This window comes from Phaethon aethereus, assembly GCF_964289735.1.
Source record: "Phaethon aethereus genome assembly, chromosome: W".
NCBI lineage: Eukaryota > Metazoa > Chordata > Aves > Phaethontiformes > Phaethontidae > Phaethon > Phaethon aethereus.
Genome location: NC_138581.1, coordinates 4519562 through 4591650, shown reverse-complemented (window position 1 = coordinate 4591650; position 72089 = coordinate 4519562). Strand labels below are relative to the sequence as shown.

Below are 72089 nucleotides of genomic sequence, written 5' to 3'. Positions count from 1 at the left end.
GGGGGCAGCCCTGGCCCCAGAGACCTTCCCTATGCCAGAAGAAGCTCCGACCTCCCCGTTGCTGCCTCGGTGCCATTCCTGCACATGGGATCTGCACAGGGTGAGAGGAGAGAAATGTTAATCTAAGGAAAAATAAAATAAAACAAAAAAAATCCCATGCTCCCTTTGCCCTCCTTTCTTGCGTAACTTCATCTCACTTCTTGCCACAATACCTATTTGCTTAGTGTCAAGGTCAAGGTCCCAGCGACAACATCGATCACTGTAGATGTAAAGCAGAATTTTCCTTTCTCTGGCAATTAAAAAAGATAACATAACTGTGGGTATAACAGCAAAAAGTATTAATAAGTTTAAGAGTGATATTGTGGGTCAACTGTTTTTTCCAACTGCAGCATTTAAAAGTCTATTTTTCCCCAATAGAATTAAATTCAAAATAAAAATGTTTTGAATAAAAAGAGTTATTTGCTTTGAGAGTGTTCCTTTGAGATATTCCCTAAAGTTTTTCATAAATCCCCCTGCTGTGACTGAAGCAATTTGGTAGAACAGATGCTAAAAAAATCACAGAATTTGGGTTATTCATCAACAAGAGTTTCAGTTAAGAATGTTACCCCAGGTTTCCTTTAACGCCACATGCCATGGGTGACCGTGACTCCATGGCACATGGGAAGACCCATATCCTTGGCTGTTCCAGCAAGCCCTGGAAAGATGCTGGTGGTCCAGACAGAAAATGCCGTTTGTGCTATGCAGAAAGGTGCTTGCTCCGAACAGCGGTCACCAGTGGGTGTCATCCCTTTCCCTGAGATGTGCTTTAGTACCAAGACTTCTCCTGCTCTTCACAACTTCTGTCCCGTGTAAAACAGCTCCCCAGTTTTGCTTCAGGAGCTCTCACACTTGAACAGCCCATGGTAAGCTCCCAAATGCCCCGTTACTTTCATCCATGTCCCATTCTCACTCTCCTCCCAATACCTCTGGCCACCACCAGAAGCAGCGCCCATGGCTGAAGGGACCGCAGCCACGTCCAGCACCACTCGCAGGGGCAACCACAGACACCCAACCTGCAGCCGTACCACCACGGCCCTCGCCTGGTTCTTGGAGATGCTGACGCTTGGCCGAAGCAATCTTCCAAGTGCGCTGGGCATTTCACGCTGCTCAACGCATTGTGGCATCCCCAAAAGTGGTACCTGAACCCTGCTTGGCCTTTTCCTCTCCAGGAGGGCACAGAGATGCCATTGGCAAGCTCTCCCTTGGGACAGGGGATATTGCCTTTCATCTTGGGAAGGCCACATCACCAAAGCATGCTCCATATTTTGGAAATTTCTGGTGCATATTCAGCAGTGGGTGGAGAGCCCGGCTGGACACCGCTCACCCATTCGCTGTTCTCTGCTGCCATCAAGTGGATATTTCATTTTATTCTCGTTAAAGCTGCAAAAATTCTCACCGTTTTCCCTGGGTTTAACCATCTACGCCACGAGCAGGAGATTCTCTGGCCTTTGGTCACGTAGGCAAAGCCATGGAGTCTGGAGATATGCAAAGATTGCTGATATTTTCCCCCTTCCCAAGCTGATTTTGGACACCACAGGGAGCTGGCAGGACCCAACAGGCAGCGCTGTTGGGTCTTGGTCTCATCTCTATGTCAGCGGTCTAGACCCAACCCCACCTGGTTGACCGGCATTATTTATTGCTCACCTTAGCCATACTGTCAGCATCTCCCTTGCAAATCCCACCCCTGGAGAGGCGCAAGATTTTAAGCAGTGGCAAGATTTAGCCCTAGCACCCACTTTGGCATGACCCCAGGGCCAGGAGGTTTCCTGCACATGCTTGTTCAGGAGACAGCAGGCTCCAGCACAGATGCCCAAGACAACACAGGGCAGGGTTAATGTTGAGCAGGGCACCGCAGCCTTTTGGAGATCTTCTGGTGCTGAATGCACTGGAAGTGAAGTTGCTGGTAGAGATAAAAAAAGCAAAGCACATCTTAATTTCCCAGCCAGCTTTGCTGAGATAATCGTCTTGCAGCCAAAACCTGCCCCAGACAAGGGCAGCTCCTATCTCATGCCACAAACGCATCTTCACGACGTGCCACACGACTTCTGAGAATTATTTCCAACTGCAGCATTTGTGAAGGTTTTTGGAATTGTTTTGCACTTTCCATGGAAAGTAGTAGCTAATTTAAAAGGTGTAAATCACTATTTCCCATGCCACAGCAGCAGCACCAAAAGCCCGGAATGTTGTCTTGGTACTAAAATTTGGACAAATGGCATGTTTGTGCAGAAAAACTTCGGTAGTTTGGTGCAGGAATCAACCAACCTGATGCCGCCGAGACCCAGGATGCTGCCAAGATGATCGGTGCTGATGCAGTATGACATGAAGTGTTGCCTATAACATGGGCCAGTGTGTTATTTTTGTAAGGTAGTTAACGACAACGATGCCAACTCCTTCACTAACCTCACACAGGGCTATAGAAATCAAGCGTTCAATGTGCTGCATCCACCGCTGGTGCTTTATTCCTGGATCTCCCATTGCATTTCAACCCCTTCCATCACAAAGGAAATCCCCAAGGAGAGTTTCCCCCCCTCTCGCCAGGATGCACGCTCGCTCCCTGGCTGGCCAATAGATACTGGTTCACCAGCGGTGGTGAAGAAGAGAAGAGAAACAGAAGAGAAATTTCAAGCTCACTTTGCAGCAGGGTAGTGGTGTGGAGCTTCCTTCTAGGTGGTCCTAGAAGATCCTGCAAGGCTGAGCAGCCTCGGTTAAACATGACCTAAACTGAGGAGCGGCTGAGGGAACTGGGGGTGTTCAGTCTGGAGAAGAGGAGCCTGAGGGGAGACCTTATCGCTCTCTACAACTGCCTGAAAGGGGGTTGTGGTGAGGTGGGTGTTGGTCTCTTCTCCCAAGTAACCAGCGATAGAACGAGAGAAAATGGCCTCGAGTTGCGTCAGGGGAGATTTAGACTGGGTATTAGGAAAAATTTCTTTACTGAGTGGTCAAACATTGGAACAGGCTGCCCAGGGAGGTGGTGGAGTCACCATCTCTGGAAGCGTTCCAAAAACCTGTGGATGTGGCGCTTCGGGACATGGTTTAGGGAACATGGTTTAGGGGGCATGGTGGTGTTGGGTTGATGGCTGGACTTGATGATCTTGAAGGTCCTTTCCAACCTCAGTGATTCTGTGAATGAGTTCAAAAGGCCACAGGAGGGGAGAGCCTGGACCGACAACAGCATAGGCACAGTTGTGCCAACTGAAAAACCAGAGGAGACATTCTCAGGTTAGGCAGAAAGAACGCAAAGCAGCAAATCTCAATACTGAAGAAGGTATCTTCGTTTTTCCCAGTAGATAATGGTCATTTACGAGTCGTGAAGCACTTTCTCTTCCCGTCTCGGTGGAAAGAGGAGGTAAGAAAGTGGCCACGGTGCAGGAGCCAGCACCACTTCTGGAAGCACCAGCACCTGCTGAACCGTGAGCAGAACTTGGCAAAGGCAACAGGAGAGAGAACGAGAGAAGCAGCCAGAGAAACTGGCTCCTACTTCCCAGTACGCAACGCGCTCGTGGCCTGAAAGTCCTCTGTCAGCTCCTATTTCTCCTCTGCCCCTGAAGTAAATAGGATGCTCAGGCGCTGACAAAAGACTCTCAGCAGAAAGCAAGGTTAAAAAAGCAATAATTCAGGCAGTTAACCGTTCCCTCCTATCTCTGCATTCTCGATAAGCAAATCCGTAACAAGGTTTTACTGCTCCGTTCCCCGGAGCGCTCGCTCCGTCTGTCGTTGAGCGTGCACCACCAGTCGGAGCCGAGCTCCCGCAACGCAATATCCCTGAAGATGATCTCCTTTGCATTCGCTATGATGCAATTATGCTAATTACCCAGCCGGCTTTGATATCCTCGTATTTTCCAGGAGGTTTATGATCAAACCTGTTCCTTTAATTTACCTTCCCTGCCACCGCAGCCGGGGCGTTTGGATGCTCTCTGCCACATGTACGTTCCTCTGCGGGCCGGAGCGGCTCCTCAAGGCCACGGGCAGCTTAGACATAACTTCGTCCCAGCTGAAAAGAACTTTAAAAATCACTTCTCCTAACTAGCGTTTAGCCAACATTCTCCCATCTATAACATTACGCCGATAATGCCCACGCGTTTCAAGGTTGCACCTTTTTTTTTTCTTTTTTTTTTTCCTTCTTTTTTCTTCTTTTTTTTCTTTTTCTTTTTTTTTTCTTCTTTTTTTTTTCTTTTTTTCTTTCTTTTTTTTTTTTTTTTTTTTTTTTTTTCTTCAGAGTAGTAAATTTCCTGGGAAACCTTCACATATTTACCCTTCCACTTGCAGTGAAAGCCCTGCCGGTTAGATTAACGTTTATCTGTGCAAAGAATAAAAACCCTAGCCATTTTGGAGGCCAGCTCCTTACAGCTAGTACAAATGCAGCCACTAAAAAGCTGGCCTGTCGATGCCTGGAATGAATTGCTTTAAGGAATACATATGAAAAATATCGTTTGACATAAAAATCTCATTATCTTCCCAACCGCCCGAAATACAGCGTGGTTCAAACCCTGCCCGAGTGGATGATGGAAAGTCCTTCTCTTTCAATAGGTATTAGCTTACTTCAGAATATTTTCTTTCATATTTATGAAGTTTCAGTGTAAATGCTCTGCAGGATACGGGTTTCATTAGCTTTTTTGTTTCATGTTTTGCTGTGTGTTTTGTTTTTTTTTTTTAAATAAAATAAAAGATGACTTTTCATGGCTTGGGGCTACCACAAATTTTTCTCCCCATTAAATGTGATTTAAATACCTAGAACAGTAGGTCGTAATCATAATAAAATAAAAAACCAAACGCGACCCAGACCCCTTTTATAGAGGGTTTCTTGGTGTGTATCATTTCCATAAATTCCTGGGGTGTGTGGTGGCCTTTCGCACGTTGTAATTTGAAAGCGTTTTCACAAATTATTTCCTGGGGTTTTTTCCCCGTCTCTGTCACCGTTGAGCTGAATTGTCTCGTGCCATTACGTGAGAAAAACGATGCGCTTGGCAATATTTTATAGATTTATTCGTGGGCTGTGCAGAGGGTTTGCGTCACAAGCTCCGTGTCTCCCTGCAACAGTCCCAGTGCAGCTCTGGAGACGTGGAAACAGTGTGGTGACTTCTGCACCACCACCAGAGCTACCCACAACTCAGTGCATGGATGGATGAAGGTCCATCACACCTCTTTCATTTTCCTCTCTCATACAGAAAGACAAAGCCAGAAGACTCGGTGCAAGCAGGTGGGAAGAGGCTACCAGCACGCACATTCCCTGTGTACAGTCGTTTTGCCCACACTGGATCTTACCTTCAAGTGACAAATCCCCCCCTAAACCCAGCAATTTCCCTACACCATTAATTCAAAGGGCAGAGGGGGTCAGTGCTCCACACCATCCTCAACCACGAAGATGCTCAGCCCAACGTTGCACCTGCCCTCAAGGCTTCAGAGACGGGACGGTGCTTGGAGAAGATATGGAAGATGACCCAGAATGCATGCGAGAGGAGGAAGCACCTCGGCTCCTTCAAATTGAACGAGAAGACCTGGTAGCTGAGCCTAGTGGTGGAGGCACCTCGGCAATATGGCAGCAAGCCTCAACACACCCACCTCGCCAAATTCTCACCATGTAGCAACAGTTGCCAACGACCCACCAGAAAGACCTTCAAATGGGAGAACTTTCCTGACATTAAGGGTGTGAAAGAGAGAGCCTTAGAGGTGTGAGGTTTGGGGAAGGAAACAAGATTAACCTCTTGGCTCAATTAGGCACAGTCAGAGAAAAATGCGGATGGAGTCTGAAGGAACACCCTTCCCTTGAGACCTAAGCTGTGCCAGCCATGAGGAGTCAGATTTCCCCTGTCCTCCCACCACAGGCTAAGAAAGCAGATGAAGGAAACAGATGGCAAACCCACAAGCAGGCACGGGGACAAAATGGATCTTACCAGAGCCAAGGGGGAAATCCAGGCTGCTGGCTCCACCAAGTATCCCAAAATAGTCAGAAGCTGTAACAGAGGGAGGGGAAAGCTGTTCCTAGGAGACCTCCCTTCCCCATCGCTGACCTCTGGTACTACAGGGGAAGAGGAGCTAGTGAACAAGGAGACCCGTAGGGCATCCCGGCTGTGAGGAGCAGCATTTTAGAGTCGGGATGAATCAAGTGTGGCAAGTCTCTGCCTCAGGAGGTCAGGGAATAGCCCAGACAAATTTCAGGGACCTCAATAATTTTTACCCAACTACAATATGAAGACTGCCTCCAACCTGCTTCAGTGACTAGAACCATCAGAGCATCATCTAGTCTACCTCAGAGCTCCACAGAGAAACAACAAAGCTCAGGAGATCAACTCCCGGAGAGTTCAGCCATGCAATGAGAAAGACCCTGGGCACAAACCTACTCAAAAGCAGAACCATCAACTTTTCCCGGTCACGGAGGAAATAAGCAGGCTGGGTTTATTTACATTGGACTAACCCCACATCACATGCCCTTCAAATAATTTCAAAATAGATCTCCTACCTGGGGGGTAGAAAAAAGCAAAACTCCACTCAATTCAATTCATCTCCTAGAGCGTTCAAGGACAAGCAGGAGGGGAGCTGCTGAGACAAGCAAATCCTGTTGTCTTTACACCAAACCCACAGGGAAATCGGGATTGCCTGACAGAGGAAAAGGTAATCTTTTTGATATAGCAAACGGTGGTTGACAGACCAGAAAGCTTTGCATGAATGCCTTTTAAAACAGCCCAGAGCTTTAGGGCATGAATGTGAAATTTCTGTGTCTACAGGGACCATACCAAGACGACTGAAGTTGCCTGTATGAGCTACTCCAACCAGAAAAGATGGTGTTTGCTAACACTAACCTCGGGAGAGACAGGCTTTTGTTCCCAACCACCGAACGAGTCTTGCCACAGCACGAATGGTGACCAGGTTGCTGTGGGAAAGTCTGGCAGGAGAGTAAAGACAGTGCAGCTCCACCTGGGAACACCCGAAGCAAAGTGTGTATATGAAACCTCATGTGAAGAACAAAGACCATGTGCCCAAGAGCAATAGACACCATCTGACCATGGTGGTTGGCTGGGACATCAGCTGCAGAATTGAGCTTAGCATAGTGGAAAGCTTGCCCATAAGAAGTCAGGGTTGTCTCGCTAGGGAGTCACAAGGTGCTCTAACAAACTCCATGCCTACACCAATACACGATTCGAATCATGCTTGGCACCTACCTGAGACCACCAGGTCTTACCTGCAACCACCATAGGATGTCTTCAGAACATGTTTTTTGTGGCCTTTTTCCAGATTCCAGCTGTCCTAGGCTTTGTGAGACCTAGAGTTTTGCACAAACCATCTTGAGAGGGGACAATGACACCTCTCAATGACGCAGTTCAGGAGACTGCTTCCCCAGGTTCTAACACGAGGCTGGAGAGTTAAATAATAACACAGCAGAGACAATTTTTGGAAGACAAGACAGTCCTTTTGCTAGGAGGTGGTGAGAGGAGTGAAAATCATGAAGGGGTTTAGAAGTGGCCCAAACTCATACGATGGCTTTGAGAAAGAGGAATGCTCACATGCAAGCAGAAGTTACTGTACTGTATATAACAACTAGAGGAACTTTAGAACTGAATGCTTACCCTATGTGAAGGGAGTCAGATGATTTTCGTATAAATTTGGGAATAGAAAATTCAAAGCAAGAGATATTCAATAGAAGACTTGTCAGAAAAATTTAATTTTTAAATAGCTGGAGACACATGGGGTGACATAAGCTCAGGGATGTTGCTTGGCTGGAAGGATGACCAAGGGACCAACTTGTCCGCTTTGCTTCTATTCAACAGTCCCATGTAATCAACACTTTTCCATATAACATTTCCACTCTACCAGAAGTGTCTCGCTCTTTTTATATATTAAAAAAAAAATAATCCAAAGCTAACAAAATCTGGTGACCTCTTATGTAGATGGGACAAAAACTAACCGCTAACACTGCAAAACAAAGGCTTTCCTGATATTTTAAGTTCCTTAAAACATTGTTACCGACAAAGGTACCCCTCTTTTTGGTTTTTTTTTGAGTAGTAATTTTCAAAGGATTGAGTTAAGTGCAACACTAAAGCCAAGGTGCTAATTTGCTTTTGTTCTCTCAAACTTTTTCACTCTTCCAAGCACCAGGTTATATTTAAAACCCTGCTAGCCCTGAAGCAGCATGTGCCACTGGTCATTCTCCCCCCCTTCCCTGTGAGAAGTGCACAGATTGTTTATCAAACAGATCTGTTTGGGTTGATGCCTAAGGTCAAATGAGCTTGTCTTACGTAAGGCATCAAGGTCAGCGAGGGTCCTCAGGCCTCGTGCAAAGTAGCTTTACCCTTACAATGAGCAAGGGCGGCTTGTAGTAGTGTCACATCTGCAAATTCCAAGACTACTAAGAACAAAAATAGTCGGTCAACTGATGTACGAGTTTCATAAATATCAACACCTGTTTCTCATTATTTTGCCTCTTTGAAGAAGATACTTTCCTATTTCAGCTGGTTAGAAGGCCAACCCCCTCTTGAGTTACAGTCTGGTCACAGTACCTCCACCACTGCCTCATAAACGAAGGACAAGAGAGCCACCGTGATGGGTCTCACTGGGCTGAAACCAGACCAATTCCACAAGCCAAAGGAAGGGGGACACAAAGCAAAACACAGATCTGTAGTCATATACAAATCACTCCAAAGTTTCCATGACTCAGAGCTATGGGCTGCCAACAGCGGTACCCTGTCGAAAAAATATTGTGGTGTAGAGAAATCAGCCTGCGGCTGGGAGGCAGGAAGACGTGGGTTTTGACGCTGGCTCTGCTGCTGCATCATCGGGTAATGGCAACCAAGAAATTCCCCAAGAGTTTAAACTTTTTGAAGGTACGGAGGGTTGACACACACAAGAAGTACCTGAGGACTCCAGCAAAAGTAGGGCATAAAATGCTACCCACTGACTGTGCTTACCCGCTTTCCATCTTTACATAGATACCGGTCATCATACTCTAACTCCGCCTCCCTTGGCACTCCTCCGCACAACCTTTTAACAGGCCATTTTCCCCTTACTCCTCCATAGTTGTGGAGGTTTGACACCCGCGTTGAGAGAACCCCATACCTCTGCTGTATAAAACAACCCATGCAAGCACCTTTTAAGGGAGGGAGGCTCAGAAAGAGATCTACCACTTTTTTTTTTTAAACTTCTGAAATTATGGTCATGTCACTTCTACCATATTCAATACCGGTATTTCACCCCTTTTTAATCTTCACACTCGATTAGATCTTTTCTGTAGGAAAGAGGTTCGAAGGGACTTGGCTTGTGATAAGAGTTGACACTGCCTTGACCACATGAATAACAAGAACACAAAATACAAAAAAGATCCCAGACTGCTCAATGAAAGGCTAAGTTTCATCAATGCCAGCTAGAGCGCAGGACTGAAAGAGCCACCCAGTAAGCTGGCTTTTGACAGGGTCCTAGCACATTCAGCCCACCACCAGCCTCTGCAAGCAGACTGGAGCTCCTAAAGCCAGCATCTGAACCACAATCAAAAAAGCCAATTAATCCATTGCCATCTGTCTTTACTTTGTTAGCCACCCAGTTGGACATAACAGTCCCAACGTTAGCAATTAGTGTGGCCAGTGCTACCTCCTCCAGCGCTAATTAACAGCACATTAGTCCTTCTGAATGTACCCAGATCTTTTGCCAGCACCAGGCGCAGAGGGTTGGGGGAAGGCAGGGAGAGAAGATTCTTTGCTAACCCTAGGTCAGAGACTCAACTTTCCAAAATCCTGCTCATTGTCCCAGTGTCATGATAAATCATCCTTTCTGCCCACTTAAGTGTTTCTGCTCTCAGAGCATGTACCCAGAGATTCCCCTGGGCAAACAGATCTCCACAACTTTACAGTCACCTTTTGGTTCCCTAACAAGGATGATGCTCAAGGGTTTTGACTCCAAATAGCATCCGCTCAAGTATAAACTGGTCACAGCTCTACAGACAGCAGGTAGAACTCAGAGAACAGACAAATTACAGTCGTTATCATGTAATTATGGTATTAGTACAGCAGCAAAGCCTCCTGTTAGTCTCCCTTGATTGCAAATGGATGACCAGAAGGATGGTCCAGGAGGCCATGTGTGAATGCACGCATAAGAAATGGGACTACTGAGCTTCAGCGTGTGCTCTTGGGGTGGTACCAAGATCAGAACTGTCTTCCCAGATGCACTGAACTCATTTCTTGCATCACACAAAATTAATAATTCAACTGATGGCTGACCTGTTTTCAAGTGTCATCACCGGAGACAGGACACCTTTGCCACGCTGTTTGTTGGCCAAACCAACCTACACAAAAAAATGGCGTCTGTTGACATGGCAAACTAAAAATATAATACATATTTGTGATCAAGTGTCCTACACTTGAAATTACGTCTCTTCCAGCTTAACTTCAACTCGGCTTCGCTCCCTCAGCCAGGCAAGTTTCAACCCAGTGCTCTCAACCCAAACAATTAAAATATTTAGACTGTTACTTGTACACTAATTCCTTTCCTACCTCCCCCCCACTTTTTAAGTAGATAACTTTGAAGCGGTTTTTTCGTCCCCCCTTCTAATATGACTTCCTGCTATTGGCAAATAAGCATTTTGGAAAAAAAATATTCTTTAGTATTCTTCCTCAGGGCCTCAGAAGCACAGTGTTTTCTCCACATTTAACAAGCACGGCTGCTGTTTGTCGTGCAAAAATCCACTAACCTTGGATCTCAGTGCTTTTAGAACAAATCAGGACACAAAGAAGTCTTGCAGAGTTTCAGTAACTCACTTTCTGCTAAGTCCCTAAAAAAATAAAATCCCCCCCGAACAAGACACCTTCACTATTTGCTGAGGAGCACTTGAACACTTCCAAGAATTTTCCAAGCATTCTCATTAAAGAAAAAGCAAAATTGTCTCCTCCAGAATCAAAATTCATTTAGTTACTACAGCAAACCTCTTCCCACAGAGGTTGTGGGCTTTTTATTACTATTTATTTCTTTGTAAGGCTGCTTCTCCTTGTGGTCAGGTAACAGTCTCTCCCACCCCGTGCCAGGCTGCAGGACAAGTTGTGTCAGTTCTTCAGTCCTGAGCTGAAGTTGCTTCTCGAGGGACTACGCCGAGCCTCAGAGATGCAAAACTAGATTTGTGCTCCCCTCAGCCCAATTCCCATTAAGCCTGCTCCTGCGCTCCAGTGCTTTAACAAAAGGAAAAGTAGCTTTATGATCTTTAACTAGCAGATAGATATCAAGAGCGTTCAGATAACTTCTAAGGGGGCTTTCGTGACCGCGTATCACTGCTGAAGCTGAGCATCAGCCACTTTTTTTTTTTTTCAGCTCTACCACTTTTCCTGTTCTACTAAACCTCAGTATTTCTCAGCCCTGGCTCTTTGCCCATTTCAATTTCCTACGCTGCTCAAACCTCAAAGTCCGAGTACATTATGAAGATATTTTCCCTCACATCAGTACTAGCATCGGCGTTGCTAATAGCTGTGGTTTTTCCTCCCATCGGACTCTCGACTTCTGAAGCTGTAAAAGAAAAGATAGTGTACTTGTCTAGAAGGGGATTATTGTTCCTAAATTAATGTCATCATTTACAAGGCTTAACTAAAAAAAGAGGAGAGAGGGTTTATGCTGGCGTATGAACGTACACCTCACTGCTGTATGAGCACCTCTTCTGCAAACCAGGATCCTGTTAGGTGCCTCCAGCCAGCGGATGCTCTCCAGAGCAACCGCAGTCCTTCCCAACCCATAGCCTGCCTCAGCGCTCGACAGTCCTCCCATACTTCTGAGACTGCTTCGCTCCTCAGGTGCATGACAGTCCTCATCCGAACAACAATTTCATCTGCCCCCCGCTACAAATCTAGTTATTTCCAGATCCTCCTCTACCAAAGTCAATGCTCTTTGCGGTTCAGCAAACCACATACAAAAACAGATGGCAACTAATTCTGAAGTCCTTTCCTCCACTCTTAGACAGCAGTCTGGGTAGCAAATACTCATTCAACCCTCAAGTGGACCTTGTTGAGCTTTTACCATCTACGCTGGCAGCAGAGACAAGCCCAAGCTTCAACTGCCTCTGCTAACTTTGGAACTAAGCACGCGAGGAAGCACAGCACAGACACACAGCACGACTCGGCTCAAGCCCGTAAGAAATTTCTCTAGGACCTGTGCCCGAGCTAACATCCCCTCTGTCAGTACGCAGCCCTTCTCCACGCGGCGTCACTCGCATTTCCACCAGCTCACAAATCTCAGCACTGCCTGCCACTGTTTCATGGCAAGATAAATTTTGCTCTTCTCAGAGCTACAGTAGGATCAAATCCTTCTTCTCCCCTGAGAAGCCTGCCTCTGCTGCCTGAGGCTTTTTTTTTTAACCACAGATTCCACGGGTGCGGGGGGGAGAATACACCAACACCCAGCTGTGAAAGCCCTGGGGAGTCCATGCTGAATAACCTCCACCCAAATCTCAACAGCTTAAGCACATCTTTTTCTCAGCTTCACTTTACGAATCCTACAGATCAACTCTTCAAGGATATGCAACACGAAGAGACAGGACCTGTGTGAAGCATTTCTAAATTCATTATGCCTTAGTTTTATTTCAAAGTAATCCATGAATCTAGACAACCTAAGCTTACCTGTACACACTTCCCCGTCCAACTGTTTCTTATCTCTGAAGAGTTCGGAGCATGTGACGATTAGCCCTGGGGAAGTCTGCAATTCCCTGGTCCAGAGTACGGCTCTACAGCTCGACCTGTCTTTACTCCAGCTTCCTTGTAAACGCTTGAGGCTCCAGCCCCCCATCTTGTCACTCCTTGACCAAAGGTGACCAGCCACCTAGACAACTCCTCTCAAAGATTAAATAAGAACCGAGGGACCCGTCCACCCAAAGATGAACTTTTGATGAAAGTGATGAAAAATTATGAAGCGACTGCTGCCAACCTAAGTTTAATGATCTTCTATACTTCGTGTCACAACAGTTGTTCTTGGAATTTTACTTCAAAAATGAAAAGACTTTAAAGCAAAGACAGGTTTTAAAATCAAATGGAATTTGCAGCCTCAGGTACACACAGTGCATAAGCTCAACTAATTCATGAGGCATACATACATTTTTTACAGGACCTTACCACAGCTTTAGACGAGCAGATAGCTAGATGCTGTTAACACAGAAAAATTAAGAGTGACAGAAGCTTTGTTTCAACTTTCACTGTTGCAGATTAGAAGAAAAAAAAACCCAGCTGGGCTGTGGCATATATGTCCATTACCACTTTGGATCCCATTCCAAAAGGAACAGAACAAGCAACAGGGCTTTACTGAGCCCATTCTGACTGGAGTTTCTACATGGGGGAAAAGGATCAAGAACATCGAGGTCTGCCATCTTTACATATCCATTATTTGCCATTCATTTTTCTTCTGCCAACTAACTAGATTTAATCCTGATTACAGTTAATGAAACAACAGCTAATGTAACATCAAAGACTGTTCTCAGCTTTGAAGCCTTGATTCTAGTTTTTGTAGCTGTGACAATCTAGTACTAGAAGCTTACTCTACAAACGGTGCTTTCCCAAGAGAAGAAACAGCAATCTTAAGAGAAATTTTTATAGAAGAGATATGGAAAAGAGGACCAACAGGACTGAAATTTATTTTTAAACAGGCTCCTTTAATACAGTTTATGATGGTTATTTACAAGCCAAGCTTAAGGGGTCAGGAAAACACACATTTCTTTAATACTTTCTTAATAGTAATAAATCTGCAGACCAGCTGCAATTTAATTCCCTGAGCAGGTCCTTCTAGAAGCACTTTCTAATACAGCTGGCACATTACTTGCAATATATGTAATTCTTCTAACAAAGACAGTACCTCACTGACTCTTCAGAGCTAATATTGAAGCTTCAGTGTCCCCAAAACTAGGTTATAGTCAAACTTCCTTTGGTAAAAGGAACACTGCTTCATACTCAAGTAAAACACTGTGGGTGGAGTATAGTGAAATCCTGTATTTCACAATATTTTAACTCAAAAGCCAGCTGCAGTAAAATTTCAGTTTGCAATGCTAAAAAAAGCTGTAACCACAATGAAGTATGACAAGTTTGAAAGTTAAAACAAAACACTTACAGCTCACTGTGCCAACAATCTAGAGCTGTAGATGATTATCAAACCCCCAAACTTCACACCCTCCCACTTTAACATAAGAACTCAAGTTGGACACACGAAAATAAAAAGCTTAGTGAAGTACGGTAGTTGTGATTTCTAGTTTTTACTGTGTAAATTAGTTTACAGCTATTATTCCTAAACACCTGACTACTTTGATAGCACCCAAGAACCTTTTAAGGCAGATATTCATACTTACTTTATGCATTTAAATCTGGCACCACAGCCTCTACCAGAGAGCAATTCAGAGCCCCAGATACAGCCTTTACCTCTCCCTGCTGATTATAGAGGGAGTCTGAAGCTAAACTATTTACGCTGGTTGCCTGCAGTCAGTCCCAAGGAGGTTAAGTTCCGATTAAACACAACATCCTGAGTAAGAACAAAAAACCACCACAGCTCTCACCATGTGTGTAACAGCACCTGGAAGCCAAAGGAATCTGTGCAAGATGCTGAAGTAACAGCAGAGAATTCCTGTTGCAGACAGCTCACCCAGCTAGATAGGAAACACGGGCAAAAGAAGGGGGAAATGCACAGAGGTGCATTCTCACAGTTTAAAGGTGCAAGATCCAAGCATTTGACATTGTTCTCAAAGCCCTGGTGCTGGAAGAACTCCTACATGAAACTGGGTTTTTTCTTTGGAGAGGGGAGGGTTCTGAAATGTCAGCTCAGTGCATCCAAGCTGCAAAAAGGCAACTCAAAAATAATTCTTAGGCTTTTTACATCAACTACCTGATTTTTTAATTACTTGGCTTGGGCAGTACTATGAAAATCAAGCTCAGAGCTAGTGACAAGAGAGATCAGAACCCAGGCCCACGGAATCCCAGCCCAAACTTAAGGCTACAGTTGCATACACAGTCTTTCCAGCTTCACAATGCAGATAAGCAGCTGGCTACTCATACTTAAAAAGCCTCCAGTTCATTAATCTCTGCTTGGTAAATATTTTATTTTAAGAAAACAGCCTCACTGAAAAAAAAAAAAAATCACTTTTCATTTGTACTTTGGACATCAGTACTTTGACTGGCAGAAAGGAAGAGGGATGAAGTCACATTCTGTACGTACCACAGGCATTCCGCATTAAGATGCTTGAGCAGGCACTGGTCAGATTTTGAGGAAGAGCAGAACAGCAGTGGGATAAGTCAGAAAGGCACTGGATTAAGAAATAGGAGTAGGTTAAAGTTACTCAAGAACTGCCAAAGGCATTTAAATGAAACGCAGGCAAGCAAACATTTCAAATGCAGATAAGCTCCCTTGTTCCACTAAGCTGTGGCTGAAACAGTAATGGCAGGAGAGATTATTTTAGCAGTAGTAACAGAAGTCAAAAAAAGTGACTTCTACACAGACTGAGATGGCCTTGCACACAGGCAGCACCACAGGTCCACAGATAATGTCCGCAGTGTTCTTGTACGCTACTTGGAAGTGCGCACCAAAAAAATAAGGGCACAGTCAAGGTTATTACAATGTTCAAGGCAAAGCAAGTAGTATCACCATAACTGAAAGAACACATACAGAAATCCAGAGTAAGGAGACTACAGAATTAGGTCACCCAAGTGATTCAGGCTGCAACCTGCTCATAAATGCCATGCCATCTTTCACCCAGACAAGTCGCTCTTATCTGTTTCACAGGTGAAAGTAAACATCTGAGCTAGTAGGATGTAATTGGATTAGTGACAGAAAAAAGCAACTGCTTTAATAAACTTGATTTGGAGTAGAAGTCTGTATCATTAAACACACACACTGATCCAGAACCTCCACAACAGCTGTATAAGAAGTGATTTTAATGTCTAAACTATACCTTTCAAGCCACAACATGCAGGACACTTGCGTCATTTATTTGGGTTGGTTAGAATGATTCCTAACCTTCAACAGAAAATATATGCAGCAATTAATAAAAAAAAATCCAACCATCATGAGAATTAAAACTTTTATTAGTGTATTCACATATTAGGCAAATGCAACACGCATGAAGCTTATTTCTTAGGTTCACAAGTTCTACCAATACATTAGTCTACTGGTAAAACTAGCACAAACTGTTAACTGCTTTGCCAATTTTTTAAAGGTGTCTGGCCCACGTTTTCAAGGCTTGATTTTTGGTATTGCTTCTATGCCCTAGTCATTATGGCATAAAAAAATCCATCACTATCATCAATTCAGTCAACTGATTAAAAGCTGTAACACTGGCCACATTTTTGTTCTCAAAGCTAAGTTATCACTAGCTGTACTTACAAAGTACAATACTAGTGTAATGGATGAAACAATGGGAAAAACAGACAAAGGCAATCCTGCTACTGCCACAATAACAAAAGAATGACAGACAGCTAGATCACAAGATTGTTAGTAAGATGTATATTTTTCAAGTCAGAATAACCCTTCTATACAGTTTCCCAACCCTTCCCCAACCCAGATTTATTTGTAGAATATATTTCAGAATATTTTTAATATGGTGCAGCTGTAGTGTCCAAGGGTTCACAATAACATGCACTGTCACGAAGAACCTAGAAGTCCTCCTTCGCTGGTCATACCTCAGCAACCACTATCCTAGAGGTTTTGCAGAAGCAACTACTTTTAATAACAAGGCCCATTATGACATAATGAATGCGTATGATCTGGTATGTAAGTAAGCTATACAAAGCCACTCGGATCAGAAATTTAAATTCTGTTACTGAAATATGTTAAGAAGCTGCATCTATTTAAAACCTATACGAAAGAGTCTAGTTTACCCTGGGAAAGGATTTTTCAAGGTATTTGGCTCCAAAAACTAAAACACATGATTTTTAGTGACATCTGTTTAATGAAAAACTACAGATGTAAGGGGTAAGCCAATAACCTTGTGTACTTAATCCAGTATCCAATGCTATGGTAAATTCTCATCCCATGAGAAAAAACCCACTGATTTCAATGATCCAAGGTACAAAAAAGTCCCAAATTACATCAGTGCCAGCAATGCTGCTTGCTGGCAAAAGATATATCAACTCAGATGGGTAGGGAAAAGTAGACTCCTAGTGTGATGGATACTCGGAATTTATAATATGAATTCATTTTAGGCCCCATTAAGCATATAAAGTGTCTTAAGATTTCACAGATGAATCTCAAGACATTTCTTTCCCTTCCAATGGAGGGATTTTCTTTTTCTTTAAGAAGGCAGCAAAAAGTTAAGCTTTTCTACAAGGAAAGTTCACTTTTTATGTTTAGGACAACTCGAAAACCTGCTTATATAAAAAAATATAAAAGAATAAAGGAGTAGAGTCTTGGAATTTTATGAGAGATTTGCCCCAATCAAAAAACCAAACAACTATTTATGGGAACTAAAATGTAGAACAGCACAATACTGTGATATTTGAGATCATGATACATTACCTGTACATATACTTAGCTATTCATGTTATTGATAAACCATTAGGACACTCAATTATATACCCAATAAAAACACCATTAAGAGTCTTTAGAACTGTCCCTTCTTCTTTCTGAAGAAGGCATTTCTATACACTAAATTTTCATCTAGTATCAGAGTATAGGAAACAGAATCCACAAGGTGCTTTAATTGATGAGACCTCAAGTGCTGTTTTTCTTTTTTTTTTTTTTTTAAAAACCTTTTTGGATAGTAAACAGTTCATGGGGACCACACACAAATACTATGACAGACGAGCTGTTATATTAAGTCTGTTGATTGGACTCGCTATTTAGCCCACTGGTAACGGAGGAAGGAGTTTTACGACATGCTGGAGCAGCGTACTGAAGGGGAGCCCATCTGAGTCAATACTTTGTCCAACCATTGTAGAGGTCCGTTCAGATGAAGTTCAATCCAGCAAGGAGTGCTTGTTACTGTTTGACGCCTAGAAAATAACGAGTAATAGCAAAGTCAGAAAGCAGCTTCGGCTGCCATGAAGTTTTCCATCATATGATCAAATGTGTTTCCACCCATATGAACTACACAGAAAGACAAAAATCTGCAACCATTACCATTAACTGCTACTCACCTTTTTTCAGACAGTCTCTGGAAAAAAAAGAAGCAACAAAAACCCCCAAACACCCCCATATCTGTAAAACACACCAATAATTCATGCTTGTCCATAACACATCAAGAATATTCTGCTCTGGAGAATAAAATAAGAACTGCAGCATTTGTTTCAAGTGCCACACCAAAAGCCTTACTTCTAAAAAGAAATTCAAAACTGAAGATTGTCCAACCAATGTGGTGTTCACATCATGGATAGCTGTGTGCAGCTGTATCTCAACCCTCAGAGAGTCTGCATGCATAACTGCGTTTGAATTTTGTAGACAACTACTGAGAAATACGGGATAGAAACTCTTAGCTCTGCACAGTCAGCGTGGCCGAACAGCACAATACTATTGCAATCATAAGGTCTGGCTTTTTGGAGCAATTTACCAGATAAATGTACAAAGAAAATGCTAGATGTTGTCAAAAACACAACGTCAAAACACAGCGTGTGGTTATACTGAGCTAACTGATGCTATCTCAAAGGAACACCAAACTTTGTATCTGATTTCCTGTTATCTTACACTTCTACATGTGTTTTGTACTGTAACATCCTCACACAAGCAATTTCAGTAAAAGTTGTGTTTCCCTTGTCTTCTATATAAACTTGCCTATGAATTTTTCACAATAGAAGCCCTTAATTAAACACCATATTGAAGTCCTCAGTAAAGCTGAAGAACTGACAGCCATAAAAGCCTCCTTTACTCTCCCATACATCCCTGTTTCGGAGACCTGTTAGGCAAAAATCTTCCTTCTCATCTCCAAAGTAAAGAAATCAGTATTGGACATACTCTGCCTGAAAAATCCTGTTATTTCACTGTACCCACTCCAGGCATGGGAGTTTTCCCAAACTAGACTGGCAAGACTGCTGCTGCTAAGCCAGTTTTTCCTAGTAATTCTAGCTATCCCAAAGTCAAAGCAAGGAGGCATTAAGATTCAAAGGCAGCAGATTAGTCAGACACAAACCCAGCCCCTTCATTTTTACTGTCGGCACTGCAACCCTTCACTTTAAGGCAATCTGTTTATATAAACAGAGGAACTGAAAAGGCAGAAAGATTAAGCCAGTGAGAGGATGGATTTCAAAAGTTGTCTGTGGTTTCACATTTTCTAGGAGGAGAAAGTGGCTGGGGTCTGTGCTCTCTCAGCACTCAAAAAAAAAAAAGTTGTTATCTTAGCCCCGAATGACTATGCCAAAACAAAGTGATCCAATAAAAGAACTACCTAAACCACAGGAAATATAATTCCACTTAGTCTCAAATCCTCTCCCAAAGAAGGAAGTTCATTATTCCACTGCTGTCAACTCCTCTACAATGTGTTCCACAACACACTTCCTCAAAATTTTATAACTGGTTCTATTCAACAGCCCTGGCTTTGCACTACACTGGCAAAAGTTGATAGTGACAGTCACTTAGAAGCTGTCTCAAAGCTAAAACTCAGTCCCTTCTACCCATGGATTTCCAGTTCATGTATCACTAAGTCTCTCTGCTGTAATTACCTCTACTTAACTTTCTTCAGAAGATGATCCTAGCCCTGGATAGTTCCCATGTTAACGTGAACAACTGATTGCTGCTCTGAAGTTCTATCACCATCCTCAATCCAAACCTACATGCATTGAGCTAAAACCTATAAGCTGTTTTGTCTACCAGGCTTATAAAATCTACCACCCTGCCATATCTGCACATTTATGCATGCAGGCCTAATATGTAAGTAATGCTCTGGCTCTGCCAAAGCCTGTGGTATGAGAAATGTTTTTGACATAATAATGAAGGATAGAGGTTTTTAACAAGAATGATGGATTTTTACAGTGCTTCCTGGTCTATTTTGACAATTCAGACTTTTTAACAAGAATGATGGATTTTTACAGTGCTTCTGGTCTATTTTGACAATTCAGACTTTTTAACAAGAATGATGGATTTTTACAGTGCTTCTGGTCTATTTTGACAATTCAGACTACACCCATTTTAAATTCAAGGTTGTGCTTGCAGGAGCAACCTCTTCTTGCTTTAATCACAACTGCAGCATAACTTAAAATTTTGTGCATCAGTAATTTATTAGCATCACCTTAAACAGAGATGCAAAGAAACTAGTTCAGCACTACATCAGTAATCAGTTTCTGTGCTGTTCTGGCAGTGTTTCCACTGGAGCTTTTTCAATCCTACCATCTCTGAAGGGTTTATCGACTACTAACAACCAACATTCTCCCTCCTTAGGAATAACTTTACCAAAAGCCTCCCCACTGTTTTAACCCAGCACTTACACTCCATTCACTTCAAGTTGTCTCCGTATAATCTGACTGATTAAGCCTTTCCTCTGTTCTGATTTGAATGTTGTATTTAATTATGCATAAGCGTACACATACTCCTTTTGAGCCAAATCCAACAGTTCTTTAAACTTGAGCCAGATTCTTTCTTGTGTACCTCTTGCTAACAAAGAGGTACCAATTTAATCCATTACTCAAATTTCTCATTTCATCTAATTAGGCTTTTACAAAATTGGCTTCATTTAGCTGAGAAGCCTGCCCCAAGTACTGACGCTGCTATTTACATGTATGTACACACACACACTAGCAGATAAAAGAATCAAAACCCCAGGATTCACAGTGGAACCCACACACCATTATTCAACTTCAGAAATTACATGGATTTAAAAAAAAATCACTATGTACTGCAATAAGTTATTGAGATGTCAGACTTGTATTCAGTGGACAATTTCTAGAGAGGTTTAAGGGATTTGTTTAAAACCACATCTCTAGCTCTCCAAAATAATGAAAACTTTAATACTGTTCAGTTAGAAGTCAATTCCTTCTCCTCCCAAATTCCCATACTACATTAAAAACAGGCACTGTCCTCAACTATAGCTCTTAGTTTGTAATAGAGAATACAATTGGAATCTATTCAAAAGCAACTATCTTTCCACTCAAAAACCTGTTTTTAGCAGTTTTACTACATAAACACAGTTATCTTACTCCTGCAAAGTTTTTTTCCACTACAAGTTCCAAAATAATTGCCATCCCTTAAATGTGTGTTCTCCAGCTGTTTTACTCTGCAGAATGCACTCCAAGGGACTCCAACTTTTTCTATCGGGTACTATCAGCTGCATCCCGCACCACAACCTAACGAACTCATTATACTCCACATAGAACAGGACAGAGACCAAAATGACTGTACATCTGAAACAGCAAATAATCTCATAGCACATCTTCTAGATGTCATCAGTGATTTCACCATAACAAGCAAGCAAGCAGGATTGAGCGAGGAAACGGAACTTTGATGACATTCCTTGCCCAACAGCTGACCTCAGTGCAACACTAAAATCAGTTTACTGGTCTTCATGACTTAGGGCCTCTATAACTGAGGGAGAGAAAAAGGAACACACAGGTCCAACTTGCAGACAGCATATCTACAATAGCAGTAAGATGCCTGTATGTATGGCTTTCAAAGCAGAGAGAAACAGTGTATTAGTGAAAGAAGAAAAATTAACAACTCTAAATTTTAAAGCAAAAGTTTTTTTTTCTTACCTGTATTCAGCTCCCCATCCTTTAACAAAACTCATTCTTATGGTACACATTCTAGTAAGCTGATAAACTGCTTCAAAACCCTGATTCACAGATTGAGCCAGAAGAGCAGCAAATTCTTGGTTATTAAAGATTTTTAGGTTGCACCCTATAAAGAAAAGAAGTCAAAAGGGTACAATCAATGAATACTTGTGCTTGCTACACAGAAGCCTGAAACTTTGAAGAAACTATCCAAAGGAAAGCAAACGTCATCCAGTGAATACGTTCGCTGGATATTTTTACATGAGACCTTTGGTAGGCTACTAACCTGGTGGAATTTTGCACACAGTTGCAGGATGCCAGCCATATCTTTGATTACAGTTGGGGCTCTGAACAAAAATCGCGCTATCGCTTAGGCACTCGGCAAAAACTTCTCCACCAATGTAATAGAGACGTACTCCCCTTCCTGTAGCAAAATTCAAAGGAACTCTAGTTATGGTATGACCCAAGCAGATTAACAAACAAGGGAGTATTTTGTTTCAGAGAAGGCCAAGGTTTTTCTTTACAACAGACACAGAAATCCATTATGTACAGGACCTCGCTGCTGGTCTGACAGCTGTAGCAAGAGCAGAACACAATTAAATTGCATTTTTCTCCCATGAACACACAATATTTGAAGGAGAAGCAGAATAATTTTTGGTCAAGAGTGAGACAGAATTTTCTAGCCATGTAATGGCTTGTAACCAAATCCAAGTTAGGAAGCAGTGTCCATTACCAAGTAACTTTTGCACTTAAAGAAATACCAAAATTGAAATAAAAAGATTAGAGTCAACAGAATTAAAAATTGTGCTAATGATAAAAGCGTTGTATGTGAAGTAGCATGGGCCAGCCACTATGGAAAAAAAGGAAGAAACAAGTATATCACTTCAACACTCTCTGCTTACATGCGCCCATACTATTTCACAACCCACTGCATACCCCTTCTCTGCACTACTTGGACAAAAACAACAGGACTTCACTTAGACCTATTACAAAAAATACCCATAAGAAATCCTATCGTTCACTTTTAAATTGTGATCTTGTTCTCTCTGAGTGGAAAAAAGTCTGTATGGGTTATTTCTAGCACAAGAGAAGTAATGTACAATTGATCTCCCAAAGAAAACTATTTATAATTAACAGGTCCTTTAAAGGTGATAATTTTTAACAAAAAGGGGAAGAGAGACTATTTTTCAAACAAAGTGTGAGCTGCTTTATAAAAAACATGAGAGCTCCTTACATTTTTGCTTCTCCTCATCATTGACCATTTTTATCAGTCAGCACAGGCATAGCCTGGGTTTCTGCACATCTAAAATTTTATTAGACAAGCATTTGGATTTGGCATAGAGGGAGGTTCTACTTAAGATGTTGAACTTTTTTACTAAAAGTAAAAACAGAAAAATCTTGCAAATGTTGCTAACAAAAAGAATCCAGAAAAAAGGAGAAAAAAACCCAGTAGTTTATGGAAGAACTTAAAGCCAAGGTGCTGCACTGTGGAAAACAATATTCTTTACCAATGATTACAAAGAATATCTTGATCATGTCAAAACAGCGTGTTATCTCAATGCCAGCTTTTCCCATTTCAGAAAATAATTCACGAAGTACTACCAATGTCCAGTGTGCATTTTATAAATTAGAATAAACTAAGCAACATGTTAATATTTTGTAATTAACACTTAAGTTTCAATTATAAGCAACTCTGAATATAACAGGCTATCCAAGGCAGAGTGGTCCAACGAGGAACCTGAGAGCCAAAACCCTGCCCCTCGGGATGCTTTGGTGCATCACCTTTTTCCAGAAGGCAGAGAACAGCCATGTGAACAACACAGATCCCACACAGTTGAGTGGCTTCCTCCCGTGCCGCACTCAGCCCGACAGCTGTGACTGCTGCTGCCACCGACTTAGTGACTATTGATTAAGGAGAGGCAGCTCCTTTCACCTCCAGCCATCACTACATCTCTTCCCTATTGCATCTGGCTGTGGTAGCAGAAGCTGCTACATTTCTCTCTGATTTCAGAAGTGGTGACCTATGTGTCTTCCCACTCTGTCCTTAGCAAGAGACACCAAACTCTCCTTGGCAAGCTGCGAGACAATTTCAATGGCTGGCTGCACAAGGGTGAAAGGATCCCAACACACAGATCTGCCCATCCTATCTGGATCATTCCAGACAATTTAATGGCTAAAATGAAATTGAAGAGTTTAAAAGATTAGAGATTTCTACCTATGTGTCGCCTTGTCATTTCCACTGTAGCATTTCTGTTTACATTGGAAAGCAGACCTAGACAAAATCGTTCTGAATTTGATGGATCTGTAAAGCCATCTACGGTCAGGGAAGGCTGTGATGCATGGAAGGTTTCTCCCACTCGTTGATTCAATTCATAATATGCTATTGAACACCAAAACGCAGGCTCCGAGTAAGTGACTGGTTGCAAGTCTAGAAAAAAAATTAAAAAACAAGCTTAACACTGAATTTGAAGCTGGAAAGAAATCTATCTGCCCTGGTATTCGTCTCTTCCAGAAATGACAGCAGTAGTATCTTCAAACTACTCAAATTATGTTCTGTTTGCTGTCATTTTTACCTACCCCAGTAAACAGAATGGAATTCACACGAGGGAAGGAGGAGAGGAAGAAGGGGTGATCTAATCTGACCACAGTTCATGGAGTTCGGTACTTGCATTTTGCTCGGCAAAACGATGAAGTTAATGTTACTGCAAGTGCCAGATGCTGAGATATTTCTGTTGCCTTTCTATAACTTGCAAACATTTTGGCAATGTTAAAGAAAAGATTAAACTATCAAACACTGAACCACACAAAGGGGCAAAATATTAATAGGAAAATGATGTTCCCTTGTATTACACTTTATCTTATAGTGTCTCTTTATTTAAAGGCAGCTCTAAGCTCCTTTTACGCTCCCCTACTAGAGCTCAGTATCTTCCCTGTGCATCTTCAGCTTTTCCTGCGCCGCTTCCCCTTTTTACCTACCCTAGTTACTTACTCAGTGTTCTGAACAGCATTTTCCTGTCACTTCCCATCACCATTCCTTAAGCAAACCCAAGGGAATCTGATCTTCCCAGAGGCATTTATACAGACACACAGCAGTGGCACCTGATCAAAGCAGATGGGCAACTAACACAGGAGCAACAATTGTGTTGTGGTCACAGGTGAAACAGTACATGAGAAGAGCAGCAGAACACACATACAAGGGAGACAGCAAGTCTGGGCAGCACTATGGATAGACTAACATCCTTTAAACTATTTGTTTTATAAATGTTGTTCCTGCACAGACAACCATATTATTCTCTCTCTTTGTTAGAAGCTCAACTGTTACAGAAATAGCGTAATTAACAAGTTATTAACCCAGCTCTATTATGTTTATCATCAGGAAGCCTACCCAATAGTCTCCTCCTCTTACTTTTTAAAAGGACATTTTCAGTGTAATTATATATATATATAAAGAAGATTCATCACACACAGAGAAACAATTAGAAGTATTTCCAGCTTACCCAGGCTATGATTAACTGGGGAGAGAGTACTAGGAGACAGCTCTGCTGGAGATCCTGTTGAAGCAATACAGATTGTTTCAGAGCAAATGATTCTCATTATTTCAGATGGGTAGGTATGACCATTATCTAGATATAGTTTTACATTAAAATTCTTTGGAATACGAATCCTCAAAAATCCTACAACCAGTTTTCCAGCATGTCACATGCTTATTCTAAATTAAGATTACATTTAATTTTCCAGACTCCTGGGAACCTACCCCTCCTCGTAAAGACTCAATTAACATCTTAGTCTTGTATTTGGCAGAGCTCTCCCTTCATGTACTCTCTGTGAACATAACTATTTATGCATTTCTCCAGTGAGAAGGTACTGACTTCTTCCCAAATTCAGTGGAAAAAAGCTAAGAAAAAGAGGATGAGACAATCAAGATATTACCTCTCTATTCTCAAAGGAGAGGGATTATCTCTAGAAAAGAACAAGCTGGATTTCCTCATTTGAGGAAATTATTCTTTCCTGGAAGGAGGAAGGAAAAAACTCAGAAAAACATGAACTCTCCCAACACAATTTGTGCACTAATAGGCAAAATACAGAGACGCTTTGCACAGAAACATTCCTACAAGGACTGCTGATGTCAGGCTTTTTAAATTAAGGTACCTAGAAACCTTCTCATAGAAAGGCACAAATGCTTAATGTTCCTACTACTCTTCCAGTAGAGCCTTGCATACAAGAATTAATTCGAAACATGGCAGAAGTGATAAGGCTGCCAGATTTAAGAGACAGGTTCTCAAAACTCAGCAATTCTATAATTTGGTTAGGCCAACAGACATTTTGCTTCAATGAACCTGTTTCCAGAAGGTAAAGTTAGGGGTAGGTTGAAACCAGTCAGCTATTAAAATCTATTTTAAGGCTTTCTGATGAAGACTTAATTACCTGTATGCTTTTGTTATGAAACAAATGAAATATACTTAATAGGGCACAGAATGTTTTAAAAGTATTCCCCTAGCAAACAATTATTTTGTTCACAAAAGACTGAAAGTGATATTTTAAACAGAAAACACCAGGCTGTACAGAGGGCTACTGCCATCATCATTCGGGCTGAATTCATGCTGCTATGCAGACGGATCGTGACTAGTAATGCCAAATTTTGAAAGTAGTGAAAAATAAACCTTACCTGTATCCATGCTTTGGTTCAACTGTTGGTCACTTGTTTCTCCATCTTCACTGATATAGCCCGGAGGTGGTGTTTCTGTCAAAAGAAAAAATCCACTTATTGGTTCAATGACTGGGGAAATCTCTAAGTTTCAGCATTTGGGGTTTTTTTGTCTTCAGGTCTTCATGAGCTCCACAATATACCTGAACATTGAATTAGAATTTCATTTCGCTGTCCCTTTTTCCTTCCAGTAGGACTTCAAACCCGTTACCTGCCTTATTGTCCATGTAAAATGTAACATCTCTTGCATGACAGTCAATTGCTCAAATATGTTATATAATTAACCGATAATCTTTGTTTGTTCCACTTAAGATACTTTCACTACAATGAGTAACAACTTTGCAATTGGGATCAACAGCGTTCACATTTAGTAGCATTACAAATGAAAAAAAACCCATCTGGTGACTTCGGCAAAAAATAGTGAGCTGCCTTTATGTAATATAACCATCAGATCAGATACCCTCCCACACCTTATAGAAGTTGCTAGATTTAAAGGTTATTTTTCAGTTCAGTTCCCAAATTCATTTTTCTTCAGTACCCAACAGTTGATTTCACTCATTAATAACTATATTATCTAAATAGTTGCGTTGAACAAGCTCTATTATTACTTCCAAGCTCTATTAAAACGATCTTCTATTCTTTTAACTAGCTTTCTTTAAAGATGGGAGTTTCACAGACCAAAGTAAACTCAGTAACAAGTTTGAAGCATTCTGATACTAGAAACTGTGTCTAATTCCACAGAAATATCTTCAAAACCCAGGAGAGTATGGTTGTTCCCTTTCTCCATTCAAAATGTACTTTGTAATCCAGATAATGAGTTAACCAACTGCCTTTCAGGAAATAATTTTCTTTGAACTGGGCAAATGTCTTTTCCTATATATTAAAGGCAAAACCTGTGTTTCTTTAGTGAAAGTGTTTGAAGCTAACTATCTCTACAATCGCCTTAGAATTGTCTCTGAGACATCTGAGAGATTAAACACATTTAATTACATTATTACCGAACAGCAGAAATGTAAAGATAAAGCCTTTTTCTTAAGAATTAAAATCAAATTACATCAAATACCATGTCTGAGATTTACAGCAATATAGGAAGATCAGAACGAAGCCAGTGAGAGGAAACTAGATTAAGGCAGTTGATTAAATAAAAATGAACCGAAAGAATTATATCTGGTTCATTCTGTAAAACTAGTGCGCTAAGTATATAGGTGACAAAATTTGAGTGAGAATTTAAAAGGAAGATTAAGGGAAACCTTTACTAGCAAGAAGTATGATGACAAAAATCATGCTTGTTTTGAACATTTTTATAGAATCCATTGTGATAAAGTGGACTCCACCCATCTCCACCTCATTCGTTATAGTTAAGCCCACAGCCATGGTAAAAGGTCAATAACCATTTCCAATCCAGCCCACGCCTCCTGCTTCCAGTTGCTAATCTAGGCTCTTTGGCACAGATTATTTTCCATACGTAGTCTCTGTCTGAACAGAGAAGATTTCCTCCACCTAGTACTATTAATACGGTTTTAGGGTCAGAGGCTGAGCACCACCACAGCTGGAAATAAATGCTCAAGCGCGGCATTAAAAAATTCATAGCAGAGCTTGAATTCTGCCAGAAGCTTGGACAATGCAGCTCAGAGCATCCATAACCTGAAAGGGAACAGGCAGCCCCACAAAGGCCATCCTGCACCTTCACAATCACCATCTTCCCAGCTGTAGGTGAGACCAACCTCCCTGTAGACCAAGTACTGAGACAGTATTGTGGTGCAAAACTAGCATGGCTGTTAGTCTGGCCTACCGCTAAAGAAAACTGTTCTCTGAAGCAGGCCGTCAAGACACACAAGACTTATCAGAACCTAGCTGAGTATTCAAGATTAAATTAGCAAGGTCAAATGAAGTAAGATGCCACGATATGAATACAACATGAGAGTGTCAGTGACAAAGAGGAGGAGGGAAGGTCTGGTTAGCTGCATAACCATTTGAAGACCACATGAATACCTGCAATCACCTAGAAAAGACTTCCTGCACATAACTACCTAGTTGCTTTAGCTCGTTTCCATAAGAGTAGATTTTCAAATGGTGGCTTTCCAGTAAGTTGTTTGTAAATGCTATCAAAAGCCCTCTGATTGAGTCGAAAACATATATATAAGAAAGCAACACTAACTTCTAGCACCTTAAATTGCTCTTTAAAGATCTGCTGTCCCTAGGTGGCAATGAACACGGCATGAATTAAACAGATGAGATCAAACACGTTGAAATTTTTTTGGTGCCATTTCAATACTTCTATACATTTAAAAACACAGACAACATCCTGTTTAAGACATATAGATACAATTTGTATATCGCACATATTTGAGTTTCAAGGCAGTCATTCTTCAAGAGTCCAGGTCTGAATTTTCAGCTTGCTCGCAGTTGTATTGAACGTTTTTGAGAAAACTTGAGCTTTGCTTGGTTTTAAACTCAAGGCAACTTCCTGAAGAGACAGGAAACAGGAAGTTGGGGCAGGAAACAAAGGTCACCGATTTTATGTCTCAGTAAGGGTCCAGGCTTTCGGGTGCACTGTAACAGATTAGTCTCAGTATTTTTTTTGGGGTGGGGAAGAGGCAAAGAGTGGGGGGCGGAATTCTTTAAGAGTTCAATATTGTTACATTGTTCTTTCATACTAAAAAGACAAAACTGTATGCACACAATAGTAACAAATACACAAAGCAGACCCTGATCGATTGTGAACCACAGATCAAAACAGTTTTTAAGTCACTGTTTTGCAACTTAAAGTTTCCTCCACACACTATACATGGTGAGACCGAGCAGCAGTTTACTATTCAATCTCCAATAAACAGCATTTGTCAAGCCCTATATATTTGTAAAACAGTATTGAAGCATAAGGTGAAGGCCTACTTTGTACTCATTGGCATTTTGAATCTTAAATAAGCTATTGAAACCAAGTAAGCGATTGTGAAACCACAGTAATGTGGTTTCACACAGGATTGTGTTCTGCAAACGACAGCGTTCCGGTATTTCCACCAGAATTAATACACAAAATCAACTAGATTTAATTTATTGGTGCATCTTTCAATTAATTTGATCACTTAGGAGGATGAATTTACCATCTTTGTTCCAGTGGCACAATGTTAAGTGTACTGTTTACAGTGGGAGTTGAGAAAATACCTGGTATGTAATTGCTCTGTGGTTCAATTCCAGCTGGAAAGTTAGTGTTTTCAGGAATGGAATGGGTATAGTCATCAAGAGGCGGGAGCTCCGTTAGAATCTCAGTGTGCCGTGGCACTAGTACGGGAGGCAACACTGGAAAAGCAAAATTCAAAGCATTAGTAAGACCCTCAAAATACACACTTCTGTGAGCTGAAAAGAAAAAATACAAATCATCTAACAATTTCTTAACATGTTTTGAAGATTTCTGACTCTCAGTACTGCTAACACTGCAATTGTACTGCCAGTTACTAGAAGAATCAGATTCCTGAGGTATCTCTTGAGTATGACTATTCCACCTTAGCAAAGGTAAGTCATCTCTATTCTACTTTTCAGTCCGGACTGTACTTAGCCAGCTGGAAACTGCTAGCAGTACTGGAAGTGTTTATCAGGGCTATTCAACACATTTGTAAAGGTTTTTCAGTAACTTTACTATTAAAAACTTCCAGGGGCTGGTATTCTCAAAAGCTGTATCAGAATCTTGTACTTCTGGCACGAGAAAGCATCATCTTTCTCTGTTTTTCATTGAAAACATTATGCAGAACAAATATGTACAGATGCTACTATAGAAAGTCAGAAGCAGTCTTCCTACCTGGTGTCTCCACTCTCTGGTAGTGGTAAGGGTTTACACATACTTCATCCTTTTTAAGATTAAAAGCATATTCACAGTTTTCAATTGCTTTAAGTTCATGGTGACTGTGAAGATCTGGCCAGCGCCACAAGCGACAGTAAATAACATGCGGTAATCCTTTACGATGAGATACCTGTAGACGGCCATCGAGAGATCTATATGGGAAAGATGTTGAGAAGTATTTACAGACTGCGTGCTGCCTCTTAATCACACAAGCAACAGTGTACACACATGGGATGGGTAGCATATTTATTCTCAGAATTCAGTGGACTGACACTGTTATTGACATTTATACTCTTGTTAAAGGCTTCAATTGTGATAAAAATGATGGTATCAAGCAGCTTTTGAGCTGCTCAAATTATTGCCAGTGAATTTAGAGTTCATTAAAAGCCACTTCACCTCCAACCAAGTATTGGGGATGATTGCTTCGTATACTTTTTCTTTTAAAATGCAGAAGACAGTTGTTAAAAAAAGAATAAATAAAAAAGTCACACACTTAATAGTCCCTTCTGCTGCTAAACCTCAAGGCTTTGCTGTGGCATGGATGCTTTATGGCTTTAAGCATAAGAATTCCCACAGGACTGCAAATAAGCCTATAAGCAGTCAGCTGCCCAAGCGATCCACATGGCAGTGTAACTGTAATGCAAAAAGCATGAATGCACATCTTGTAAGGGCTGTGCAGTTTATCTTCTTGACTTCATCTGCCTTGCTACCAGCTGAAAATGTTTTGCTAGTTTTAAGACAGACTGCATATGCTTACACAAATGCAGATGTTTATGATTGTTATGGGATGGGAGACAAACCTCAATACACAAATCAAGTAATGTGACATGAAAAAAATAAAGACCCTGTTTAGAATTTGCCCACCATTAACTGCTGAAAAATTTACAAACAATTCTTTAGTGGCTCCTATCTGAGCCAATTAGCAAGGTTTAACTGAAAGCTTGTGGCATACAAAGCAGTTTAAACACTTTGTAAGATTAGGCCTAAAGAATTAAGTATCCCAACTTCATTAATATAAATACCAAATCACATTAGAGCTTGCATTTAACAAGTCTTCCCATTCTTTCAACGGCACTGGCGTGAAAAAGGAATATTCCAGAATTAGAGTTTCATTGGTCAAAACATCAGCTGAGAACACTTGTATTTCTACACTGGCAAGCAAATATTTTAAAATGCTGTACCATGAGAGGCCTAGGAAGCATTTTAGTCTATTTTAAAGCTAAAGCATCCCATTACAGACCCTCCAAAGCCAATCCCTCCCACAAGATTTCTATGATGCGAGAGAGGGCAGAATATTCACCTGGTTTGTTCAGAGAAGCTGTAAAGGCCTGTTGTATCCCACTGATCTATCGTGTTTGGTGTACTCAGTCCCCAAATTTCAGAGCAAGTGCTGTGCATAAATTGAAAACAAAAACAAAAAATTGATATGAATATGGAACATGGTTATTCAAAACACCATGATGTCAAACATGGAAAAATGTACAGAATACTTCCTTTCACATAGAAGATAGAGCACTGTTAGACTTGCTTTTAAACTGGCATCTCATGCTATATTTTCTATATGAAGGAGGCTATCAAAATGGAACACGTGATTCAAGGTAAATGATAATGTTTTTAAAAGGTGAACAAGTTCTCTGGTTTTAAGTAGTCAGTACAGTTGTAATGTTCCTTAAAACAGGCAAAACTTCCTCAGCCTAGCTCTTAACAAAATCCAATTTTAAAGGATAGTTTCTGGGTTGGTATTTTTGTTTTTGTTTGTTTTTAAACATAAATTTCCCTAAGACTTCAAACAAAGGCCATGTGTATCTGAAACTGAACATCACAATCTGACTTTCATGTACCACCGCTTAAGCATTGATCTCATTCTCCATGCACATACTAATTTGCTGATTTTCCCAAAACACTAGAATTCAGACTCTGAAGGAAAGCACACTGTAGCTGCTACTTCTGTTCTCTGTATTCTTTGATTAAAAAACTAAATATTCTTTTCCACTGTATACAAAACATAGAATGTTTAACACAGTTTTACAGTATATTTAAGACTTAACTATACAATAACAAAACTTTTTTTGCTAAATCAAGCAGGAGGAAAGGAGAGACAACTAATTCTTTACCAAACTGGTTCAATTACAAGATCACGACAGTAAGGAAAAAGGAGCCTCCGGAGGTAGACACAAACTAAAAGCAGGCAAATTTAGGCAAAACAAGAAAACAGCATGGGCTTGTAAATGGGCAGCACATTTTCAGAATCATAAATCAAGCTCATCTCTATCACAGACTTTCTCTGTGACCACTGAAGATTGACAGCTTATTTTATCTCAGTAACACACAACTAGATTTCACACCTCAGAAATTAAGAGAATTTGGTTGATGAGCAACTTACAACTTCACTCCCCAATTACAAAGCCTCAAGTATGACTGGCTGCTACACTACCTTTAAAGTTAAGAGCCTCTGAAAAGTTGCAACAGAAAGAAAGGAATCCAAGTTCACCAAACTCCTGGTTTTAAATATAGGCGGCTTTGCTATTCAGATTTAAGCCACTAAACTTAGCTGATAAGCTCACAAGTTTGAATTGAGTGTTCAAGGGAAGAAAAGCAAAGCAGGTATTTTTATTTCTAGCCCCTACGCAGCGAAAAATTCATTAGTGTTAGGAAACGAGAGCAGACAGCACAGCACTGTCCTTAAAATCACTTTCAGGGCTGACAACCACCTCAATTCTACAGTGGCTTTAATAAAACCTAAGTGTGGGCTACTGATGAAGGGAACACATGGTTCTTGCCCCCTCTTGCCTGCCCCACACATCTCATTTCTAATGCCATCCCAGGGAGGCTGAAACGTCCATGCGCTTGAGCAGCAACCCAAACCAACTAACTGGCTATCTGACCATAGAACATGTGGCTGAAAATTAATGTTTTGAGAGTTACTCTTCAGCCAGATCAGTTCTATTCACTGTGGAGCTACACAAGCACTACAAAGGAGGATTGAAAGTGTCATTTTTGGCAGCAGCCCGCGTTTATCACAACTAAAAATGTTAAACACAATATGGCCTTTGACATTTTACTGATTATGGACACAAGTAAAATCTTGTACTAGATTACTTTTTGTCTAGTACAGAGCAGCAGCGAGCCACAGGTGAAGGCAAATTCTCCAACATATATCCAGCTCTTCAAAAGAGCCACCTGTCCTGAACAAGCTACATCCATCTCAGACACAGGCAGCATTGCAGCTCTCCAGAAACAGCATGGGCAGAAGAGGGGTACTGACCATTACTGCCTCAGCAGAGCCTAGAGCAACCGCTCTTTTTCATATTCCTCGGACACCTCCAGGACAGTGGGCTGCCAGAAGCTGCTTAAGGACTGAAATAGTTGCCCTGAAGACACACAGGCAGCCTGTGGGACACCAGGGAGCATCTCTGCGCTGTTCTGTGTCTTTAAATATACACCTCTGGTAAGGCAAATCATCACGCACATGAAATTAGAAGAACAATCAGCAGACACAAAGCCTGCTGCATATTAATTGACACAGCCAGCTCTGACAGCTTACTACCTTTGAGCAATGGATCCTTTACACAAAGCAGTGCTCCAAAGCTGATGCTGTCACACAGATTACATGTTCCCAAAATTGCGGGGTGCATCACTGCTGTAAGCATGACATACCACACGTTTGCTTCACAAAACTTTTAAGACAACATATGCAAAAATAAAATTTTGTAGCCCTTGACAGAGCACAATGAACAGGAACAGTATTTTATATTGCTAACCTCTTCTCTCTATAAATATTCAAACTATCAAAATTGACAGCATATTCCATAACCTATGAAAAGACAAACAGTATCCTGAACTGACTGTATGACAGAGTCACAGCTTGCAGTGAAACTCCGAACACTGTGGAAGGAGGGCAGGCCAGGAGGTACAGAAAAAGTGATCAGTCGGAGCGAAACTGCTCCAGTGTTCAGCAGCTTACATGATATGCTGTCTTCCAGGATGCACGTCTGCTTAGAGCTGGGATTGATCTCAATGGTTTACTGGCTCATCTATACTAGGACTACACTCCAACTCAAATAATCCACAATCAAACACCAAAGAGGCTGGTGTTTATTATCATGCAGGAAACCAGCCTGCATGATAATAAAGTCAGCTCAACACAGCTTTTACTGTTCACCAGGAGAAATATCTGAGGAAATAAAGTGGTCTCCCCACTTTCCTGTTCACATAAAAGACCCACTGCCTAAAAGATGCAAGGCTGTCCCCGCACCACTTCACCCAGACAGTAAATTAGGGCTCTTAATATTCACACACACGCACACCAAATCAGAATGAAATTCCTCGCAACCATAAAAAGCATACTTCATACACAGCACTTCCATGAAAGGCCACAGTATGTCCATTCATACGCAAGCAACAGCCTGACAGAGGGCACACACTCCTACTCATCCCAGAAAGATAGTGGCTGGAAAGAAAGTAACTGCATTCTGAAAGATGCTTAAACAACCACTAAATCCATCTAAGGGAGACAGGAGGCACAGACTTGTTAGTAGTACAGAATTACTGCCCCAAAATAAATAGGAGTCATTCTCTCCTAAACCTACCTTTCTGAAGCATCCCAAATCCCTTGTGATATGAAGAGTCCTTCTATGCCTTAGTCCACAAAGAATTTGGAAGAATCAAGGGCTAACATCTGTACTCATTAGTTAAGTCTTGTCTGGAAACATTCCCAGGCCTGGAACATGATCATGTATGCTAGAAAGAAGCTAGGACATTCCCCAGCACTGGGCCGTGCCAATTACTGCTGTCCCACACAATTCCCAGGTTTGGAGTCGGCACACCATTGGGACCACTCGCACTGGGCAGTTCAGATGCAGCCACCCTGCCCTGGTAGCTAAGAGTTTAAAAGTATGGACGAGGCAGTCCTGAGCCAGTTGGCCACAGTGCCTGGGAACACTCCCAGGCACGTTCAATTTATTAGGAGGGAGGCAGCCAAGACATATCACCATTTCGCCTTTAGAAAGCAGACTGCCCTCAAACCAAAGTCTAGAAGCACACTTGGGCCTTCATGTTTTAACCAAACAAGAGGTTTTGGTTTTGAATTCACTGTATACTACAGCACTGGTAAACTATCAGTTTCCAAAATATAATTTGTCTCCTGCATCCAAGCTGTACTTAAGTCTTTCCTGTATAGACAGCACTTAAATATACTCCAAAACGCAAGCTTAAAGCTAATATACTTCCTTCCACCAGAGCGGACACTTTCATTCCAAGGAGCATTTTCATTGCTGTTCTCAAAACAATTTGGCTGTTGACAGAAACAAGGTCAACTATACAAAAGCTAATATTTTTATCTTTTCAACACTAACTTAGATTAGCAAGTCACTATGTTCTGTGGCCTCTAGCAATCCCAGAGCAAGCTTCCTTCAATACTAGATTGCTGCTTTTGCAGACCCCATGAAATAAGTGAATTATAAGGGACTTCAGGGATATAAAGCATCAAATTGTCTCAGTTTCCCAAGTGCTTTGAAGTTCTAACAAAAGAAAACTATTCCCTAGAGAAAGGAGAAATGCTCAAAGGATACTTGCAAGAAGTAACAACTACTCTTTTGAGACCTAGGGATTTTTAGGGAAAAGTCAAATTCTAGCAGACATCTGGTTAAGCTGCTACACACTAAGCCTAGGACAACTCGGTCCTGCAATTCCTATCTCAGGACTGGCCAGATGACTGATGTGGTGAAGAAAGAGTCAGACAAGTTACTGCTGGGTGGAACCAAATCTACCTCTGTCAGAGCCCTTCCCTAAGTGGAAAGGGTTGCAAGAGTCAGAGCCCTTCCCTAAGTGGAAAGGGTTGCAAGAGTTGCCGTTTCAACCTGACTTTTCATCTGCTTATAAGGAGCAGCATCTCAGATGATACTGTACAATTCTGGCAAGAAGAATCTTTAATGTGGCTATCAGCATGCAACAGCACACAGTATGCCTTCACTTCTTCCATTTCATCATTTCCTTTAACAGGAAAATCCGAGTTCCAAAAAAACCCTACTCTGGGCAAGAAATCACCTAAACAGCAAAGAGCTGTAGCAATGCTTCACAATTTTGAGACGAAGTGCCAAAACTGCCTTTCTTTAGCAAGGCAGAAAATACTGACACACGCAAGAAAAATGTGGACACAGGAAAAACCTAAATATCAACGATAACCAAAAAATATTTGCATTGCCTAGTCTACATGTCACAGATGATGTTCCCAATCAGCATCAACAGTGCAAACTACCTTAGTGGAATAATTGTATCTAAAATTCTACTACAAGACTGGACTCTCAAGGCCCAATTGAAATACACATGAATTATTATCTACCATGAAGAGTGAACATGGACAAACATGTGCCACACTCATAAATAAGCAATACAATTGCTTGCTTTAATATATTATATCCCTCTTGCAGGAATGAAAGTCCGTATCAAAATCCATAATAACCAGATATAAACTACATGGAATGAAACAGTCTAAAGTAACACACTATAGTCACATTCACAAGTCCAAAAATACAGATGGACATCATCTCAACTGCAACACATCGCTCACAAATGGAGTGCAAAAATTTGCAATACAATTAGGTGGCAAAGGACGCTGACCCACCTAGGTGACAAAAGGAACAGGATAAGGCTAAACAGGATAAGATGACCATCGCCAACCAACATATTAATGTTAGCCTGGGACAGTATGACCTCATCTTAGTGATTACAGAAAGCCATTTGCATCCTGGCTTGCACTAGCAGTAATTCTGAATTGGAAACTTCAGTAGTTGGAGATGCAGCCACACAGAACAATCCACAATCCTCTCACTGACGTCCAGATGCCAACTAAAGCAGCCACCTCAGGCTGGCACTCAACCTAGGCTGCTTCATTAGGTTCAGTTTCTCAGCACAGTTAAAAGTCAGATGTACCGATTTGCAGATCCAAGCAAGTATGTGCAAGTACTGTCCAAATAGTCATGACCACAGCATCAAACAAGCTGGTGCCTACACATGGCAGGGCCCTGCACACACTCCAGGACACCCTTGTACTTTCCCCAAGTACATTTGCAAAATAGAAGATAACAGCTAGGGATAAAGGTGGTAGGTCTCATCAATAATACTTGGTTTTAGAGAGATGCTCTTTTATTTGTGGTGCTAGTTGAAAGAACCCAAAGCCAGCAGTATTGAACAGTACCATATGCGCACCAAAACTGTCATACACATGCTTAGGCTGGTATCTGTATATTACAGGTTGCTGCTACTATGAATTTATTACCAGTTTTTACTGAAAGACAGAATGAACAAAACAACTATCCTACAACTAACACTATTTATAGTGTTGGCAATGCTGCCATACACTAGGTACTTCTTGTACCAAATGAAGTGCTTGCAACAAGTAGGACATCAGATGAAAGTAGGCAAAATGACTTCAAAGATAGTTATATATGAAGTACCAGAAATTCTATACTGAAGTTGTTAAATATTGTCACAATCTATACATAACTGCAATTCCACCTTCTTCTTCAAAGTCTTACGAAGTGGAATAGCTCTAAAAGAGCTAAAAGGCACAGAGTTCAGTTGACAGCCTCCTCTTCACCTGAAGTGGTAGCACTAGAAAGACAAAAAATAAAACCTGAAATGCAAATTGCATCACACTAGTCAAAGCCCATATTATACAGGAATCATTATAGGATGGTCTTGGACGTTTAACTTGCTTATTTGTGAAGTATCATGCTGAACCCCTAACATTTTTCCCGAATCTTTCATATCTTTCAGAATCTATAGCCACTAACAAGGGCCGCAGCAACGCGCAAGAGGGCTGGAACCCCTCTGCTGGGAGGACAGACTGGGAGAGCTGGGGGGGTTCAGCCTGGAGAAGAGAAGGCTCCGGGGAGAACCTTACTGCAGCTGCCAGGGCTGAGAGGGGCTTAGGAGAAAGATGGGGACAGACTTTTTAGCAGGGCCTGTAGCGACAGGACAAGGGGTGATGGTTTTAAACTAAAAGAGGGCAGATTCAGACTAGATCTAAGGAAGGCATTTTTCATGCTGAGAGTGGTGGAACCCTATCCCAGGTTGCCGAGAGAGATGGTCGATGCCCCATCCCTGGAAACATCCCAGGTCAGGTTGGACGGGGCTCTGAGCAACCTGCTCTGGTTGCAGATGTCCCTGCTCACTGCAGGGGGGTTGGACTAGATGGCCTTGAAAGGTCCCTTCCAACCCAAACTACTCTAGGATTAACAAATTTGCGCATCTATGTTCAAGTCAATCTTCTCCATTTGTCTTTTTCCTGAATCTTATAATCATGAGCCTTTCTTCCACTGAATGTAATTTGTCTGCCCCTACATTTTGAGGTGTTTGTAGTGATGGAGCTGCAACTGAAATGAAAAATAATTTCAGTAAACTGTGATAGTGCCCCATTAATCTGTTTCAGAATAGAGATGAGAATTAAAGTTAGTTTTCAATTTCTAGAATTCTCATGCAAAGTCTTCCCTACAGATGTGAGCCTGACATTTGTTTTCAGTCACGTTTTCACTCAAAGATTAAACAAGAAAAATGCTACAACCACAGAAGAGACCATGTTTTGACTTGAACAAGAGAATTACTTCATTGCACACAAACACCTTTCTAGCAGCCTAACATTTACAGGGCTCACTACCTTGACTGAGATTTTTGTCAAGGGGGCAGAACAGAGGTGCAAAATTTGCTTCAAGAACTACACCACACTATCTGAATTGAAGTTACAGCAGCAAGAAATTGTCACTAGATTTATGGAATCCCATTTTCTCATAACAAATGGGCAAATGCCATTGCTTTAACACTGCTGATGGCTGCTTCTGTAACATTTGCCTAAGAAAACAGGTTATAGTCTATAGGTTGAAGACCTTGTACCTTGCACACTAACTTTTTTGGTTTGTTTTTTGTGTCTTTGTTTAAATCTTGCTATGTGAGATCTTAGATCCAAGACGTCATACAGCAACACACTGAGAAGGAACACCGCTATATTGACTTAGACTCTGGTTCATCACTGGTGTAGCTGGATTGAAGTTGCACTCCTATGAAGACACTGTCCACTACAATCCACTAACACTAACTTTGAGAAAAGGATCAATTGATGGATGTAAGAATAGAATCCTTCCTCTCATACCAGTTATCTTCCCCCTGATGCAACTGGGGTTCAAGAACTCATAAAGCTCGGAGGGAGATACACAAAACCTTTGGAACTAGCACAGAAAGGGTCTCAAAGACAACAGTAACAGGAAAGACCAATTTGAAATGCTTAGGTATAATACAAATGAATCAAAGTCAGCAATTAAAAAAGTTCATTGGCTTACATACAGAATTGTATTCAGCACAGACAACAGTTCCTATCAAATCCTTAAGTCTGAGTTTCAAATGAAAATATGTGTAGCTGCTTTTATATTCTGACTTGACAGTGCTTTCTATATACTGGCAATTAGCATTTCTATCTATTCCAGACTAAAATGTCTATGCACCAGCTAGTAGCAACATTAACTATATTACCTGTCTTTGCAAACAGCACCTCAGCTAGCTGTATAGCAAGCTGTCTCAACAAAAGCTTACTGCAGAATATAGTCTGGCTGGCCTAGTGTCTCAACCACCAAAATGTATATTACTCATGGTTTCTTTTCCCTCTGCAGGCGGTGGTAGAGAAAAGGTTCTCCACACTATGCTCACTTAGAAACATTAGAGATCTGCAATAATGATGCAAATGTTAAGTTACTTTTATATCTACCCTACTCCTCTTGGAATTTTACATCATTTTGCATCCCTGCAGAATTGACCAATCTTTTTACTTGCATCACCACCATCCCATATTACAGCGACAATGTCATCTACTCACTTAAATGTACGTAAGCAGGCATACACATTCATCAAATGGCACGACTCAAAGCTACAGCAGTTCATTCCTGCTTGTGAATGATGTGGTAAACACAGAGGTCCTGATCTCATTTTCTTGCAACAGAAAATGTAAAGATTCAGTAATTCAGTATGAAACAATACTTTTTCTTCCAAGCACCTGCTAGAGGGATGAGCTAATATCTTAACCAATGCTGAATAAAAAGTACAAGTGTGAATTCTTAAAAATTATTTACACAGATCTGCAGTGGCACTCATCCTTAAAAGGAGTTGGACAAGATTATTCCATGGAGACCATTCTGTGATAGACACTGGGGTAGAAAAGCAGACCCCTAGGGAAGTTCCAGTAAAGGGTAGCATTGGCAACCAGAGTAAATGGATATTTACACATTAGCAGTAGAGGTGGGCAGTTAGTTTGCTAACAGATTCTCCCATTCTTCGAAGGAGAAAGAGAGCCTGTTAAGTGTAGGAAAAGGATATTAAGTAATGTCTAAAAGAGCCCTGGACTCCAGAAGAGAAAGGTCTTACAGAACTGGAAGTACAGGCTTCTCTCTCAGCAGAAACTCAACAAAACAATAGTAAAACTGGCAGCTGGGGCACTCAGCTCCCACAATTATGAATGCTCCCCCAAGTGCCTCCAACCCCTTAGATTTACTTTTATTTAAGCAATTGGTCTTATAACAAAAAGAAGTTGGTTCTCCCTCTCCCCCAGAATCCAAAAGCAGACCTTTTTTCTTTGAGCGTATGCAACACAGAAAGATTACTTGCTCAAAACAGTAACTGTATCTCCTCTCCCTGCCTCCCTCCTCCCCATATACACATATTCAGGACATACTACATCCAAGAAAGAAATGTTTATGTATGGGCATATTTAGTGGAATATAAACCAGGAACCATTACACAACTTCTCATAATCAGAACTCTTTTACGAATAAAGTTTACATAGTATTTTATACAGTACATTCAAAATCATTACATCAAATACAAAATGCAGCATCTGAACTGAGGAAAATGACTTAAGTAACCTTCCTTATAAATGGATGTATGCTAAAAAATTAACACATCAAAATAGCCAGAAAAGCAGGAGGCACAGGATACAATTAACCTCTCTAACACTGTGGGAAAAGAAAAAAGTCATTGAACAACTCCCATTTACTTCAGCTTAAACTTTAAGGATGTCCACAGGGGACGCAAAAGTCGAACGTGAGGTACAAAAGATACTCTGTTAGAACCTAACATCTGAGCCGCTCATTGCTCATTCCAGGGCCAGCAGCTAGTTTCTTCCAGTTCTGCAGAGTGCCAGGCCAACAAGTCGTCTTGATGAACAGTATATGCTTCTGTTGCCTTTCCTAAAGACATACTTCTTCCTGGTCATATGCGCAACAAATTGCCTACAAAGGCAAAAATACAGATATAAGGTGGGTCTCTTCAATTCACTTTATCCTTCTCCCAAATCCTGAGATGCTAGCCCAGTCCTGTCAGACAAAATATAACAGCCAACAACAGTCAGTGTTACCTTTATTTTTCTCTCGATGATAGAAGGATAGCACCTCAAAGTTCAAGAGCAATTTTTCCAGGGTGCCATGGAAACCAAGCAGAAGTAAAATATTTATTTCTTTTCTTGTTGTCCATATGGTCTGTTCAGATGCAGATCTTATCAAGGAGTCTTTACTCTCTGTTCAAAGTCAGGTGGAGAGCAGCCTGCAAACTTGTAAGCTTCTAAATGGCGAGGTCAAGCAACACAGAGATGGTAGTGTTCAGGACTGGGAAATAAGAGGCATGCAATACAGCTTGGCTTCACTCAAGAGTCAGCAGGGAGCTGGCCACAAGTCTTAACGCTCAGAGACTGAAAACAGGGAGCATGCAAAAGCAGCCTATGGAAATCATGAGCTAACAGCTTTGCTGGGAAACTTGCCCTCCAGTTCCCTGCTCTCAATATAACGCCATAGCTTCCAGCAGCTGCAATTTGTATCTCTCAAACTCTGAAGCAGTCTTACGGGGGGTAAGATGAACCACAACACAGATTTACTACCCCCAATCACATGTTCAAAAAAAAAAAAGCCATCAAAACCAGTAACTTCTAGAGGCCCTGCATCTAGTAAGGATGACAAGTGTACAACAGCATTCACAATAGCAGTTCTCCAGAGATTAACTGGGGGGGTGTGGGGTGTGGGTGTGTGAAAAACAACAAAAAAAACCCCAACAACAACAAAGAAAAAAAGCTTATCATGTGGACCCACAGGCTCCGAGGACATGGATGTCTGTACTTTAAAATGTCATTTTTGAAATACCTTGGAATTCCTACACTGCTTTCATTTGTTACGCTATTATAACCAAAAAAGGTTTTCCAGTTGCTGTATTACTTTGCAGTTTCTCACAGTATCTTTAGAAATGTAAATACAGTGCTTCAACTGGGATAGAAGTTTGCAAGCTTGAAAATCCCACAGCCAAAAGTACCATGTTCATTACATGTCCAAGCAAACTAACGTTGATGATAAGTCATCCATATTTCCTCTGAGAACACCACACTAGAAAAGGTCTTCAGACTTTCTGACAAAAGCTTTCCAGAGAACACAAAACCACCATCTCCTCAAAGAAATAAAGGATCAAAACTCTATTATCGCAATAAAGGAAGCATAACCAGGAACACATGCTCTAAAAACATCCATTTAGGAAAAGAATCAGAGCTCTGTGTAGCCAGTAAGATGTTGCACCACATCATGTAGCAGGCTGCTATGAAGCGAGTATGTTCAGCAATTCGGACTAGCTGAGAAATCACCATCTGTCCTCCACTCATTATACCATGCCTATCAAAACAGTTGATCAAGCAATTCCTTTTAATATTTAAATTACCACTGAAATGCTCCAACTAAAGAGCCAGAGGACTAGCACGGTCTTCCAGACCAGCAGCAATGTTAAATACCTTTCTTTTACTTACAAGTTACATAACAAATGAAGAACCTAACAGATTAATCTCAATTTCATTTCACACCACATGCGGTTACTTTTTCTTTTTTCTGTTTTGTATTAGTAAGCAATGTCATGCAGTGGGTTAAGATGACAGCCAATGCAGTTTCACAGATGAACATTCTGCGTCATCCTTAACAGGCCTAAGCAGAATCAGAAGTATCAAAGGACAAAGTATCTTTCTAGGAAGACATATCCGTCACAATACTGGCTGATCTATCCACACCAAATTGGTTTGTTAACAGCAGACAGCAATCTCATAGAAGATCATACTTTCAAGACACACACAGAGCTCGGCATACACATTTCAGGACTAGCACCAGACAGACATTAAAAAAATGACCTTTATCTCAAGTTCTCCAACCACTATTACTGGTAGATGCAGTAAAAGCTTCTCCCACAAGCTAACAGGTACAGCTACCAAGGGCTAAGTCAATTTTTGTCAAGCAGTCCGTCATCCTCCAAGTGGGTGAGCAGCTGATGCTACTGCATGAGTGGGCTGTTTTGCAACTGATGGACAGCTGAAAAAAGATGTGACATTTTGATTAACCTTCTCAAACTAGAAAGTATTTGGGGTAGTGAGGGGGAGGGATTAGCTCTGCAGGATATTAATCTTGTCCACGTTCCTTGAAATCTATGCTAACTTGGCAAAAAGATTACTCTCAGAACAACAGTTACAGGATCTTTTAATACCTCATTTCAAATGGAAGCTGCCTCTGGACAGCTTCCCCTATGAATTGCACACCCATCTCGAGAAACCCAGGAAGACAAGTGAACACAGGACAGAAACATAAAGTGCTCAATGCAGGGAAGCCACTACACCCAGAATGACCCCTGTTGCAGCCCAAGCCATGTATACTTAGCAGAAAATCTGTGAAACAGAGCATACATTGAACTTGATCCATGTCCCAAACAAGAGGCTATCTCTAAAGATGAGGGATATGAGAATTCAGAGAAATTATATATTTTAGTTATATAAAATTCAAGTTTTATGTAACTAAGGCAGGCAGTGTTTCCTGCAAGATATTTCAAATTAAGTTAAGGTTTGAGCCATAGAGGAAGCTTCTCCAAACAACATATTGGTGAAGAGAATTGAATGGTACTTGCGCTGTGACTGTTATATTATTTTGATAAATATGTAAATACATGAATTGTCTGACAACCACTCACAGCAATGGCCATATTTTATGAGAAATATTAAAGAAAATTCACAACCTGCAAGGAAGCCATAGAAGTGCTTGAAGAGTTTCAGTGTTCAGATACAAGACAGCAGTATCTTATTTTAAAAACGTATTTGTATGTTTGCCGAGATACTATATTGCCTTGTGTGCTTAGCAAAGGCAAAAATCAAGAAAGCAACTTAATAGCCAAAGTGCCTAACTACAGACCTCTGCTCTCCTAAGACCCAGAAGCAGAATACAGGACCCCACAACAGATACTACTGACAGAAAATCTGAGAGTGTGCAGGGGACACCCTTACAACAAGAATCAAAAATCTATTTCCTGAGCTTCACTGCCCAGAGCTAGACAGAAGGAAGACTTAAGATCACGGACAAGTCCTGAAGTCTTCGGCATCTTGCTCATGATCCACACCCAGAACATACATCTGAAGATGAAGCCCACCAGCACTCTTGCCTCACATGCAATTGCTTAACAGTTAAAGCACTTTCCCAGGCCAAGGAAGTTTCTTTTGCTCACTCCACCTAACAGGAGTCACCCCTGATCTACCATCATCTGCTGAGGTGGCAGTTGCCCTGCTCTCTCTCTGTCCTGTTGCAGCCAGAGATGAGAGTTTCAACAGCTTGAGGAACGTTAGCATTCAAGTGAACAGTTATGTGGCTTCTCACTGCAAGAAGAGCTGCTTAAAACCTTCTTGGAATGTCTGTGGTTATTGGCCAAAACATTAAAGGGTTCCCACATAATGAACAAACATGCTGACATTGGGCTCCAGTAAAAATGTCTTCCTATCTTTGAACAGGCTATTACAACATTTTTAATATGTCTGCCACCAACACAGCTTGCAACAGGCACAATCACTTCAGTAGGCCTTCTCTTCTCCTACTATAGTCATCTGAGATGTATAGGGGACAGCAACACATTGATTTTTGGCTACTAACTGTGCTTAGACAAGGCATCGGTCTGCAAGACAGGTACTTGGGACATAAGCAGAACATTAGACACTCAAAATTTAAATACAAAGCAACTAAAAAAGTATTTTCATTATTAGCTTTCTTAAATGGACACACTTGAATTCTTTCCCTGATATGGCCATTAAGTTTATAGTCAAAGCACAAGTTGAAATAATTTCAAGTATCAACAGAGGAACTCGACTTGAAGCCTGCCACAAAACTAAGAGGAAGTGAAGACCAGTTCTGGTTCTGTAACTCACCAATTCAACTAAACAGTATCTTTGAAATTCTGCATTTAAGCAAAACTCAAGAGTCTGCTTCTTTTGCATCAGGCTTCTCTGTATCCAGTATCTAAGATAACCCAAGCATGCAAAGAAACGGTCAGTTTACCTACAATTACAGGCAAAGGCTCCAAATGAAAGCTTTCAATTCTGGACCTACTGAAACTTGTTTGTACATTTCAAAATAAAAAGCCACAATTTGGGGGATCTCTTCTGAACAAATGCTGAAGTCAGATTACTGTGCAGCACTTGTCCAAAGGGATTTCCCCAATCTCATTGTTCTTCTGCCAATTTTGAAGCATATGCAGTGAGATGTGAACTTACTCCAGCTCCCAATTGTTCTGTTGTATCCTGCTGGTCTGCTTCAAACAATGCAGCATGACAGAAGCCAACGAAAGCTGTTCATGATGAGACTATGGCATTGTATACAGTAAATTTTAGAAGCTTTCCACCAATCAGCACTGCAACCAAGTCAGAGTAAGTGAACAGAAACAAGTAGTAAACAAGACATGGGAAATTACTTTTATTAAATTAGCAGGTGTAGATTACAAACAGGATTAAATCAGTAGGGCACCCATTAACTAGCTATTTGTGTTCAAAGCTGCAGCAGTAAAAGAACTGCAGTATGTTGTTTATCCTACAAATTCTTCCTAGACTAACAGCCTGAGCTACACAATTGGGAAGTTTTTCCTCTAAAATTGCTCTAGCCATCATAAAACATTCACACCAGTAAAAACAGCATCCAGGTGTTCTGTTGCAGTACCAAGAAAACTAAATTGGCCGACTTCTACAAAAGAAGAATATAATGAGGAGAAGAATCTTTGCCACACTGAGTAGCTGGCCTGATACAAGGACACCAATTACCACAGTAAGCCAAGAAATAGCTTAGCATTGACTTGGGCTCATTACAGCCCCGATTCCTTTATTGGAGGAAAAATAAGTACTATTATGAGATAATTTGGGGATCAATATTGACAATAAAGCTCAGTCCACATTCTTCCTTGAGTGACCAACATGTTGTCTTATTCTTCCTAGCTAGACCTTTGTACAGGGATCCACTAAGCAGGGAAATTACTAAAGTAATCACAAGTGGCTATTTTTCATTTGCTTAAAATTCAACAGCTCCGGCATTAGTTGTTAACCTGACAAACAAATTAATGGCATATAAAAATCAAGCAAGTTTTAACATTTATTAATTTTGACTCTTCCTGCTCCTTACCATTAAGGCAATCCTAATGAGGAGCAACAGTAACTAGCAGGTAAATAACTTCCACAAATTCCAACAACTTTCCACCCCTAAATTTGCTTTCCATATCACTGATACTCTAAACGGGAACAATGCTGTAAACTTACACTCCCTAACCAAATAATACAGTTTATAACAGTGAGGCAAAGAGATGGCATTATCACACACCTTACAAAAATTAATCTCAATTTATAGACTGAAAAATGACAGTAGATTAAAAGCTTGTACGGTTACCTGGGAAAAAGCAGCAGAGCCAAGGCCAGAATCCACATCCCCTGAACCTTTACCCAGTGCTCCAGTTAGTACACGATATAGTCTCCAAAATTCAATGATTTTTCCTCCTGACTCAAGAGGGAAGCTTCTTTGAACTATGCAGCATTTTACTATTGGGTAAGTACCTTGCACATTTATATTTTTACATGGTAACCTACCTCAAATGACATGCCAATACTTTCTGCTTGGCATACCAACCCTGTAACAAATTAAGTGGGTAAGTCACATGGCTTCCTGAATTGCACGAGCTGAAAACTGGCAGTCCTAGGTTTCTTTGTTTAATACTCTAAGACTTCCTTTTTCTGGATGACATCAATATTATAAGATGCTGTAACCTGAACTATGTCAATACTAAAACTTAACCTTACTTACAAGAATTCAGTCCTCAACATCAGCCACAGCTATGCAACAAACCAAGTTAACAGCTATGTTTTCGTATTTTTAATAAAACCTCACTCAATTACACTTGGGCACAATCACCACTCTTAATTTCAATCAACACCACATTAGAAGGCTAGAAAACTTAAGCCTTCAAACACATCTTCTAAAGAATGACTTACCTACACTAGAGCAAGGCCCCAACTGCTGTAATACGCAGTGCCTGCGCAGTGCCCTGCTGATGCACGTATATTCTCTGTATACAGATATCTAGAATAAGGTCTTGCTGCTAAGTGGCCATTCAAGTAGGAGTGTTGGTAGAGGAAAAATATGCTATTAGAAAAAAAAGCATTATCTTAGGCTTTCATTAATCCTGCATCCTACCCTACATACCAAATACTACAAATATGATGCTACGAATCAAACAGGAGAAAGCAAGGAAAATTTAACTTGAGGCTATAATGTGGAAGTTATGTAGGAAGGGTTAAGGAAAGAGGGAATGATAGTATTTAACTTCTTGGCTTACTCTGCTTTGACCATTCACTGCACTGTCACATGCCCATCCATGATGGCTCTTCTCAATAAGTAGGAAAACCAGACAGTGTTGACCAGTTCACAAAAGAACATTTTTAGTAAGAAATGCTCCAAGCATTCTTTTCACAATCAAGCTTCAAAAAGATATTTAAAGTCAGTTTCTGAAGACAACTAAACAACTTCCGTTCTGCTTATCCAGCTCCTGTTGTATTTATCCAGCTCCTTCCCTGAGTAAGCATTTGATACTTCCACATGGTTAGGTTTTTTTAGTTCATCTGAACCATCTTATTTTTCTTTCACCAGCTTAAAAGAAATTGAGAAATTTGTGAACAGCCACCAGCAGATCTTCCATTTTACCATTTTTAAATTTAGTTTTGTGATAAAACATCCATTAAAAAACTAGTTGTGTAGTTCAAGGAAATTCATAAGAGTACTTTTCAAACAGATGCAGGTCGTGTCACCAACACTGTCCTACTGATTGCTTACCTCAAGTTTAGAAAATAAGTTTCATAGACACTCGAAGTCAAACTTGACACGAATTTTTATTTCCCATGACATGTCCATGCAGCATCTAAAGGTGTTCTGCAACCTACAGTTTGAACATGTCATTTTACACATATGTAATTAGGGCCAGCATCCTTGTGTCTACAACCACCCCATCCTGAACATTTAGAAACTAAGATGACCTGGGCCCATTTACCTTTGAGCAGGAGATGGTCTTGGAAAACCAGATGCCAGCTTCTGCCACTCCAGCTCCAAGACAGACCTCACTGAGGTTAGTGCAATCTCTCAGAGCACTCCTGTTCTCTCTCTGCACACTAATGCACGTTGCACAGCACAGCACTACAGAACACTGGACCAGTTGAAACCTGTCATCATAAAATTCTTGAAAGCAGCTCTCAATATAGATTAGAAGACTCCACAAAACGTCAGAAGAATAAGCCCAAAGTCAACTGCTTTGCACTTGCCTCTTTCAGCGACAACAGACTCCTTCTGCAGGATCATCTTTTCACGCTTATGTTCAGGCAATGCAGGTGGACTCTATGCACCTGGCAGGCAGCTGCCTGGCTGTTTTCTAGGCTTGACATTCAGGCTGCACAACAGTATTTACTAAGAGGAAGTCAGGAAGCTACACGGCAAGCTGCCGGAGGAGTACGTACGCATGGGGCCAACTCTGAGATGAAGAGATGTTGCACACAATAGAAGTTACTGCAAAGCACACCATCATTCTGTCCTCACTCCCCTGCCGAGGCCAAAGCCTGGTACGACACACTTAGAAAGCACCAAGAACTTCCTTTAGTCTTTCATACAGAGAATGTAGAGACAAGATTCAAGTCCCACCTTATTTGCAGGACTGAGAAAAGCAAGGGCAACTTGATCCTCCTGCTACACTTTTCCAGTGAGCACATCCAAAGCCTTCACAGCACCAGCTATCACAAGGAAGATCAGTGGATTCTGAAGCTAATCTTAGCTAGAAGCTAATCTACTAACACTCCCCAAAACCTCAGCCATCTCTTGCATACTTCCAGGAAAAGATCTCTTTGGCTTTGTTCTAAAGCTTTGTTCAAATTATTTTTATTGAAATTCCAACAAGAGCAGAGTGGGCTCTGCTTCACCCTCAATAATCCTGTCATGAGAAAGACGAGCCAGCTTATCAACAAACAATTTACAAGCACACTCTGCCTGTAATCTCAGCAATAAAAAGGGTGCTTTAGTGTATTCTGATGTACTGTCTTAGATATCTATACTTATTTTAGAAAGCTTAAGATGTTCAACTATAGTCTTCAAACATTTATAGAACCAATTTACATTTAAGTGAATGCATCCAGACTGAAATACAGTATGTGGTTTGAGGACATTCTTTATACACAGCAGTTCTCAACTTGTGAGCTATGATTAAAAATCCATGTCCACACCCAATTTCAATAGCAAATTATCCCAGCTCTACTACAAGCCTACAGACAGTGCCAAGTTCTGCTTCTGGGAAAACAGACTTCACCTCTGTGTGGACAGCAATGTTATTTTAGGATCTACTGTGCCCATCCAACTGCCTGCTGTTGTCCTCTTAGCTAACTACTCATACCTTAGCAGCAGATGTTGGGAATTCGCCTAAAACATTTCCAGAGGAACCTCCCCACCACCACCCAGTATAATTGTTGAAATGACCTATCTCCTATGGCCTTAACCTGAGAAGAAACAAAGGAATTTCTGTATTGCTATCCTCTGAAGTAACCTATTTTGGGGGAAGATCTTAAAAGCTTGAAAACAATCTATTCTAGAAGCTACGTTAGACAACTCTGCTCTCCTGGTGATCAAAAGCATCCCTAAAACTAGGTTACTGCATGCAGCTATGTGATCACTTTCCTGAGAAATATTCCCAAGGAATTAAAAAAAGAACATGCGAGTGGTAGCACAGGTTATATTCAAGAAAAACTGTGCCCTTTCCACCTAAATTAGAAGTTACTTTTTACTCAGTTATGTGAAAAAGGCATCAAAATGTCACCATTTTTAAAGATTTGTTTTCTCTCAAACAGCAGTTCCAAGCCAGTTGTCCTATCTTTAAACAGGTCTTTTCTTTGCCTAGTTTCCTTCTGCAGTTAACTCCTTTGTAGACACTTCGATCAGCACAGCAAGTTCCATGTATGGAGGCCAGTATTAACTAACAAAGTGCGCCAGCCTTTAGAAAACAATTTTGACATGTGCCGTAAGCTATGCCTAGGCTGCTTATCTTATCTGTACTGTGAAGTCACAGCTTGGAATGAAGAAAGGACTGCAGGACAAGCAAGCGAAGGAGTAACATGAGCATAATAGAGAAATTCCTAGTTTCTTTAGAGAATTTTGACCATGTCAAATGGTCTTGCCTTCAACGTGTTTGATGAACTTGCACTAGATTCTGCAGTTTTAAGTACCTGCATCCTTGCAGAATACATCAGAAATGCAACAAAATTAAGATGTACTGGATTTATTTCGGGGACACTGTAAGCAAGTGTAAGAAAAGTAGTCAAGTGTCAATAGCATTAGTCATTTGATGTTAAAAGAGCAGCCTTTTAGGATCAGAAGTCACATGAAAACGAACTCCTGGATATGCAGATCTTTGCTTCACAAAAAACCTGCAAAACATTACAGCCTTCAGCAGCAGTCAATATGTATAACTACATTTTTACATTCTTAAGGAAAAAAATATTGAAAAGGTATTCAGAACACAATGCTTTAATACCATCACCACACTATTTCCTCAGGACAGTCAGGGTGTGGTTGGTTCCATGATAGCAGTTTATAAAGTTACCAACCTTCACTATTGCCTGAAGTGAAAGAAAGGTACCAGGTATGCCTTTATAATACTACTACTTCATCCTACTAAGCTCAAAGAAACACCAGCATTAGTGAAGTGGGTCAGTAAGCGGCTCCTAATTTAAATGCCAGACATTAGCATTGATAAAAAGTATGCAGAATTCACCTCATAGTTGAAGCAGAAGCCAGGTGCTTCAGAAGTCTAATTGTTCACTGTAAATCCCACAAATCAGCTACACTTCAAAAAACAATGTCCGAATTTGAGCCCTTCTTGTTATCTCTCTCACTTAAGTCAGAATTGGGATGCTGCTGAAAACAAAGCAAAAATAAGCTTCTAAAAACCAGGAAATGTAGCACAGGGATGCTACCCTCATGTTAAGCAAGAAGGACAGAGGGCACAGATAAGACTACATTTTCTACATACGTATCGAACTGTTAAGCAAGAAAAAACATTTTTCAGATAATACCTTCCAAAACTGTAACAGCACAGCAGGCTGGAAAGCAAGAGTTTGACAAGAGTGTTAGCCTTCTCTCTGCGCTGGAAGCAACTGCTGCATTTCGCCTAAAGCACTTGCACAGTACTAGCACACCAGCAAACAATCTCTGAATCGGGATTTAAAGGAAGTTGGTCTTAAAACCTTATTTCAGCCAGTAATCTGACAGATCACTTTTTCACCAACATTCAACATCGTTTTGCTTCTGTGCTGTAGTTGCATCTAATATAAAGCAGTGATAAAATCTACCTCCTCTGTAGAAACTCAGAACTTCCCATTAAAGCTAAGATTCAAGTGTTAAGTACTGTTCCACACATGGTATCAAAAGCAAGTTTACATAATAACTGTAATGTAACTACTACTATTAACTATGTAACTACTAAACTAATTATCCTTTCAAGAAGTTTAAGTTATCACTCAGGAAGTTGTTTGATGTTGTATCAAATCCTTTTACATTACTGAGATGAGTACACAAACGTCTGGCAAAAGAGAGGTATACTGTTATAGATGCATCTTTTAGCTGCCCCTAACTACAAATAGTCTTTGTCAGGACACGCATGAAAGCTGTATTCACCATGCAAAGCCAAAATGAATGAAAGCTAGAGATGCTGAGACTGATGGGAGGCACCTATCACTTTCTTTATCCTCCTGCATATACTGGAAGGGAAAAAAAAAAAAAGATGCACGTATACACTGAGTGATCTCATATGCTTCAGTTCAGCATTGCATCATGCAGACCGTGTAGAATAGGGGAAAACTGCCAGCAAGGAGATGAGATACAGCAATGCTCTGTGGGTTCAACAATGGGTAAGTGAAAGCAGAGTGCAAGATGGAATCTGCTGGGGAAGAGCAAATGCGTTATGACATGCAACAAGTGAAGACTACAGTTGTACCTGGGGAATACTCCATACAGGAAGGTCATCTCCATTACTACTCATCCTTCATAGGAGATAAGGCCATAATACAGTTGTCACATTACCCAAATGCTGGCATGGGAGCAGAATTCAACACTTGATACTGATGTGCCTAGTTACAGCTCAGAAAGGACACAGTCAGTGTGTCTGCACTAGTCTTCCCGATACGCAAGCTCTAGAGAAATATAAGGCATCACAAAGGAGTCTAAACTCAATGCTTTCCTTCCCCTAGCTTATTTTTAGATTTTAAAAATATAGGAGCTCCAACAGCCCAGGTCAACATTATCACGAACCTACTCCAACTAAACTATCTTATTAGTTGTACCTTATCAGTCATTTTACAAAAGCAACCACATTTTGTTAAGTTTTATTTAAAAGAAGCAAGAAGAAAGCATAAGGCATATCTACTCTCTTTTTAAGACGGAAAAACCACACAGCTGATCACACCAAAATACTGGGACACTGAAACTAGTGATTTGTGTTTCCTTGCTTTGGATTCCAGTACTCTGTATTGTCACCACTGAAATGACTTTTCAAATAATGAAGACAGACTATGAATATGCCAGTTCACTACTTATTACATGGCATGGTTTGGTTTGTTAAAGGCTTGGATTTCAGCTATCACTAGTTACAAACTATTTACTTCAACAGAACAATCTGTGCTAATAAGGAAGAAACTGCTCCATTAGAAGATGACTTGTATAAATGGATGCTTCTGCTCTGTTTCTTCACTAACTACTTCTTGTGCTCCATTTGTGTCAAAACTGCAAAGGAGAGCATAAACACAGGATCTGAAAGTCTACCGAATTCATTACGTATTTTAGAAAAGTGAACTCCCGTACCAACATTTAGTTTCAGGATACACAGGGATTATGCAATTAGAATCCCACTGGCTTGCTGGGAGGATTCAGCAAGATAACTACAAATTACTTAGAGGGCTAGTGTCAAAAGGACCTCTGCACTTATTTAGCCTCTGCTCTAGATTACTGACCCACTTATGAAAAGCTAAGCACCCCTGCTGTGCGATGCCAACACCCACTCCATCTGTTTGCTTCTGCTTTCTCAGAACCTCTATTAGTCTGCCTAAGAAGTTGTGTTAATTACCACATGAGCAGCTTTTGCACAGTACACACAGTATCAGCCTCACTTAGTATGTAGTCACCTTGACAAACAGCACAGAAACTGAACAATCCCAAACACAGTAGGGTTATCGATGACATACAGTAAGTACATGCAGATTTCTGAAGAGGCAATTTAATGCAACTTTTGTCCAAGCTGCTCTCAGTTTTGAGAACAGCTTGTAGGCATTCAGTTGCTTTAGGTTTCAATGATGAAAAAGTGTATTAGAGTTAAGTACTGTATCAAATTCCCTGGAAATCTCCAAGGGGATCAGAAACTTGTGAAACCACAACTGAAACTTCTGTTGAGGAAATAATGCAACAGTGGCAAATGGGAGCATCCCACAACACTTGCCAGTACCTACACTGAGTTAAACAGTGTTAGTAAGTAAATCTAAAGCTAGTTAGAAAAACACAAACCAACCAACCCACACAAACCCAAAGCCAAAAACCTTCCCCATGCAGAACGTTTGGAAAGTTAGCCCAGCGGCCACATCAGAACTTCATCTCAGCAGCTTACACCTCAAACATCCTACTGACTAGGAAGAAAAAAAAGTTTCAAATTCAGCATTTTATTATTTATCCCTGCTGATCTGCAGATCTTTAAGACATTCATTAAAGTGGGTCTCGAGCAGTGGTTTCAACAACTTACTAAATCCAAGAAAAAGTATCTCCAGAAGTCATTACAGTACTGAGTTGACATTTGTTCTTTCTTGGGAATCCAGACTGCTGCTGTCAAAGTGAAATAATATCAACAGTCCAACAGCCAACTATGAAACTCAAGAATTCTGTATAGCACTGCTGGCAACCCTGATATCATCTCGCTCCTTAATACCAAAGCCATTTCTTAGTTTAAAATTAAACCTTGTAGAATAGCCAACATCACTTGAAGAGCTCTCTAGCTACCAGCTTACTCCTAAGGTAGTCAAGAAAAGTAAAACCTAGGTCCAGTCCTTTTTACAGCTGACTGAAAGATGGATGAGAAACAGTACATCACAGCCAAACAAGAAATGCTGGTCACAACACAAAGGCTATACAGAGTACAACAGAGCTTCATATTCTATTTTAAAGAATTATTTACTAGGTCTACTTTAACACAAAAGGTCATGCAAGCAGGAGGAGATATACTCAAATGCAGACAACAAGTAGATTAGGAAAACAATGACAAATTGGCATACTGTTTGTGTCTCCTAACATCATCTTCAAAATTGAACTTAAGACAATTATTCTTCTGAAGTAGCAGTACTTACTGCCTCAGTACCCCTGCAGGAAAGCTCTGGGAAGTCTCTTTAAGAGGTTTAAAAGTTAGATACTCATTTTATATCAAGTAAATGGCATATTTAGCTTCTGTCAAATGAAACACCTTCCAATTAAGCATTTCATCTTTGTTGTGGTAGACTTGCTAAATATATAGAGTCATCTCATGTCAAGTCAAGAAATATATATCCCTACAGGTTCCAATCTTAGTCTACTGATATACACTAAAGACAAGAAACCTCTAATATTTTAATTTTGACTGTTTTACAGCTGGCAAAAGGAAGAAAGAAAAGGGGAAACCCAGAGAATTTTGGGACTGCTCTAGGTAAGAAATACAAGCCGAGGACAGCATTAGAAACAAAAGGTGAATAGAAAAGAGAGAGAACAGAATTAAAGTAGTCATTCATTCAGAGCATACTCATGATTTTCCCAGAAAGCTGTGTCAAATCTAAAAGAGAATGCTAAAACCATTATCAGGTAACAGCTATAACACATTTGATATATGGTAATCATTACTGACACCAGTCAAATCTAGATTGTGCTATGATTAATACAAAGTTTAAAAGTAGCTGGGATGAATCTGCTAATACAGAAATTAAGGTCATAAACCAGATGCAGTTTCTCTCTCCTAGAAACTATTTTAAGTGTTGAGGGGCTAAGTGCCCAGAATATTCCTGTGCCACCAGATCCTCTAACTTTTTCATAGAGAAAGACACCAGTGAAGTGATTTGGTACTTATGTTGCACCTAAGGAGCTTACAGAGGCACCTTAGTGGGATTTCTGTACAACATGAATCAAGAGCAGACTGCATTATACTTACAAGCATAACCCCTGCCTCTCGCACAGCAGTTGCTATGAATTAAGTTGAGAAAGTCAAAGGGGTAGTATGCAAGTTGTTCACCTAAATGTATATACGTATCAGGAGCAGAAGAGCAGTTCTAGAAATACTCCAGGTTATGAAATAGAAAGCACTTTCAGTAACCAATAACAAATAATTACAGTAAATAAACTGGTCTTCAGACAACCTGCCTCCAAAGATAAAATTTCCCTTCAAAAGAGAAAACAGATGCAGCTTGTACAATTTAGATGAAATTACCAGATACAACTGAAAATAATTACATGACTGAAGTGTTGACCAAGGAAAACTAGTCGTCTTTTTTTTTTTTTTTTTTGAAGTGGAAATGTAGGTTCAAGTATGCCCCTCCGATTATAGACAGAGTTATTAAATAAAAGCATAAGGCAGTGCTACAAATTAAGAGGTGTGGTAGGCACCACTAGAATACATACAAATTGGAACCTCCATAGCAATGAAAATTGAAATGTAGAGATAATTATTAGAAGTTGTGACTTTACAAAGCATGTGATTCAGTTGTAAGCAAGCACCATATAAAACCAAAATAGGTTTTAAAGAATCAAAAGCATGCAACTGATTTTTTTTTTAGTCATTTGTTCACAGGATAGCCTAAACATCCATTTAGTCATTTCTTAAGTGGTTGTAACATTTCAAACACAACAGCACTTACCTTGGTATTGTCACACATTTTGTATTGCAATTCTGAGTGGTAATTGCTTTCTCAAGCTCATCCAGCTGTCCTGTTTTCTTTAGCTTCTTGACCAAGCTTTTCACTGCTTTTTCACACCACTTTTCCTCCTGACCATTCTGCTCACCACCACCAGCCCCTCCAGAGCCACCAGCAGATTTTTTCCACCCCAGAAGTCTCTTCACAACTGGTGGAGTGAATGGCAATATGGATGACATGACTTTCACCAAACAGAACACTCAGCAAGCAATAAATTAGAGAATCCCGTCTGATCCCTAAAAACACAAACCAAAACAGAAACATTAGCACTGAGGTTTCACATGAAAAATACCTTGCTTAGGACCTTATATTACCAAATGCCATAGGACACTGCATCCCAAGAGAAGTCAGATAATAGTTCAGAAGTAGTCTGCATGACGGTTAGGTACTTCATCAATAAAGTTCAAATGCAAGTTTGCTGCAGACTCTTCAACACTTAGCATAGACCAAAGTTACTCTTGGATTAGACATTTAATTTTTCCTCAAGTCTTTCCTGGCTAAAGTCAACTCCAGAAAACACAGACATTAACTTGAGTCTACCTTTGCACCTAGACTGGCTGGTTTTAGTCATTTATTAAAATTTTCCACAAGTGACTGACAAATTGCATACAAATATATGCATGTTATGCCCAACTCCAAATTAATGGAGCAAGCAAAATTGTGTTTGGAATGTTATTTAGTCATTACAGCTTGACAGAAGTCTTCCAAGAGCCAGCCATTTCACAAGCCTTTTCTCATTTTGTTTATCATGTTTCAAATAACCACCAATTGTTCTTCCACTGGGGACAGCAATTTGAAATTCACTCGTAAGTTTGGTAACACACTTACTCCCATCTTTCAAACTAAAGTTCAATGGCCTACAGATAATGACTCTTCTCAACTGGCAGTACTTTAAATCATAAAGTTTTTCAAAATTCATTACAGGATATTTAAAATCTTAGTTTGCAGGCACCTGGGTAGTAGAACTGTCTGTTTTCAATTTTGATGGCCTTTCATTCTGTTATCAACCACCTGATGAGTATATTTATATAAAATGAGAGATGAGAAGGGATGCTGAAGCTTGGGCTATGTTTAGCATTCACTGCAATTTGTACTTCAAATCATTTAAAAAAAGAAATGATAGCCATTTAGAAAAAACATCTTGCTTTTGCAGCTTCTATCATGCTAGTTTTCAGTATTAAAACATAAGGCCCACACCAATCATATTATTTAGGGCAGACAGCTGTTAGAAATTGCTTGAGGACATAATGGTTCTATGGATAGAAGTATGGCACTGAAGTCAAACCCAACCTTATTTCCAGGCAGCAAACGGGTATGTGAACTCCAGAAAGTTACCTTATTTCCAAGCTGTGTAAGTTAGTTCAGTCAGCTGAAAATACCTTGCTATCGCTAAGAGCTAATACTAATTTCAGGCTACTTGCATTTGAGCTTTCAAGGCAGCTTATGTGCCTCTCCATCCTGTACAGGCACACACCTCACTTCTATCCAAAATATACCAACTTCATCATACTGAAACTTCTCATCTGCAAAACAGCACGGTTGATGTGGGATACTTCAGGCTACAGTATTCATGGCTAATTTATGCCTTGTCATGTCTTTGCTGTTTCAGTGAGGACCAACAACTCAGCAAACTAGATTATATTCTACAGGTAACTTTAAATCATAACTTTTCAACTTCCACAAACCAGAATATTCAGTAGGAATGACATTTCAGTTTCAACTAAATTATACCTTCATACACCAGCTTCTGAGAGGACCTAAAAAAACAACTGAAGCAAGAATTGTAGTTTTCTGGGGTCAAGGAGATAGATGTTCCAATAAATAGGGACTCAAGATTAACATTGGTAACTTCATGCAAGTGATTCAAAATAATCCTAAATCAGAGAATCACAGAATGGTTTGGGTTGGAAGAGACCTTTAAAAATCATCTCAGTCCTTAGAGGCTTAAACCCCCTGCCACGGGCAGGTTCATCTTTTACTAGATCAGGTTGCTCAAATCCCCTTCCAACCTGACTTTCAATACTTCCAGGGATGGGGCATCCACAACTTCTCTGGGCAACCTGTTCCAGCATTTCACCACCCTCATCATACTTATATCCAATCTCAATCTACTCTCTCAGTTCAAAACCATTGCCCCTTGCCCTGTCAGTAGAGGCCTTGGTAAAAAAACCAAAGCATTCATTTTCACACAAGACCATAACATGAAAAGAGTTTTTATTCTTTCAATAATGTTAAATTATTACAGAACTGGCCCAAATATTTCAGACTGCAGGCTTTGCAGATTGCAGAAGCATCACACTGGAGCCCTGGCTGCAGCAAACACAAGAAAAATAAACTCAATATCCAACATTGTCAAATCAAACACTGACTAGGACACTCAGGATACAATTTCACAGGGAGCCAAGCCAATGCAATGGCTTCCTGCCACAGGAAGCCCAGGTCTCCTTCCTTTCTTTCCTGTGGCACCACCACCACCTCCGCACCAGCACTAATATCTTTCCACAAAGGCTCAGCTAGATAACCAAGTAAAAACTGATAAAGTTGGGGGGGGGGGTTTTGCTGAGTTAGTTCTCTTTCAGGTTAAGAAGTTGTACTGGCTCACATATGGTACTTCAGTACCTCATGCTGATGTCAGGTGAGTTACAGGAGTGTGGATGGAGGACTCCAGCCTCAGCCTTCAACAGCTTTGTTAGCGTTGACTCTGTCACTGGAAACGCAACCCAGGCAAGTACTTTAATTTAGATCATTTAATTTGGTGGCAAAGCCCAATGAAGTAGTCTTACTCCCTCTTCCACATGTTCTGAACTGTTTGGAGACCTGGGAGTGACAAACTTTAGAGCCCTAATGCAATACACCAAGTAGCTCCAGAGATGGAACAGGAGGCCCGCATGGCCTCTGCTGTTTTTAAGAAACACTCACACTAGGTTTCTGAAACAGGGAACTGCAGTCACTCCGAGTTTTATAAAAATACTTCAACTTTTGAGCAAGGACAACATTAGATGCTTCAAAGGCATATGCAAGAAATTCAAGAAGACCAAAGCAAAAGCCTCTTTTGCTTCCAAGATGACATTTTAAACACTAGCAATTGATGGTGTAATACCCGAACATTAAATTCAATGCCAACAGATGTAGGCAACCAAGTACCACTGTCATTGCTTATCCACACACCAATTCGTCTCCTGCTTATGGAGCTCACTGACACATAATACACACATTTCCTGCTCTTTAACTTCAAATTTGACACCTTTCAATGCCCCAGAATACTCCTTTGATTGTCGCCCTACTTCAGTAGGGTCTCATTTACCACCAAGGTAACTTGCCTATTCTTCCAGATTCTCTAAATATTCTCAATGCTTTTAGCTAATTTTTTAGCTTTACTATACTCCATGTGATGAGGTATCAAATTTTGCAGTATTCTCTCCCTTAAGACATAACACTGATCTATGTATCATTTTCTGTACTCTCTGGTCCTCTTTTTTTTTTTTAACTAAGATTTGTCTTTCTGCTTCAAATGCACATTGAGTGATTTAAGTCTTGCAGCAGGAAAGAATCTAGAAACCTCACACATTTCAGTTTTCCTTTATTTTTTAACTACTTTGACACACTCAGAGGCAAAAAAAGCCCACAATCTTTCTTTTCACATTTCCAAAAGCCACTAAGCTCAGACCTAACTAATCAGAAATTTCCAGATATTATACTTAGTTTTAGTTTTAACCTTACAGACATCTGCTTACCCAGTTTCTGTAGCAGCTGTCAGAAAGCACAGGTTGATCTGCTACCCCTGTGAAAATTACCTTTTAAAAAACCAAAAAAAACCCACAAAGGAGCACACTTAAAGAGCCCTTTATTACAATGATTATTGCAGCTTAGCAGCTATTTAAAAAAACACAACGTACACCACAGCTGCAGACTAAGAGTCTGGGAGGCTTAAACTAACTTCTTCCTTCTAGCTATTGTTTTGCCATGTCAGGGATTTGCCAGGAGTATCAATAAGAATTTCACTAGAGTTATTCCAGTAGCGGCCTCGTATCTTTCAAAGGCTGAGCAGAGAGAATGTGACACAAGTAGGACAGGACTTCATTCAGCTTAATACTTCAGCCGATTGCGATAAAAGAGTATTTCAGCCAGTTTAATTTATGTGAAAGTGGCACTCTGCTCCAAGCCTGGAGGAGGCACTGCTAAGTGCAAGGCAAGGTTAAGTTGAATTATGAGCAATTTGGATAAATGCAAATTATGCAAGGATAAAGCAGCAATAGAGAAATTAATAAGAAATACCCTACGGAGTCAGAGGAGGGGTGCATGCAGCCTAGTGCTCTGTCTCCAAAGGTGGCAAAAGGACACACTACTCAAGAAAAGCACATGAACCTGGCCGTTTTACGTAGCCCATTCTCCTTGTAATTCTTCGCCATCTTAAACTGTTACAGCAGGAAATTAAAGGCTACATTCCTACCTATTCCCTTTAGCAGCCATTTAGGTTGTCTACAAACTCATTTAACCATTTTTTGAACTTGCCTCCACAACCTCTTGCGGCAGACAGCACCAGAGTTTAACTGCCCACTGTCTAAAGAAGTACTTCAAGCTGTTTTAATTTGATCTCTTTCTAGTGTCAGAAAGTGCCTCTTGTTCTACCACTGCAAGCTTTGCTGAAGAACTGCTTGTTATCATCTCATCCACAAGCTTCACAACTCTGTACATCTGAATCACATCCCTCTCTCAAATAGAGAACTATCAGCCTTTTGTCACCAAGAAAGTATCTGAACATAACACACACAGAGTTTGGGAAGCCACTCTGGACAGACGCCAAGCCTCAAAGCTTTACTGCTTCACGTACATTACAAATACTTGAAGACATTGCGTAACAACTGATTTAAAGACCACAGAAAATTCTATCAGTCTGTGGTTATCTTTTCACTTATCTTTTTGGTCATATTATCCTAGAGCTCTCGACATTATAATTAAAATAAAAAGTACAAGGACAGAAATCTACACCTCATGAGGAATTGAGGAATTTGGAGATAGAAGGCAGACAGCACATGTCTGCTGCTGAACATCTAGCAGGAGCTCAAATGAAAATGCAGAGCCGTACAGGTGCGTTGGGTTCTAACTGGATCCACCACGACAGTCAGTCTCAGGCACCAGGTTTAGGCCGAGGGGTTTAGGAGTCACTTTTGCTGCTGATTTTCAACAAACAAAACCCATTTCAATTTATCACCTGTAACTTTCACTTTCAAATTGATACAATAATATAAGGAGTTTTGGTCTTTGTTCCTAAAGAATCATCTTCTCCTACACCGTCAATGTTGCTAAACACTCCTCTGGTCTTTTTCCTTGTACACTTTCTTCATCCACAAAAAAATGTAAAATGCTTTCTCCCCAAATGCACCCAGAAAACAATCTTTGCCAGTACTGCAAGAAACATTTCCATGTTGCTAACATGGCCGCAGATTAAACACATGTTAAATATGTAACATTCCTTCTTCCCTGCAATATAGTTTTTGTGATTTCCTTGTAGTCTACAGCCAAACATCTCCAAAAACTGAGTACTCACTTATGGCCTTTGCTTTGACATTGCTTATTCTTTGCACTGTCTCTCCTTTGTTCACTCTTATCTACTGAGCCCCAACAGCATACTTCCTGTGTATTACTCCCACCATAACACACCAACATCCTGGGACTCTGAGCAACTGCAGGGAGATTTTCAAGACCCCTTTCTGAGTACCTCTTAGTATCAAAGCAGCAGTACAATACAGAACAGAAAATTGCCACTATTTTACCCCTTTCCAACTTCTCTGGATTGTGCCTTAAAACTGCAGCTTTGAATACTCAAGGAGTACTCACCCTGATGCCCAGAGAAGTATGAGTGTTTCTTTAGATTGCTGGAACATAGGGAGCACATGCTGTTAGTCCCAACAGATTAAAACTGGAAAATTTACAAATTGCCTAACTTTGGTGGTATTTGTTCCATCTCTGCCCCCATAGTGTATCTCTGCCTCCTGATGCACACATGTTTCTATAGTTGGTCAAACAGTGTCATAGTTGGCAACTTTTAAAGTCACAGTTTGAGTCATGTCTGCTATTATTCCATTCTACTGTGGTTCTCTGGAACAAGTATTAAATATTAAACCCATGATCCCAGCAATAACTAAGCATAAAAGATGAAGAAAACCTTAAGGGCAGCATGCTAGCAGACTAAAAATCTTCAAGGGAAATTTTCCTTTCCTGAGTGTCTGGAACATACTATAAACACACTGGTGCTACCAAAAATATCAAGTGATTTCTGGCAAATTTATTCTAAAGCCTTATGCAACATATTTCATATCAGTCTGTTTATTCATCTTAAACTTGAAATAAAGAAATCTGATCTCTCCTGGTTTTACTCGAAGTATTCTGGCTTAGAAGAATTTCATTTGCAAGAGCTCTTCTGGAATAAAGAGGACAGAAGTTAAGCTCCTGAGGAAAGAAGATCGAGGAAAATAATTTGTGGCATTTGAGAGAGAGTCTACAAGTTCATTTCCTCCCTATTTCAGTCTTTTTTTTTTTTAAAGGCAGTGGTTTTTTTTCCATCAATCCTGGAATTTGGACAGGATACTTTATCAATTTCACCATGTGCACAATGTTTCAGATCTTTTAGATCCTTCACATGCATCCCTGTGATATTAGTGGCTTCAGAATAAGGTAACATTAACTGAAGCGTAGTCTATTTAAGGCAGCATCGAGACCTTGTGTTAGGCTAAACAATACTGAGAGTTGAAGTTTTAAAGGGCTTACGCAGTACTGCATATGTCTTCTATATTAATCCAAAGTCATTAAGACTTAGAGAAACAATAAAACAAGTATTTCATTTTGCATTGAACAGAAGCAAAACAAAACTAATTTATGATCTGCTGCTGGATCCTTTAGGCTGTGTTATTCCAAACAACGAGGAGACAGCTTATTCTCAGCAAAATCTGAGAAAGTTGTCCCCAGCATTAATGATCTCAACTTGCAGGAAACCTGAATTCTGTATGAAGTTCAAACTAAAAATCAAAGCCAGTCTCTTCCCTTTCAGCTAAAACACACTCTAGTTAAATCACCCAGTGGAACAGACAAGACATTTCACTTCTTCTATTGCACCCACAACCCCTCCAAAAAACACTTCCTGAGATTCCAGAAGGACTAATTCTTTCTTCCCCTACGAACGCATATTAGAGATGCCTGGGTTTGTCATACTGGAGCTCAAACCTACTGCCATGTACATTTCTGAAGAACAACCACACAAGAAAGTGAGATGGTGCACATCCTTCTCTCCTCACATTCAGGTCAGAGTCGGACAGCTTCAAGTATTCCCTTACTGGTTTTGGGGTGTTTGGGTTTTTTTGCTTTAGGGAAGGTGGGAGTGGAGAGCTGGGGGAAGGGCAATCCAGCCTTACTGATCCACCCCCCAGCTCAGCTTTTCAGCCCATTAGGCCAGCAGTGAGGAGTGGCTGTAAAGAGCTGCCTCCCGAGGGGCTCCATCTGGCCCGCAGCTCCATCTGGCCAGCTCGCAGGCCAAAGCTCCGAGAAGTAAAGCCAAGGTCCTGGTTCAGCTTTGACACAAGCCGATGGAGTTCAAGGCAGGCCTCTTGTGATCTGGGGGACAGGAGCGAAGAAAATTCTTCCTCTGGGTCAGCTTTAGAAGGAGAATTTGAAAGACGCCTATATATAGGCTCACTTTACACATTAATTTATTATGCTCCAGTATTGCAATGCATCTTGAAACTCTGCTTAACTGTATTATCTTTATGCAGCTCACTGAAAACAGAATTACCCACCTACTTTGAAAGTAGACTTTTTTCCTCTCACTCATTTCAGGAAGTTTGATTATGAATCAAATGAGAAAACTCATGTTTCTCATACACAAAACTAAAATAAGCATGACCATGAAGTTATGAAAGCTTCAGAAGCTGGATTTTTCTTCAATTACTAAGGACTACTGCAAATTACAGACAAATGTAATAATGAAAAAAGCTATATTGCTATTAGAAAATTAGCACACTGTATTAACACATGTAGTCATAGTACACTAAAACTGCATGCAACTGGAGACATGAGAAAGAAGAAGGGATGTTAATTTAACTGACCTTTGATTAAACTACTAATAGGACCGATGTATTTTAGCAACTCTCCTAGAATTACAAAAGAGGAAAATTACCACTACCGCAGTCAGCCAACCCACCTGTCTCTGCAAAGCAGCAAACTGCTTCCACGTACTTAAGATTATGAACCACCTCACAGTAGTGCTCCTTAAAACTAAAAACAAAACTTAATAGACCCACAAAAGCACCAAATGAGCCTTCCAAACCAGTTTAAGACCTTCTCACCTCATTTGTTCTGACTAAAATTTTCCACGTGTAACAGGTGTCAGTTTGATTATTTTAGAAAATAAATGCTCCTGGGCTAAATTTGACAGGAGTACTCACAGAACTGATTCCCAAGTACCTAGCTGTTTCAGTTTTCATCTGTATAGCTTAGCAGTTTTTCCACTTTGTTAAACCACAAATAATTGCATTTAACAATTAGTTAATGCAAGTTCACTTTCAAAACAGGCCTAACGTAAATGCCCTTCAAACAGGCCAGCCCCTCCACCCCCTTGATAAGCAGAGTTCACTCTGCACTGAAGAGTGTCTTATGTTAAGCTCGTATTGCTCCACTGCAATTAAATCAAGCTTGAGTCCCAGACTAAACTGATAGGAGACCCAGAAACTGCTCTCTCACAGTCTCTTCTCAGTCTTACTTCACACTATGGCTGTCAAACACACACAATTGTAATGAAACGTTATCTGGAACGAAGCCTTACTGTTTGTAACACAGTTTCTCCACTGGAAGCGGAGAGCGACGTTTAGGAAGGTTTTCTGCAGTAGCCAATTTCTTCTAGCCCAGAGAATATTGAACACAGGGCTGCCTGTACTCTCCATTCTATTACAAAAAAACTAATCCCATCGCATGACCTGCAGCAATTCAGTTTAACAAATCAACAATTACAAATATTTTGGCAAAGTAAGCTTAGGTATTGTTTGCCTCTCGGCACAGTTCACAACCAGTTTGTGGCTTTATGATAAAAGTCATTAAATCCAATCTGAAAAGCAGAATTTACAGCTCACTTAGCAAGTCAGGCCCATAAATGGCTGCTTTCAATTACAGGGCATTTACATGCACAATCATTAAGGCAGCGTTGAATACATTTGAAAACTCTGGAATACTTTTTGTAATAATTAAAACTTTGTGTACTGTTCTTTATATAAACAAAACTTAAGAATTCTCTTCAGTCTCAAGCAGAGCTCAGATTCATTGTTATCCAGAACCTACTACAAAGCCTGTTCTCCCAGTACTGTTGTGGGAAAGGGATTAGAGAGATGGAAACAAGTTTTCTTTTTTAAAGTTGCTCTCAGTAGCAGAGATTTTTTTGAGCTCCAATAAACTCAATTACATCAACTGGTGCTCAACACTACTGAAAGATCAAGTGGAACAGGAAGATGGAGGAGGACCCAGAAGCACCTTTCATTTGGAGAGTCACTGTGTAATTCGAACTTATTTGATTTTGGTCATGAATTTAGCTTCTGGGTGAAGGAAAAGAGATCAGTTAAGACCAATTTTTTTTAATCTAATTTTTTCAATTGTGTTCTTCTTTTTATCATCAAACAGAACCTCACGAAAGTTGACAAATTCCTCTCCAAGATTATATGACACACACCCAGCTTCTTCCATAAAGAAAATTGGATCTTCAAACACTTCTGTTCGTTTTGGTGACTGTCAGTGTAGTCCCAGTCTGACTGACCCATACCACTGCAGAAAAACAATCAATGACCAGCTCACTATTAAACATCCCAATATAGTGTTAAACATGCGCGTAGACTCGTCTTTGAGTTACGTTTAAGCCACCTTAAATGAGAGCCTCCCCTTCCTCTTTTTAAAGGCATTTGTAACACGCTATCTTTCATCATGATAGTGCTAAGCAAACGGGGGGAAGTGACTTCAAAAACCTCCCCTTCACTTACATTCGCATTCCCTTCTAATTCAGTAGAGTTTGTAAATATTAAAGTTTTAAAGCTACGCTTCAGAAGACACACACACAAATAATCTACTCGCACACCATGCAAGCTCCAACACCGCGATAAAGCACAAGAAAGTCTAAACAGCAACCTTGTTCTGCTAGGAGAAGCCTTTTGCCTTAACAAGAAGGTTGGGTTTTTTTTTTTTCCAGTCTGGAGAACAGAGCAAAAACTAATCAGTCTCTCACTACAGAGTCCAGCCCCCACAGAAATAATGTCATGAATCAGTCTGAAAGTACAGCTCTCCAGGCTAAGAGAGGAACACTTAAGAACAGACAAACCTGCTGTTATGTGCGGTCTCCTAATAAGCTGTCATTACAAACTTCTTGCTACAGATGGGATCTGACTCGTTTATAACCATGAACCATGATAACATGAGCTGTACACGCCAATATACACAGGTTGCAGCATTCACTAGCAGCATTTTCAGAAATACTTGTTTGGTAAACCCAGTAAGCAAAGCTTTTGCTTAATGCTGTCCACTTGTTTGTAGAGTATTTGAACAGAGCACCACATACGTTTGTTTGGGGTTTTTTTTTAGTCAAAAACAGTGATGGACAACCAAGAAGACATGAAACTAGGCTGCAGTCTGAATCCCAGCTGTTCAATTCAACAGCTCTCCAAGACTATCACAAGGGCTCTTCACCCACCCACTTTTTTTTCCTTCTTTTATTTCCCCCAAAGCAGAGACTAAAAGACTGTACTGTGTCACACTTTTTCTCTTCCCCTTCACTCCCCACAAAAATTACAGCTAGGAACCCTACAACGCTGCAGTAACACCAACTACTTGCATCTATCACAACACAACTTCTCCCATGTGCTTATCTAGGTAGATGAAACACTTAACAGATTATGCTTGTTTACATCTCACAATGCACAGATAGGTAGGGCATTAAAACAAACGCCACGAAGAAAACCACTAATCTCAATTCACATGTACATGTCTCATGTAAGCAGCATGTGTTTCACGTCCATGGCTCCGGACGAGGAGAGGAACAGACAAAAGGCCGAAGCAAAGCCTGCAATCCTAAACACTTCTTTACAACTTGCTCCTAACTTTCTCCACCACCCCGGGCACGAAGTTTTGCACACCTGATCTCTGCAAGACAAAAAGACCGGGCAAGAGAGGGAGGGGGAAAGGAAGAAGAAGCAGAACTTTCCCCCACCACCACCCCCCATAAACACACATAGGGAGGCATAAGCCGGCCCTTCCCGCCCTTCTCCGCCCCACGGCGGGGGCTATGCCGGCCCGTGGGCGGCGGGGGAGGAGGGGGGTGACAGCGAGCGACCCCCCCCGCCCCGCTCCCCCTCACGCGGACCCAGCGAGCGGCCGGCAGCAGCCGCCCCGCCGCAGGGAGAGGCAGACCCCCCAAGCCCCGGCCCATCGGGGCCCACCGCTGACGCCCGCCGCCCTCAGCGCCGGCCGCGTCCCACCACAACAAAGGGGGAGGAGGGCGTGGGAAGGCGCCCCCGTCCGCCGCCGGGACCAGGCCCGTTCCGTGCCCCCACCTCCAGCCGGTGCACAGCCGGCGGGGCAGCCCCTCCCGAGGAGCGGCCGCCCGGCGCCCCCCCTTCCGCGGCGCGGCCGGGCCGCCCGCCGAAACCGCCCCGAGACCAACCTCCGCCTCAGTTAGCTGCGCGGCCGCCCTCCTCCCTCAGCGCTGCCTTCCCCGGCGCGCCCGCCCTCCCCATGCTCATTGGCTCCCGGCAGGCCCCGCCCCGATGGTGGGCGGGGAAGAGACTCATTGGTTCCAGAGCCCGTCATTTGAGAAACAGCGGTGGAGGATTGGGCAACGGAACGGAGGCCCGGCCCGCGCCGCCGATTGGCGGATTGAGCCGCCAATCGAGTGCCCGCGGCGGAAAAAAAAAACAACCCTAAGGAGCGAGAAATGGAAAAAAAAAAAAAGACGAGAGGCGAAGGGAGACGGAGCCGGGTAGGCGGTGCTGCGTGCTCCGCGCTGCGGAGGCGGGGCCGCGCCGCTCATTGGCCGCGCCGGCTGTCGCTCCTGGCTCCGCGCTCCCGCTAGGGGCGGTTGATCGGTAAACGGGAAGCGGAGCGGAGGTTTGAGTGACCCGCAAGCGCGCAGCCGTACTGGCTACCGACTCCCGTAACCTTCCGCGTCCGGCGCGGGTGGGAGCTGAGAAAAAATAGTGCGCTCCTTCCCGCCAGAAATTACCTCAGAGACCGCGGCGGGCCCGGCGCGGGGACACCCGAGGGCCTCCTGCCCTCGAGCGGCCAGTAAAGCCGTAACTAAATCGAAGTTTAAATGCTCCTTGGACAAGGGAGGGTGAAACCTCTGCCCTCAGGGGGCTGGTGTGGGGCAGCAGCCATGGTGGCCCCTCAGGGGGCACGACGCCGCTCCGTCCCCGCAGCCATAGTGAGGGCAGCAGGGCCCTGCCCCCGGCCCTTCACCAGCCCCCATTTCCCTGATCTCATCCCCAAACTGATTTAAACTGCCCAAGGCTTCATCACCTGCGATGGCCGTAACAGCTCCAGGCGAGGATGGGCCCGGCGGAGCTGCTGCGATCCTGACGGTCCCCAAGGTGTGACTCTTGAGATAAAGCCACCCTTGAAGCCTGCCTGGCCTCCCTCTGCCTGCTGCTGCCTGCACCGCCTCAGGGCTGCCGGCGTCGCCGCCATAGCATGGGGGCAGCCCCCTGATGCTCAGTGGCTCTTAAGAGAGCAATTTGCCCTTCACGTTGTTGTTGGGTTTTTTTAGTGGCTGCTGTCAGTAAACTCTCCACAGCTTTAACCACCTGTGGTGTGGTAATGGTGTAATATAACCAAATTCCTGCGCCTATGTAAATGCCCAGCTAGCCACAAGTAAATTAGAGCCTGTTGCACACAAATGCGTGGCCGGAGACCCGTTGGCATGCGAAACGCATCGCTGCGTTATCCACAGAGGTCCTTGCGGTGATGGCCAGCAGGCCCCCCCAGAGCATGAGTGGGAAGCCATGAGGTGGGAGTTTAATGGGGTTTCTTTGGGTGAAAAGGTCTGTTCTTGTTTTGCTGTAAGTAAGTCTGTTGGAGATGCTCTGTTTTTCAACTTCCACTTTTTGATACTTTTCCTTATTCCCCCCTCCATATATCTCGACTGCAGGCCACTTCTCTTATACCTGAGGTCACGTCTCACCAACACAACAACTCGCTTTCCAGAGACACGCTCCTCTTCCAGACTGAAACAGTTTCTGTCCTCGGTGACGTAGGTGTTATGATGCAATGTCTTGGGCACATATCCCATCTCAACAGGCTTGGTATTCTCAGGAGCCAGGTGAGGCACCTCTCCCATCGCTTAGCCCTTCTGACAGAATGATAGATGGTGGATTCACAGAAATCTCCCTCTTGTCTCGTCTGTGCTTGGATTTTCCCAGCTTGAGGCAGACATGTAGCTTATTCAGAGCTTTTTTGTTGTTTTTTTTCCGCCAGTTCCATCAGTTTGAGATTCAAGCTGGTCATGAAATTAACACAAAAGTAAAACAGAGAAGATACCCACTGCAGACAATGCAGTGCTGCTAACAGATTACCATCATGATTTTGGAAGACAAGGAGATGTTCCAGGTATATTGTACCTGGAAACAGATGCAGGCTATTCAGCCAGCACAGCACCTGCTTTGTGGAGGTTTCACTGCTTTCAGAGAGAATTTTTTTCTGTGAACACCAAGTTAATTAATACCAGTTTTTCTACGGATTTGTGTCAGACCTTCCCTTCACTTCTCCGCTGCAATAAATCCACAGCCCCTTCTCCTCTTGTATCCCCGGGGCTGACTTCTGATATATCCAAAACTCCCTTCTATATCCCCAACCTACATTATTGGCTTGCTGTCTGCACACGGAGCAGCACATGCTATGGCTGGTTCAGGGCTATGCGTGCACCGGCTGGCCAGCTGCCCACCATTTCTCTACAGCCAAGGAAGCCAAACAGTGCTGATAAAGGGCTGAGCTTTCTCCACCTTTCTCCCGGGCAGAGCACTACCAAGGTTTTTCTTTTCTAATGCAGCGGCTGTTTGCCACAAAACTTGACAGACCTTGTGTTTCCCAAAGCTCTGCATTTCTGTTAGGTTTGGTTGAAACAGGTCAGAGAGTTGACAGGCTTATATCGGGGGACTCTGACAAAAAAAAAAAAAACAACATCATTAACCACTTTTTTTCAGGAAAGCAAATTGCAAGTGGCAGGAGAAATAAAGCAAATGGAAGAAGGTGGCATTGGGGCCGCAAATCACCAAGACCAGAAGTTACCTGAGAAGCATGGTTGCTGTGGAGAAACCAGGCAAGATATGCATCTGCAACTTGAACACTGCTCTAGAAAGGGCTCCCAGCCACACACCTGCAACTGTAGAAATAGTATTTGATTTGCTAAAAACAAACAGCAAAACTTTGACCCCTGGTACCAAAGCTGGATATTGCTGGGTCCTATTAACTAACTCAGTGTAACTCAGCACATTTTGGACATTAGCGGTTAGGTGCGGATGGTTGACAGCCCCATCTGGATTTGAACCTGCAGTGGAAGAGCATCAGCGTCTCTCACGAGGTATGCTAACGTGTGTCAGAGGGATCAACATCCTCACAAACGGCGTTCTTGTACAGAGAGACAGAAACAGCACAGTGGTATTTCAGAGTCACCTGTCTGCTAGAAAGAACAAGGGAAATAATCTCCGATCTAAAGAAAACATGATGAAACACTAGCTGGCTGCACTATGCTACAGAGGATATGTGTTGCCTTCCCAAAGGCTGTGACCAAATCCCCCAAGAGGTAAAAGAAATACACCACCAATATCAGATTAACTTCAAAGACACCTAGGATCTCTAAATGACCCGACACTATCAGATATCACTGCGTGAAGGTGGAGAGGAATGTGAAGTGCAATGCCAGGAAGGCAGGGCTTGGAGCCAGAGCAGATAGTTTTTGCGTTGAGGTCATCATTACCAATATGTCAAAATGATCTGTTAAACTGAGGGGGAAAAAAAAAAAGAAGAGCTTTGAACAGTGATGTGATACAAAGAAGATCAGCCAACATGTTCAAGACAGGAAATAAGGTATGACAAAAATGACCATAAATCCATGGAGATCCACTGTTAAATGCTCCCGGATTTCTTAGCTCATTCTATTGAAGCACTAGCACATACTTCAATAAGTGCTTTGTCTGTTACATCAGCGACTGCAGTGCTGCTTTTCTGCTTACTGTAAATGCCATTTCAGCATGTTATTTTCTCTCTAAATTTACATGAAGGTAGCTTTCATCTTCCACAGATCTGCAAAGGATTATGAAAAGAGAGAATGGCGCATGGAGGAGCTGGGTCTGGAAGCTGTGAAAGGGATAGATTTCCTTTCGTGCCACATTACTTCATGGCCAAACGGCACGAAAGCAGCCTTTCGATGTCACTGCAGGGCGAACAGTGCAGCACCTGCAAAAACTTCCTCTGGGTAGGTAACAGCATGAAACAACTCCTCTAGGATTGGGATTGCGTCTCCCTCAGCCTCAGAGG

General features: G+C 41.4%; 1 protein-coding gene across 2 annotated transcripts; it reads right to left on the bottom strand.

Moving 5' to 3' along the window:
* Positions 1–17606: 17606 nt before the first annotated feature.
* Positions 17607–56716, bottom strand: LOC309415095 (mothers against decapentaplegic homolog 2; the record flags this gene model as incomplete). Of its 2 annotated transcripts, XM_082012538.1 has the most annotated exons (10): positions 17607–17957; positions 21639–21783; positions 21943–22080; positions 23872–24084; positions 25154–25207; positions 26323–26397; positions 29524–29658; positions 30155–30348; positions 31497–31586; positions 56481–56716. In XM_082012538.1, the coding sequence occupies 10 exons, from the start codon at positions 56714–56716 to the stop codon at positions 17834–17836; spliced, it is 1404 nt and encodes a 467-aa protein (XP_081868664.1). In that variant the 3' UTR covers positions 17607–17833. The 2 variants fall into 2 exon arrangements, with proteins under 2 accessions (XP_081868664.1, XP_081868665.1); XM_082012539.1 differs by lacking the exon at positions 31497–31586.
* Positions 56717–72089: the final 15373 nt, after the last annotated feature.